The sequence below is a fragment of the Nicotiana sylvestris genome, chromosome 9, assembly GCF_000393655.2.
Source record: "Nicotiana sylvestris chromosome 9, ASM39365v2, whole genome shotgun sequence".
In the NCBI taxonomy this organism is placed as follows: Eukaryota; Viridiplantae; Streptophyta; class Magnoliopsida; order Solanales; family Solanaceae; genus Nicotiana; species Nicotiana sylvestris.
Window position 1 is genome coordinate 90,768,844 of NC_091065.1, and position 72,089 is coordinate 90,840,932.

Below are 72,089 nucleotides of genomic sequence, written 5' to 3' on the forward strand. Positions count from 1 at the left end.
TTGCATAATGTAAATATAACTTCAAGTAACTAATTTCACAAATAAATTCTAAGCTAATACGCAAAATTAGGTAAAATGACAAAAATTCCCCCTAAGCCCACACCTCGGAATCGGGTAAAAGTTATGGATTATGAACCCTCATTCACTCACGAGTCTAACCATACCAAAATTATCCAAATCCAATGTCAAATCTCCAATCAAAACTCGAAAATTAGGTTTAAGAACTTTTCCCAATTTTCCACCCCCAAATCCGAAATTAGATGATGAATTCACGTTTAAATTAATGGGTTATAAGAAAAAAGGAGTTAAGAATCATTACAAATTCGATATCTCTGAAAATCCCTTAAAATCTCGCTCAAATCCGAGCTCCCAAGCTCTAGTTTTGATAAAAATGGCTAAACCTTCGACTTTGAAATTTTATATGCTGCCCAGACACGTTCTTCTTCGCGAATGTGAAACCATTGTCACGAACGCGATGCATAAAAATCCATTGTCCAGTCTTCCTCTTTCGCGAACGCGAGGGTCCACTCGCAAACGCGTAACTTACACTGGCGGACCCTATGCGAACGCGAGGACGATGACGTGAACGCGAAGATCAAAGGGTTCATACCTTCGCGAAGGCGGGACATCATTGCGAATGTGAAGCATGATTTAGCCGCTTCACCCAGATGCTCTACGTGAACGTGAGACCCTCTTACAAACGCGATGAAGGTTTTCTCTGCAACACAACAACAAAAAATCTGCAATCTTTCTAAGTCCAAAAATGACACGTTAAGCATCCGAAACACACCCGAGGCCCTCTGGTACCTCAACCAAACATGTCAACAAATCCTAAAACATCATTCAAACTTGTTCCAACCTTTGGAATGCTCAAAACAATATCGAAACACCAAATTAACATCGGATTCAAGCCTAAGAACTCCAAAAACTCTCAAATCACGCTTTCGATCAAAACGTCTATCAAACCTCGTCCGAATGACCTAAAATTTTGTAAGCACATCACATTCAACACTAAGGAGCTACTCCAACTTCCAAAATTCCATTCCAACCCCGATATCAAAATCCTACTATCGAACCGGAAACTTGAAAAATTCAACTTTCGGCATTTCAAGCCTAAATAAGCTACGGACCTCCAAAATACAATCTAAATACGCCCCTAAGTCCGAAATCACCCAACGGAGTTAACGGAACCGACAGAATTTCATTCTGAGGCTGTCTTCATACTGCTCTGACTACTGTCCAAATTCTAAAGTTTAAGCTCTCTTTTAGGGACTAAGTATCCCAAAACACTCTGTAACTCAAAACCAAACATCCTGGTAAATTAAAATAGCAGGAACCAATACGGAAAAAGCAATTAATAGAGGATCGGGGCGTTAATTCTTAAAACGGCCGATCAGATAGTTACATCAAATTATTTTTGTGAGCTACGAAATATTACTCCAAGTCAATGAGCATTCTAGTGGATTCTAAAGATGGTACTATACATTAAAAGACGGTGACTTTTACTACACTTGATATGTTTGTGTATGAAATAATATTTAATAATACCAGGTACGCATAATTGGTTTAATATCTCCTTAGTTTTTTATTCTTTTCTGCTTATTCTCGTGAGAATATAATAGGCAGAATTTTGGCATCAAGTTGATACATATAAGATCGAAAAAAGTGACTACTCTTAAGTTTCTATGAATTTTATTTGTTGAAATGATAGAAAATCTCATGTTGTACTTTGTTTCCATTAGTCTTTAAAATGGTGATTTTTTTTATGTTAAGGTGATCTAGTGGAAATGATATTAAATTGTCTTATAATAAATAAATATAAAGAAGAAAAATGTGTTTCTCATCTTTTAAGTATAACATTAACTGGATATTCTACTTCTTTAAGAACATTCACCGATCTTTTCATTAAAATATTATTCTCTTGAAATATTTATTGATGATGATATAGTATGGGTAGTTGTTCATAATCTTGTGAGATCTTAGTACTTTTGCCTTACATTTATTCAAATATGACGTAACTAATTTTATTTGAGTCATGAGAATATCAATTTGGTCCTCTAAATAAAGTCACTTAAACTGATTTATAAGTGACTAAGGTGCTATGAGGTCTTGATTCCTTTTATATGGAAAATAATTAACTTGAATAAACCAATACAATGATTTGATGTAGTCAGAGATAATACATGAAATAAGACCTTCATATTCTGCTAAATCTAATAATGTAGCTAAATAGAAGAAAAATCTTTGGGATGAAGCTATATTAGTAACTTGTTATTTATAAAGTAGAACTCTGTGTCATGCCCCGAACCTGGGAGAGAGACTGGCACCCGGTGTCTCACCTATCCTTATGTACCAACTTGCGACTAAGGAAATCTGAACATGTGATTTCATACTTTGGCCATGGGCCACATTGCAAGACAACTGCGAATGCTGACTAAATATCAATATAAAGCTAGGCTGACAAGGCCGTCATAATTATTGCAGCTGACAAATCAACCAAATATATATATATACAAGGCCTACTAGCACAACATATTACACTAACTGACAGGATATGTCTACAAGCCTTTACTGATGGATATATTGTGATCGGAATAGCTTCCTGGCCTACTCGTAACATATATACATATATATATATATAAGATGTACATAAGGTTCTAGACCCGGCAACTCCGAAAGTCATGGAGCTTACCGATCAAGTTGAACTCGAGCAACACTTAATAAGGAGGCCTACCCGTCTTTCTGTCTGAACCTGCACGCATGAAATGCAGCGCCCCCAAAAAAGGAAAGTCAGTACGAAATAATGTACCGAGTATGTAAGGCAATATACTGAAAGCTGAAACTAAACTGATAATATAGTAACTGCAAGTACCTGGAAGTCAAAGATAATCTGAAGATACGCTTACCTGCTGATACTGACTCAACTCTCTCAATATAGGAAGTAAAATAGTTGCCCGGCCCTATAAGGCTCGGTATATATATATATATATATATATATATATATATATATATATATAACTGCTCTACCATAGTAGGCTCGCTCATAGGCGCTCGGCCATACTAGTCTCTGTATCTCGACCAACTGGGTTCGCTCATAGGCACTCGGTCACAGTAGGATTGACATATAACTTACCATCTGATCAAAGGTTGCCCAATATGGGCCTGCCCATCGATTATAGCTCGATGGTAATAAAAATACTTTAATACTGTATATATAAACTCTCTTGACTGGAAGAATGAAATACTCAAATAAATATGAAGTCCCGATAAAGAGAATATTGTAACTTGGAGACTAGCAAAATATACGTAAATTTCGGGATATGAATTTTTTTTTATGCTTCGTTATCAAACTTGTGTAATGACAAGATCATGCCAAAATGAAGGAAGAGCTTAGCCTTAATATACCTGGAGTAGGGAAAATTCGTATGATATTCTTGGAAAATATTGCACTATCCTCCTTTATAACCAGAAAACTTTTACGTTGTTAAGCTTCTGAAACTTCTCGTGGTGAATGAAGTGTTGAAAATCAGAAATTTGTTGAAAGTGTTATAAGATGGAAATGTTCTGTTTTCTACAAAACTTCCTAACTATCAAGTCATTCCTAAGCTCAAGTTGTAGGAGATGACTAAAATTCTGATTTGGTGTTATAGGTTGTAGGAATGGTATATCAAAATGTTAAGGAGTGAAGTGGTGTAGGAATTTTATTAAGAAATAACGTGCAAAAGCTCTTTCTAGTTGTAGTGTTGACATTATAAAGTAGTTTTGCTCATGCTTTCAAGATATGAAGTATTATCCATTTGTTGCCACCTATTCAAATGTGACCATGAGTCATTATTCAAGACTTCTATAGCTGCCACATAAGTGATTATAAGGCTTATCCAAAATATCCTCAATTAATTAGGTAATGTCCTGTTACCTGGTAATTAATCAATTACCCGCAAAATTGAGAATTATTCCCGCCTACTTAAAATATTACTCACTTTTCACATACCTTATACACCTTACTATTATGGTTATGTAGTACTTTGTATGGTACTAGTCCATAAAATCGGATATTAACGCTCGGCCCGTATTTTATCCCAACACGCCAAACTTGGACGAAAATTCATTTTCTTTGACTTGCTTCCCCCTCACCTTCACGAATTTATTCATCACTTGTTTGAAATAGCATAATCTTTATAATCTCCGAATAATCTTTTCCTTGGACTGATGTCAATTACCTTACGACAAATTTAACGTACAATACTTCAAGGTGCAACATCGTCGTAACTTAATACTACAAAGCGCAACATCACCGTAATGTAATATTGCTGGGTGCAACACTGTCGTAACTTAATACTGCAAAGCGTGACATCACCGTAATGTAATACTGCAAGGCATAACATCATCGTAATATAATATTGTAGGACATAGCATCATCGTAATATATTACTGCAAAGGGTAACATCATCATAATATATTACTGCAAAGCAGAACATTGTCGTAATATAATACTGCGGGACATAATATCGACGTAATATTGCGGGGTGTAACATCATTCCTCCCTTTGGAACATTCATCCTCGAATGTTGACTGATGCTCTTATCACTTTCGTAACTTATAGCTCTTATGAATAACTTAATACTCTTCTTGCCATTTAAGCAGTTGCGCTGTGAATATATACAAAGTCTAGGGTATTCCCCCTCTTTTTGCTCATATCATGACCTGCGGTCAAAATCTTCCTAATCTTGCAACTGTTGTTATTTCCTTTCATGCAGTATGTATGACCCTGGCTTCATAAGTGCACTTATACAATTCATCTTTCTTTTTTCCTTTTATTTTGTATTCAATCTCTAGGCCTTACTTTGTTTATACAAGGCTTAATAGGATGCCTCTCTGGACCTCTATAGGTATACTGAAGTCATTTGCTCGATATTTTATAGAACTTGTGAATATGGCCATATCTTATTTCATAGATCCGGTTATACATTCATATGACTTTACTGCATTTCCATGGGTTATATTATACCATAATTTTACTTCAATCTATCTTTACTGAGGTATGCTTACCAAGCTCCCACTTACTTTTGTTACCTATCCTTTAGGTATAAATCTCAGTCCTTCAATGCTCCTTCATTACCGTTCGTCTTAAGAATCATGGCTTAGTCTCATGTCATACTTTGTAAATTGTATCTGACCATTGTTGATTCACCTTAATGTTGATCTATAATCCTCTACTTGAAAACTTGAAACTTCTTACGCAATACATTACCGCTAGGGCTTACGTTGCATTGAGGAATATTTGAAGTGATTTCCATAATCATATTTCATAGTGTCTCAATGTGATTCACCTTATGGGTGTATCCTAATTTCGTGCCGCCAGCGAAATCTTTTTCTCCTTCTCTTCTTCTATTTTCTTTTTTTCAAATCATTATTCAAATGAAGGCCCAAACGTCATCATTTATCTGTCACAATTATACCCTCATTTTATTACTAGGTCATCATTTCATTCTTTCTAAATGCTATTAATCTTAGATTCCTTTGAGTTCATTCAGGCTATACTGAACTTTCAATAACTTAGAGAAATCATTATCTCTCTTGTTTTCATGGACTTAATCCTGAGGACTTATCCATTCTCGTCACCTTTTCACTTGTCTTTCCTCATCCTTACTCATGTTTCCTTAAAATTGTGTCGCTCTACCATACTTTAGCTTGCGACCTATACATATCTATATATAAACTTTCCTTCAACTTGCTTGCACCATAGATTTCCTTCTGTTATTCTGGAACGTCAAGCGAGACATCACATCATCTCCAATTCTTCTCTACTTTCTTAACTATATCTCTCAGTACTTAGAAACCATAGGCGGGAAGACATGCCACTGAGATGCCGCTATCATTCCCGGTTATTAGACCCCCGTGCTTATAGCCTCCTATCCGAAGTATGGACTATTCACAACTTTCTGCATTTGAGTATCTCGTACATTGTTCACTTTTACCTTACTTAAAATCTCGTATCATATCTTCTATCTCTTTCATAACATGCCTTCCACATAGATATGATTTACACCACAACTTGAAGCTCTATTATAATACTACAATCTGGTGGGAGCTTCATATTGACTTCTTATTACTGGCTTTATCGTAGAGCCATTATAAACTATGGTTGTTGTACTATCTCTCTCGTACCTCTAATTTTTAAGGGAGATCCTGCAATGTTCTCGATCACGATGTTTCTAATTCTTTTTGAGTCCAATAATAAACTTCTGATTACTTAGTTGATGTCACTCCTTAGTTTCCTCTTCCCTCTGATCAACCTCTATGTAGGCTTAAGCTATCTTCCGATCTGTGGTTCATAATATTAGTTATCCTATTTAGCCTTTCATGGTCTTGAGAAATATGTATGATACAACCTTTTAATAATTTAATCCTTCGTTTATGACCTTGGCTCAATTCTTTCTTTTAGCGTATACCAGAATCTTCTACGGCTGTATATGTTGCATGTATAAATCTCTGAACCCTTAAGTGAGTTCATAACGTAACCAACTCTGGATCATTGATCGAATAATTTCTTTCGTTCTATTTTAGCTTTCTTTCAATGTAAGCTATTACTTTTCCTGGACTTTCTGCCCCCTTGTTGCGTCCATACTTAGCTTATCTTAGTGCCCATACATGCCAGAGTTTTCATGCAACTCATATGGTCTCGAATATTACTTTTAATTTTGCTTCTTGTTCATTAGTCATGATAGGTGCCACTTTTCTTTGGAGTGCTTATAATGTTGTTGTGAGAATGTTGTTGCACGACCATTTCCTCTTTAGGTCGTTGTGGTTAGGTTGAACCCTCCTTCCTTGTTTCCTCAGCTAGTCTTTCGTTGTAGTACTTAGGGAGAATCCTTGACTCCCGTCAAGCTGTGAGCTTATTATGGACCTTTTGATGCCCTTCCTTGCTTCCATAGTTGCTTACCTCCGTGCCCTTATTCTTGTAGGGTTGCTTCTGAACTGATATTTTGACTACCTTCTCGGTGGTACTTTCTTTTATCCCATAACACTTATAACCTTTAACTACCCTGACTCCTATTTGAATATATCTCAATTATTATAATGACATTACTGCAAGGTTGAATTCTCCATGTTGAGGTTCACTACCTTTATCTTGCATGATATGTTGATTTGTCTGCAACTTCTTGCCTAGTCATGACTAGGCTCTTTCTGAATCAACTACTAACTACTCGTCAGCCCATTCTCATATCCATATTCTACATAATGTTTCTCGGGTTATTTTCCTTTGTCTTAACTTACGTCTTGCACTGGCTCCTTATTTATTAATAACAGCTCGGGCAGGAACCTTTACTTCCTCTCCTTGACGTCGTGCTTGTACAATATTCTTGAATCGTAGCGTATCTATAAGATTTGGATAGGTTCTATCTCATTCCTCTTTCATTTATCGTGGATAGGTTCTATCTCATTCCTCTTTCATTTATCGCATTCGTCCTTTACCATTCCATAGTCACTAGAACCCATTTATTTTGACTTAATGCCACATCACTCCATATTCCTCCCTTTAGGGGTGTACTAAGAGCTGAATCCACGAGGATCTACCTATAGATGTTTTACCTCTTCATCTTTGGCATCGTTTCTCAACATCAATAATCCTTACTCGCCTTACGGCAATCCTTCTATACCGAGGATGACAAATCCCCTTACTCGCGAGGGTGACACTTAATGTAACTGGTACATACAGTCTCTTAAGCTTAACTTTGCTAACATTGTTTGCTTTAGGGAAGCGTCTTCCTGAATGACCATTCTTTGAATTTCTCATGAATCTTCTTCTGTTGTCCACCCTATTATTGCCGGAATGCGATCTGAAATTCTCATGATGCTAACTATTACCAAATCACTCAGTCCCTAATTCATATTTAGTTTACTTTTCCTCTTGGTAATCGCGCTAGAGCTGCAAACTTATTTCTCGAAATGAGGACATGACTGTATGGCCTATACTTTTTTATTGTCTTAAGGCCCATCTGTAATACCCCATATATTCAGACTAGGTGTGGATATGTTAAATGGGTATTAATTTGATATTTTAGACATATGAAGTCCTATCGGGATGATTATGGGTGAAAATAGTTATTTCAAAATCAAGATGGAAAGTGAGGTGCATAAGATTTGATAAAATCGACTAAGTTTGCAGAAGGTTCGTATTCCATCAGGTTTTAGTGAAAATGAGTAAGGAATTTTGGAAAATTCAAAGCATGAAAGCTGTAGGCCTTTGAAATAGATTTCCAACTATATATTATAGATCCCGAACGGATCTCTGTGCAAAAGGTTATGCGCGTTTTACAGAACAGTATACGATATGTGTGCCGGTAGCGCGCCCTTAGCGTGACCGCACTAATTTTGAGGCAGTGTTACTGCCATTTAGCGCGGTTAGTAGCGCGGACAGGCCTCCAAATGTGCGGGCACGCTAGTGGGGGGTCATTTTAAAGCTATATTTCGTCCCCCACAGCCCCAAAACATAAAAACTTGCTCTAGAAAGAGGAACTCTCAAAAACCTAACTCCTTAAGGGTCCTTCCACCACCCAAGGTAAGTTCTAATGGTGATTCTAAGTTAATTTCAATATCTCAATATCTTATTAACATGGGTAAATGCTCCATATCATTAGATATTCGTTTGGGTCATCATTGTTAAGAGAAGAAACCCTAGAACTCGAATTCAAGAAGATTGAACGCCAAAAAGGTAATGTCTTCACCCTCTAATTGATTCTAGCATTGGATTAATGATTATTGACTCAAGTTCATGAGATATGAGTTGATGGATTTGATAGAAAAGCATGAACAATTATAGGTTTGGCTTGTTAATTGTTGATTATCGGTAAAGGGTGTTGTTTACCTTATGGGTGATAAAGAATAATGTTGATTATAACTATTTGAGACTTTAGAATTTATCTAGGAGCAAGAGAATGGGATATTGGGTGTAGAGACACCATTAATAAGGATTATAAAGCTTTATGCCACCAAGTGTTTGAGAAAATGCCTAAGTGACCAAAACATGAGTATTATTGCTAATACGGAATCACTTTGACTTGTATTGATATAGATTGAAGTTGAAGGGGTTGGCGAATGTTGTATTATGCTCAAGAGCAAGAATTTAAGGTATTTGAGGCTAACTCTCTATGTTTGGGAAAATTAATGATTCTCCCTACACTACGTTTCTTTTACGACGTATCAATTGCCTCAAAAAAATATAGTTAAGCCTAGTTCCTTGAATAGTTGTAGAGCTTCTATTCTCTAGCTTCATAACTCGTTCATAACTTTCATTCTGAATGTTGTGAGCTCAGTGCGTATTCAATATAGACTTGGGTTTGATTCCCCCGAGTCTTAGTATAGATTACTCAGTATGCCATAAACAGTTGAAGTTTCAGTGTTCATAATCAGTTCAAGAATACATGTCTCAGTCTAGTCCTATTCAGTATCCTAGTATTATGTAACTCAATGTGATTCAGTATTTCACTATCATATATTGCGGTATGATTCTCAGTTCCTGATTTTAAATCCCTGAATGTTGAACACTTGTATTTGGGCATGAGGCTGCAGTTTATGCTTTATGCATCTTTGGGCCTGAGGTCGTAGTTTATGCTTTATGCATCTTTGGGCCTAAGGCCGCAGTTTATGCTTTATGCATCTTTGGGCCTGAGGCCGCAGTTTATGCTTTATGCATTTTGGACCTGAGGTCACAGTTATGTATATATATACTTGGGCCCGAGGTCGTAGTTTGTGCACATATATATATTGGGCCTGAGGCCGTAGTTTAATATTCAGATAAATAGGTTGTTCATCATTCAGAATAGAGAGTATTCATATCCTTACTTCCTTTCAGTTCAATTATTAGTTATCGTTCAGTTATCAGTTATCATATCAGTTATCAGTTATCAGTTCAGTTATCAGTTATCAGTTCAGTTACCAGTTATCAGTTCAGTTATCAGTTCAGTTACCAGTTATCAGTCCAGTTATCATTTCATTTATCATTTATTAGTTATCATTTCAGTTTCAGTTTCAATAGTTATAATTTCAATTATCAATTATCAATTCTCAGATATCAGCTTAGTTTCAGTTTCAGCATTTATAATTCTTTCTTCCAGTTGCCTTACATACCAGTACAATTCAAATGTACTGACGTCCCTTTTTGCCTGGGGCCTGCATCTCACAATGCAGGTAATGATTTACAGGTCGACGACGTAGAGCGCTAGGATTCTCGTACTAGCTATTTGGTGATCCCCAGTTCTCTCGGGGCATTATCATTACTTTACAACCTTTCAGTATTTACAAATAGTCAGTGTTTTCAGTACTTCAATAGAGGCTTCATAGACTAGAGTAACAGTTAGACAGAGTCTCAGACTTTTCATATTAAGTTATGTTGGCTACAAATATGTTTTAGAATTATATTAGTATTTCCGCCCTTTGATTATATCATCCAGACTTTCAGTATATCAGCATATGTTAGTTTATCTTCCGCATTTAGTATGTTATGATATCACATGTTGATTCAGCCAGCTAGTTGGTTCGCTCGGTCACATGTAGTTAGGCACCGAGTGTCGTGTTACGCCCAGGCCCAGGTTCGGGGCGTGACAAACCTTGGTATCAGATCAATAGGTTCAAGAGTCCTAGGGAGTCTATGAAGCGATGTCTAGTGGAGTTTCCTTTATATGTGTGTGTCGGCCACTCATATAAATGGTTAACTACCAAGACATCTAGGATTGTCTCATTTCTTTCTACTCTAGATCGTACCATGAAGCTTAGAGCAATAGCTAACCTTCTATTCCTATCGAATTCCAAACGTATTGGATGCCCAAGCGATGCGCAGGAGAAACCTAAGGTCCTAAAGAGGATAGTTGCCCATTGGGGTATAATTATGGAGTAAAGGTTGGTAAATATGAGACTTGAGAGGATGTTAAAAGCGGGATGCAATGGATAGTAGTACAGATTAGAGCATAACCTTATCAGAAAGTACAAAAATAGTTATCATGTCTTATAGTTATCAGTTTACCTCAGTTTTCAGTTATACAGTCTTTCAGTTAGCAAGTTTATGGTTATTCAGTACTCCAGTATTTAGTTATATGGTTACCAAATATCCATTTTCAGTGCATCAAAATTTCTGGTGACTTGTGAGTATACAGTGATGCATATGGGTTCTCAAAGAAAATGTAAGTAACAATGATTATAGCGAAAACTTCGCATGTTTTAGGGATTAAGACCCAAGACTCACCGGATGGTGCATAAAGTGATTTATCAGATGTGTGTGGTAGTGTATTTGTATGTCAAACCCTACAGTGTAGCAGGTTAAGAATTTGACCGCAAATGGCCTAGAATTGGTCATTATAGTTTTGGAAGAAAAAAAGGGGAAACTAAGGGGAAAATACCTAGGAGTCAGAAACGTTTGTTATTACCAAAGATGTGATTTCGTAAAACTCATGCAAATGACAAGAAGATATGATGTATGAAATGAGAACCAAGAGCAGCCAATATTGAATTTCAGGGAATAATTTTAAGTTGTTTAGAATTATTCGAATCAGAACTAGAAGTACCACGCTAGTAAGCTACTATAAGAAGCAGTTATTGACATAAGATAAAAGATATGGCAGTTCCCCCTTAGGTTATGTGACTAAGTGATTACTGCGGATGTTTATAGTATGATATGATTTTGTATTATATAGAAAGTTTGGGGTTAGATATTCTAATTTTGTTTAAGACAGATGAATTTCCCTAAGTGTGATCCATGAACATACTTCAAAAAAATGATAGTGTGTAGCAAAAGAATATGGTCAGATGATAAGGAAAGTTAGGAGTAAGCTTATGCTTCATTTTAGTTATTCAAAGTAGGAGAAGAAAATATGATGCTAGCAGGTGGTTAGTAAAAGTATATTAAGTAAGTTTTGAGTAGATACAGTGAATTAGCAATTTCAGCTGAGCTAGTAGAGGTGAGATTTGATCCTTTTATCCAGGTTATCTCTAGTGAGTGGATGGCAGTTTGAAAATACCGAACGCATGTGTCAGAGCCCAAAGAGTTTAAGTTAAACCCGAGGTACAGTGGTAGTGGAAAAAAATCAGCTAGCAGTGAGAGAGCAAACTATAGAAGAATAGCCTTTAGGAATTATCGAAATGTGATTTCTCCAGGATTGACAGTATGGGCAGAGTTAAATCATTACGATTATGTAGGATAGTTATGAAGACATAAGCTTTCCGTTTATGTAAATAATTTAGTTTTTCCTAGTAAGAAAGATTTCTCAGAGGTAAGTTGGGAGATGAGTCGTCATTAACGTAAAGTGCAAAGAGTTGCAGAAGATAAAGAAAGTTGTTAGAATCCTGAAAAAAGGAAGGATCTGCAAGTATAAGACCTTTGGTCTAAGGGGTGATGTGAAATGTTTTTTGTAAGTCCAGTTAGTGATTTGAAACCCAAATAGTCAGCATGGAATATGAAAAAGAAAATTAGTTCGGTAATGAGGGAAAATTGTATAATTACCATAAAGATTATGTATAGCATGTGTAAGAAACACAAAGTGAGTCGAATGATCACCGAGTTTAGTTATTGATGATAAAGTGATCAAATAAAAGCTATAAAATCATGCCTATTTATGTGTTATGAGGGTAAAGCCATTGCACGAGACTCTAATTGTGGAGTACAAGTCAAAGACTTAGATCGCAATAATGCTATAAGTGTTTTCAGGAAGTGCTTAGAATGATAATCAAGTATGGGAGTGTAGCTCATGATTGAGACAGATAAGATAACTATGGTGAAATAAGTTCACCGCTTAGCCAAGCAAAGAGTTTGGCTTTCGTATTCTGAAGATGGTGGAATTATCGTCCAGAATAGAATTTGTTCTTCCTTAGTAGCCGAAGTGAAGAAGAAACGGTTTGATGATCCCTATGTGTTGCATTTGAAAGAGTAGATTCGCAAGTATAAAACGATGGCTTCTGAATAAGGGGGAGATGATGGTACTTTGAGGTATCAAGACAGATTGTGTGTTCCAGACATAGATGGACTTAAAGAGGAAAAATCATGTTAGAAGCCCATAATCCCAGATATTCTTTCCATCCAGGTTTCCCAAATATGCATCATGACCAAGGAGATTGATTGATTGAACGACATGAAAAGAAAAAGAAAAAAAAGAACATCGCAGACTTTGCGGCTAATTGTCCGAATTGTCAGCAAGTGAAAGTCGAGCAACAGAAAGTCTAGTGTTTCATCCCAGGATACATATACTTTTGAGTGGAGATGGTAAATATGGAAATTTATAATGGGATTATCTTGCTCATTTTAAAAGCATGATTTGATTGGATGATCGTAAATCGACTTACCAAGTTAGCACACTTCTTGCCAGTAAAAACTACAAATTCAGTAGAAGATTATACTAAGTTGTACATTCAGGAAATCGTCTGATGTATGGGACTCCGTTGTCCGTCATTTCCGATTGTGGTGCTCAGTTTAAAATGAACTTTTAGAAGTGCTTTCAGAAAGGATTAGGCACAAGTTTTTCATCCTCAGAAAGATGGTCAGGCAGAGCACATTATTCAAACAATTGAGGATATGTCCTTGATGTTAAAGTAATTGGGATAATCACATACCTCTCATTGACCTTGCTAATAATAACACCTACCATTCTAGTATCAAGATAGCACTTTGAGAGACTCTGTATGGGCGAAGGTGTAGATCGCCAATTGGTTGGTTCAAAGTTGGTGAAGAGGAATTGTTGGGACCAAATTTAGTCTATCAAGCAATGGAGAAAGTTAAGTTGATTTAAGAGTGTTTGAAGAAAACTCAGAGCCGCCAAAAGTCCTATTCGAGTGTGCAACATAGAGACCTAGAGTTTCAAGTTGATGATTGGGTGTTTCTGAAAGTTTTATTTATGAAAAACGTTATGAGATTTGGGAAGAAGGGGAAGCATAGTCTCTGCTATATTGGGCCATATAGATTCTTGCGAAGGATCGGTCAATTAGCTTATGAGTTGGAGTTTCTACCATAATTAGTGGTGGTACAACCAGCATTTCACGTGTCATGTTATAACATTCAAGTTTCCAGTACTCAGATACTCATGTCAGTTCAGTACTCAGATACTCATGTTAGTTCAGTACTCAGATATTCATGTCAGTTCAGTACTCAGATACTCATGTCAGCTCAATACTCAACTACTTATGTTAGTCCAATACTTAGACATTCATGCCAGCTTAGTACTTAGATTACTCAAATATTCGTGCTAGTTCAATATTTATATATCCATGTTAGTTTAGTATTCACGTATCCATGGCAGACCAATATTCAGTCAATGCAGTAGTCATTCAGTTCAGTATTGCAACAGTTCAGTAATCAGGTATTCATTCAGTTTAGTATACAAGTGTTAATGAAAGTTCATGTTTCCACCAAACCCGTTTAAGGTCCGGAGGTAGCAGAAGTTACAATCAGGACAATCATTCGAGGACAAATGATCCCAAGGGGGAGATAATGTAACACCCCGTACATTCAGACTAGGTGTGGATATGTTAAATAGGTATTAATTTGATATTTTAGACATATGAAGTCCTATTGGGATGATTATGGGTGAAAATAGTTATTTTAAAATCAAGATGGAAAGTGAGGTGCATAAGATTCGATAAAATTGACTAAGTTTGCAGAAGGTTCGTATTCCAGCAGGTTTTAGTGAAAATGAGTTAGTAATTTGGGAAAACTCAAAGCATGAAAGTTGTAGGCCTTTGAAATAGCTTTCCAACGATATATTATGGAGCCCGAACGGATCTCTTGAAAAAAGTTATGTGCGTTTTACAGTGTCCTTGACACGCCTCAAGCTAAACCTTTTATTCTCCATAATCAACTAATTTTTCCAACAACTTATGCTACATTCTATTCTCAAGCTAAATAATAGTACAACTTTACTTTTTGCTCTTATTTCTGTCCTTGAAAGTATCGCTCTCGGAGCCAAGCCTGCCATTCCCTTTGATTTAAATGCTAAGTCTTATTTTTAATTTAATTTATTTATCATTTTGGATCAAATCAGTTCGCTTGTTTATAAATCACGTAACAAATTCAACTGTACTATTTTACGGATAAACAAATAGATCTTATAAAGTTCTTGGGTTTGAGCTATGAAAATAAAAAAAATCTTGATAGTAAGAGCTTCACCCTTAAAGGTTCTTACACGGTATGAATTTGAATTAATCGACTTAGTTGATTAATTTTATATATATATATAAATTGTCTCGTCGCGTAGATCAAGCGGCTAACTTTTTAAAGTTGAAGAATTAAAATTAATGAAAAAAAGTTGGTTTATGTTGGAAGTTGTCTAGGAGTATTCTAATTTAAGGGCAGAACTAATAATCAATTACACCTCCCAAATGATTATAAAATATAAATTTGACTTGAAGAAGTAAAAAACAAGAGTTACTTTAGTGATAATTGAAACACCAAGTGGTAGTTTAATTTGGTAAAGGGCTCAAGAGACACGTTCTCATTATGTACAGTAGAAGAGGATTTACTTTTGACTTTGAGTTGTTCGGACATCTCCTAGTTCGAACATGGATCCGAACCGCGTTACTCTGTTTCTAAAAAACGGTGAATTCTATGCAAATTCAACTCTAATATGAATCCTTTCCCCCATCTCAAGAATTAATTAATGTATTTGAGGAATATATACTTACAGCAATAAATAAAATTTTATACTCCTACTATCGCTGACAATTACTTATGGAGCAATAAATTAGAAAAATAATACTCCCACCGGTCCAAATTAAATTATTTTTTTGATTTTTTTATATGTATTAAGGAATTCATCTTTTAGCATTAATTAACAATGAAATTGATCATATTAATCTTAATTTGCTCATTGAAAATATAAAAAACTATTCGTAAGCTCTTTATTTCAAGGGCAAACTTGGAAAGAAGAAGTTAATTCTTTTTTTATATCTGAAAAAATTAAATATTGTGAAATACAAAAAAAAAATGCCAAAAATTAGTTAAAATGGACCAGAGGGAGTAAGTAACATGCTGCGGCCGATTAAAATAGCGACGTAAAATTCTTCCACAGTATGTAAATTAAATAAAAAAAGAAGAAGAGAAAATTCGAACTAACAACAAAAGCAGGCAGTCAATCAACTTCTACATCTCCATCTTTTTCCTTGAGGTATTCAAGTACGTAATATAAATGCTACGTAAAAGAATTCTTTTTCTTTTTTGATTTTTCTTTAAGAAAAGTACATAAAAATTAATCACTTACACATGTATTTTATTTAAACCAAATAGTTGTTAACTAAAGTTAAATTACATATCACTTAGTTGAGATTAATTACGAAAAATGTTTTTCTTAGAAAAAATCTCCTAGCAAGCTAACGTGCGCCGCTAGATGCAATTAATATCCAGACCACCCTCTCTGTGGCCCTTAAGCAGCACAGCCGTCACGCTCACGCATACGAAACACAACGAATATTAATCAGCAGCCCACACTCTTCGTCCCCATTCTCCACGGCGCATTTTAACACCCAGCCGGCCAGCCCTCATATTACATACATAGCATTTAATAAAACCAAAAAATAACATTATAATTATTACTTTAGTGTAATATAAAAAGCACAGAAGTATTCGGTTTCGTTCATGAGCTCCCCCCCCCCCAACCCAACCCAACCCAAACCAAAACACCCTCGATTTCGACTCCCAAACCCAAATACACAACAACGCAGTTATATACACAGCAACAAGAGATCATCTAATCCACGTTCCCTTTACCCCAAATCAAATCTCAGATTCAACTGGTCTGTTGTTGTTAAATCAGTTTCTGTTGTTTGTCGCAAAGCTGACTTTGGGTGTGATAATTGTGACGTTCTTTATTTGTGGGTTGAATGCAGATAAATAGCGAGGAATGAACGTAAATTCCATGTGTTACGGTGGCGTTTCTAGCATGCACCGCTTGAGTACGTGTATTTGAGAGATAAAATTAAGGGTCTAAATTATAAACTCGAAACTGTTTATTGAGAGTGGGGAGCTAGCTGATATACTGAGAAATACAGATATAAATGTCGAATCAAGTGGTGAATGTGAGAAGGGATAGGATTGGGGCATGCATGACATGCCCTCTTTGTCATAAGCTCTTCAGAGATGCAACTACTATTTCCGAATGTCTTCATACGTGTGAGTCCCCTTTTAATTTTCTCTCTTTATATATACTGCTGCTGCTCAATGTGAGCTGTTTGAATTTTGAATTGCTTTCCGTTTTCTGATTACTGTTTCAGTCATTTTTACGATCTGGGTTTACTTTTTTGGAATTGCGTACAACTCTTTGCCTGCTAAATGGGAACGAACTATCTGTTTGATCGATCCCATTTCAGTATATCACATGTTATTTCCTCTGTGCTAATAATTATCTACGAGAAATTGGTGATTTTTTTTAGATGTTTTCGTTTCAGCTATATTTGCTTATTTTTGTGTCTAGGGAGATACATGTTTTGAGCTGATCAGGACAGTTCGTAGTGTCTAATCGAAGCTTCAACAGTATGCTCTTGACTGACTTGATTTATTTGTATCGTACAATATATATTTTCCTTTTCTGCTACTTTAGATAATGTGATCTCAGTTACAAATTGGAGTCCTGGAGAGGTGTTAATTTAAGTTATTGCTAAATTGCTGTCTTTTGCTCGCAAGAGACCGTGATGTTTCTTTATTCATGTAAGCATTTCTAGAAAGTTAATTTTCTGTACAAGAGATTACGATATTGCATTCATGTATATGGTGTGAAACATAATGAGTTGAACTTAGCTTACTTTCTTTTTTTTCCCTTTACATAAAAATGTTGTCTCTCTGCATTTTGGTTTGAGTATTATTGAAACTAGCAATTGTTTTTTTTTTGCAAAAAAGATGACTACTGTTTTGAGACTGTTCCTTCTGGAACTTCACTCAGTTTGCAGGAAATGCATCTACAAGAAGTTGTCTGATGAAGAAACGGAATGCTGTCCGATTTGCAATATCGACTTAGGCTGTGTTCCTTTAGAGAAATTGAGGTCATATTATCTTCTAGCTCTTATTCTTTTCCCTTTCTCTTTTCTTAAATGCAAAGAGTGTGCTTAAGTACTCAGTGGGCGTATTCGTGCAGAAAGTTTTAGCTTTAGATATTTTTCAGAAACTTTTTTTCCGCCGCCTGGAAGTTCTACTAGAACATTCCATCTATATTGACTAACTTAATTTTCTATGCCTACCAAACATAACATCATGAAGTGTGTGCCATGTTCACTTAGAGAGTTCGACTAAAAGATTCCATCTATATTGATTAACGTAATTTTCTACACCTACCAAACTTAACATCATTAAGCCTGTACCATGTTCACCGCTTCTTTGGAGTTTGGTATGCAGCTATAAAGTACAGGTTTTTTTCGTGGGAAAGAAATTAGGTGAAAACTGCAGCTATGTGATTTCAGTATGGTTATTTATGCCTGGATATATGTGTGGTCTTCACACTTATTGCTGGCTCAAGATTATTCTATGTTTAATTAGAGAGCAATATGACATGCTCATCAAAGTTGGGAATTTCTTTCCTCTACCACATTCACCTTTCTTCTTTATGAAGTCCATCTTTAAAGAAACAGGCATGCTAAATTTTTGTTGACATTTTGAGTTTCCTGGACGTAGATGGATTAGGATTTCTCTAAAAATACTGAGCACAGATCATAGTGCTCTAGGGGGTAGCTTTCCTCTTATGTGTCACTACAATGACTAGAGACTCGGAAACAGCATGTTTAATCATTCAATCAATTATGTGTCCATCCGAAATTAACTGGGATCTGTAGTGAATCCTCTATATCTGTTCAAATCTATTCAATCTAGTTTACTCCAATACTAAATAATCTGTCTAATAATGCAAATAAGGAGTTCTGTAAAACTATAAGCTCTCTAAATTTGATACTTGTCTCCACACTGACATGCAGATCTCTTATCACATTAAAAAGACTTTTGGTGGACAAAGGACATAATGTTAGTGTAACAACAGCGAAGCCTGAATCCCAACTAGTTTTATCGTCTATATGGATCCTTTGCTTCACTATTTTTGCACTTATTAAATCCACATTTATCACGAAAGTTATTTGGTCTTTGAAACAAATCCCTCCATACGGGTTTAGGTTTGCCTCTCTTCTCCTTTTAGTACCTTACGAACTAATGTATTTGGAGATCTGCTTAGCGACATGGTTAAACCATCTCAGGTGGACAACTCTCATTTTTTCCTCTGTGTGCTACTTGTTGCACCCTTTGTCAGATCTGATTTTTTCTCTTGTGGATATGTTAGGTCTTTAAGGCCACATATTCAACCCTTAAAACAATGTTGATCCCACAACAACAATATTTGCCTTTTACCAAGTTACGGGTTTGGATCAGTATTTACAATTAATTCCTGATACAATTTGGAGGTTCTGTGAAGAAAGACCAATAAGGTAACAAGAAGAGATTGATTCTGGGAATATAAGGAGGAAAACTTGGCAGCAGAAAACATCAGCCGACTTCTATATCATCCAATAAAATTGGAATCTGTAGCTGCTGGGTTAAAAGTTCACTTTTGATTATCTGAGAAACTTCTGAAGTAGTAAAGGAGAGGCATCACACAACAGATGGGAGTGTAGAGAGCAAACTATAATATGTGGACAACACATGATGACATGTCTCATTAAAAAAATGAGTCTCTGTGTGTGTGTATGTGTGTTTGTGTGTGTATGATGATAGGTAAAATTTATTACTTAAGCACCCATAGCTCATCAAGTTTCACCAGTTACGTTAGGCTACAACTCAGTTAATCTTCATTTTCTGTCACGATTTTGTTCTGCTTTTTCATGCATGTAGCTGCATCTTATGCATGTTATATTTTCTTCTACGGTTGGGTGGAAGACAAAATTTTCCCTGAGAATGTTATTTGCTTTTTTAATTATTTTACAACAGGCCAGATCACAATCTGCAAGATGTGAGAGCAAAGGTATTCCCTTATAAGAGGCGAAAGGTGGACGCACCTGAAATTATGCCTTCAGTTGCATTGCCAGTAAGGAGAAAGGAGAGATCGCTCTCGTCACTTGTGGTCAGCACTCCAAGAGTATCTACACAAACTGGAATGACAGGAAGAAGATCAAAATCGGTGGCAAGAAAAACATTACGGGGTTCCACCTTTTCAATTGAGAAACCTGTCAAGAAAGAAGAAGGTTCTGGAGAAGATCAACTGGATAGCTCTAGCTCACCTGAGACTTTGAACAAGTTCACTCAGAACATAAGGCTGGTAAGTCATGTTCTTCAGATGTTAGGTGCTATGCCTCAATTTGGACTTCGTTGAGGCCTTGTCGTTGGTCAATGTTATGCAAAGACCCGCAGTATTATTGTCACAGTCAATCATGTCAATTTTTTTGCAGAATTCTTCCAGTGGTGAGCCTTCTGACCACCCTACACCTGATAAAGAAATTGCAAACGGCAGTAAACAGTGGGAAGGCAAAGTTGATTTGTGGAAACCTTTAAATTGTTTGGTAGAAGCAGCAAACAGGAGCAAATCATCGAGGTTTTCCTCACAGGGTTCTACCGCTAAGTCAGAAGGTGTGCAGTCCCATGACCGTGAGGGTCATGTCCGTAAAACTAAAGTCAAAGAACATGGGCACAAATTGAAGATCAAGGATGATAATAATGATGATCCTGGTCCTCAAGAATTTGATAAACCTAAGAAATCACGTAGAATTCGCCAAAAGAAGGCATCAGCTTTTGGAGAGTTTAATATTTCACCGCAAACTGTGCTTGATGCAACCAGTGCCAGATGTGAAAGAAGAATCTATCCAATATGGTTCTCATTAGTGGCCTCTGAAGACCAGTGAGAATCTGCTTTTATCTTATAGAATTTTTCTGTTTTACTTTTGCTGAGACGAGTGAATTTCCAATGTTTTTAATTCTCCAAATTATTTGTGTCAGGGAGGGAGATACACCCTTGCCACAGATTTCTGGGAGTTACTTGAGAATAAAGTAAGTGCGTTTTATTCCTTGAAACAAACTTCTGATGATGATGCTCTTAATATGCCTGATTATGCTCTTAGAATTCACAAAGGTTGTACCAAGAACATTTTAGCTGCATGAATTTCCGTCTTACCAAATTTGATAAGCTTTTCCTACCCAACCTGAGGTACGAAGGTGATATATCATTTCTTTCCAGCACTGCACAATTCTGCAACTTGTCTACTGCGGTGGCTATGGAGAAGTCATAGTCACATTGCATAAAGATAAATAATACTCCCTCCGTTCCAGTTTATGTGAACCTATTTCTTTTGTGGTCCGTTCCAAAAAGAATGACCCCTTTCTAAATTTGGTAACAATTTAGCTTAAACTTACGATTCTACTCTTAAAGAGAAGCTTTTATAACCACACAAATACTCTGGGCCCCTTTTTGACTTGTTTAGGACCACAAATTCCAAAAGTCTTCATTTTTTCTTAAACTCCGTGCCAGTCAAACAGGTTCACATAAATTGGAACGGAGGGAGTAGAAGCTAATTATGCTAACTACTTAATGTTGCGTCAGGAGCACTGAAACTGACCTTTATAATAGAATATGCTCTAAATCTGAGTACATTCATTGTGCTGTGTTAACAAGCTGGGCAGTTGATTTAAATTACCTTTATTTTGAGCATTTAATCACATCTGGTCAGTATATTCTCACATCATTTAGGGGGTAATTGTTTATAGACCAGCAATGGCCGAAAGTAATAATCTAAATTGAACGTGCTGATTTGACTTTGAAATCGTACTAATTCTCTGTTCTAACATAAAATGTTAGTATAACGGGTTCCTATAATCAGATCGATCGCTATCCAGTTCTCCCTGAATTAGCTTGTGGAATTTACTTAAAAGTAGTCCAAAAAAGTAAAAACTTTATCTTAGATGTAGATTCCTCTACATCCTGAATGCTGTATCCACCTGTGACCTGTCAACCACTGTGCAATTCATTCAAGTGTGGTATTCATGCGGTTTCTGTATCAAATTGAATGTTAGGCCATGTGAAACTTCTACTTGCGAAATGAAACTACAACTTATTAATTCAGGTTCATGGTGCTATATTTACACTTTCCAACTACTGAAAAAACGAAAGGTACTCTACACTCTCCAACCATAATAAACCATGGTTAATCTATCACCTCATTTCTACACCCACTTTTTGTAAAAGAACCATAAGTTTTTATAACTGTGAATCTGTGCTGTTCTTAGCTTCGAAAATCGGTGGATAATGACCTGTCCCTCTATACTTCTCCACTTAAATGCCAAACTTGGTTAATAAGAGGATTCAAACTCTTGACATGCGTCTGCACTGCTGGACTATATTTTCCATTGAACAAAAGCCCTAGGGGATAAAAGAACCATATTTGTATTCTAACTTAGTATTAGTAGATATACCAAGTCAATATATATGTACAAGATGCCTCTCGATATTCAATTTTAAATGGAGATATTTAATGGTTTGAGCCATGAAAACAACCTCTTGCAGAAATGCAAGGTAAGGCTGCATACGATAGACCCTTGTGGTCCGGTCCTTTTCTGGACCCCGCGCGTAGCGGGAGCTTAGTGCACAGAGCTGCCCTTTTTAGATTTAATGGTGATTTCCAAAAGCACCGAGGAAACTGGTCTTCTTTGTCATCTTATTTCAAAAACTATAAAGTAAAACCAATATAAAAAAATAAAAAGTAAAAACAATATATGCCACAGCTTTCACATCTCTTTTCTGCTTGTGCTTCTGGTCAATGTTTTTCTATGTTGTTGATGCCTTTTGGTTTGGTTTTTTATGTTGTTGATTCTTTTTTTCTAGTTTTTCTTTTTCATTTAACTTCTTTTTGTTTTTACAAGGTGTTGTTATCTTTCTAGAACTGTTTGATGTCCTTTTCTGGGTGGATTACTTAGTTGTTTTTTTCATTTTTTTTCTTTTTGATGAAAGATGATTTTCGGGTATCGCAAATTCAGTCTAAGGAAAGTTCTGTCGAGCCAGTTCTGTAGGTTCTCTTTAGCTCCGCGTATCAATCTATGTTTGTTTGTTGGACGCTTTCCTGCACACTTCTTTTCCGTTATTCAACAGTTGCTACACTCAGATATGGGTGTATAACTAGCCCTGCTTTTGAAATTGGAGAGAACCAGCTGGTTAAACTCAGTTGGGTATGCTATTTGGGACCATAATCTTATCCTAGGAAACCCGTGTGGGCAGAGAGCATCCGGACTTGACATGCAGTAACATGACCCTTGCGCTTTGATGACTGAATACAATCTTGAGTGTAAAGAATTTCTTACTACAAAGTTACCTATGTTTTTCTATATCAAATGGGCTCTAACCACACCTTTGTGAAGGAGACCAACTGGCTTCAATGAGGCATTTACCTATGGAGCAACCCGAAGGGTGACCCGGGGCATTAATTTAAGAAAATTACTTAGTGGATTCTCACCAAGTCTTTTGCATTTGGTCTTGGAATAGTGTTAGATGCTCTAAACAATTGGAGTAAGCCAGTGATTGGTCTTTTATCTATTTTAGTCAACTGGATGGGTGAGTCCGATACCTACCTTCCAAGATGGTTATGATGTGAACGTCAGTTATAATTTGGATTTCCTAACTGTGGAGGAAGCCAGTTCTGGAGCATAGCTAATAGATGCTGAAGATAAGAATTAAGGTACTAGATGGGTTACTGGGACAAAATGCTGGAGGATTTATTCTCCCCTTTCAGAATAGGATTTTCTTTTACAGGCCAGTATTTCTTAGGGATTGCAACTACTTATGAGAGACCTGTCTTGCAAAGTTGCTGTAAACTATAAGCCAGCTACTTGCTTCATGGTGATAACCTGCGCCACCTTGGGTAGTATAATAAAATGGATGTTCATGCCTAGTTAAGTGCCTTTATGTTCCTTGTCTTCTCTTGATTTTAAGATAGCTCCTCTTCTCTTGATTTTAAGATAGCTCCTTACGTATTGCCTCTCTCTATGAACTCTCTCTCTCTCATATAGTTGCTAACTCAGTCTCTTGCTGGATCTTATGTGGTGTTCACAGTTATTTGACCAATCAGGTGAATGATGAAAACATTGGCTTATAATACATTCCCCCTTGTACCACTTTCTTCTGGTATTAGAAGTACCATTGGTAAACCAATCTGATTCCTCCAAGCCGTTGAATGGCTTCTGTAGAGAGCAATATTCTTGCATAGCTCCTTTTGATATGTATTCTCCTTTTATAGGGATATATCCCCTTTTGTGACATTAATATCTTATGTGTAATTATACTAATTTTTTAAGAAGTACAACAATAGTGTACTATAGAGTGTCTATTTGTTAAACTCATTTGTTTCTACTTTTTTCTTAGAAGGCTAGAAGTAGCAATAGTTGTGATCTAGCATTACTGCATTCATAATTTCTTGTTTTCCATCTTCTTGCCTATTTCCCAGCTACACTACCACAGTTGCTTTTTAATCTACGCCCCTCAAGCCTCAGAATTCTCTGGTTTCTTCCACGTCAGTGCTGCAATTTGATATGCTGACGGTTCATAAGAAGGCTAAATGGAAAAAGAGTAGTTTTTGGGAAGATTTGAAAAAGGTAAAATGGCAATGCAGAAAAAGAGGTCTGCTCTGGAAGTTGCTGAAAAGATAATCTGATAATGATGGGCCTGATGGCACCTAAATTCGCATGTAATCTGACTTACAAAGTAGTTTTGGATGTATAACTAGCAAGGATCTGCAAAGGCTTGGATAATGGAGGCATGACGAAAAATAATGAAGGCGACTTAAGATAATCATTGGGGATGGATAAGCCATAGCTGTCAGCAGTGGAAGACACGTAGAAAGAGAAGCTCATGTTGGGAAACTTTCTGTGCACCAAAATTAAGATTGAGTAGTCCATTTGTAGTAGGAAGGGACCAATATTTATAATATTTTATGACATGAATTCTTCCAAATTTTCCTCATAATTTTTCTCATATCTTCCGCTGTTGCAGAGACGGTAACATTCCAGTTTCTTTCATCCAAAAATACCTGGTGAGGAAGTTGGATCTTAAGAGCGAAGACGAGGTAATTGGCTTGATTTTAGTTATTTATAAATCAATGAACAACACGTGCATTTATTCACATTATACATCTTCCTTGGTGATGTTCAATTGAGGTTAGTGGGGAACATGATTTTCTATAATATTAATTGCCATTGGGTGCAATGTTCATTCGGTCTGGTTTTGAACGGGTTGAACTCAACTTTGGGTCAGGTAAGTGTCTACATTACGTGAGTGCAATATGAGGAATTATAATGTGTAATGCTCAATGTTAACTGTAATATGTTCCTTTCTGGTTACCAAGAAGATGACCCGTAAGTGACAAGTATGGTTGCCCCTAAGTGTGACAGAGAGAGAGTTCTTGCAATAAACTTGACTGAAGAAAACATACATGATTTAATTGTTTTACTTTTTGTTGTGCTGACTCGAGTTTATTTGTAGGTTGAGATTAGATGTATGGGACAATCAATAGCCCCCAGTTTACCACTTAACAGTTTGGTTGATATGTGGCTTCAAACTACTACATCCGAAAGAATACCAGCAATTATTGGTTCATCAGCAAAGGACTTTGTGATGGTGTTGGCTTATGCTCGAAAGATTCCAGTCGTTCCAGCTTCTTGAGTTATTATCACTGCATTCATGTACTTGATAAACTATGTTAGTGCTATTGTTATGTTGAAGTAGCAGGCGGAATTGCTAGGCCCCTGTGCCTCGAGTGGCATACGGTAAGATTGTAGACTTGTAAGTTGTATTTAATTGGTGCAACTAGAATTGGTGCAGATCGGCGGGAATCAAGCAACAGGGTAAGAAAAAAGATGAGATTTCACATAGGACCCTGAACGAGTTCGACTATTCGTGCTCTAACTGAGAAGATACCATGCTCTCATGTTCACTATTTTTCTGCAATGTGTTGTATGCTTGTACACTACCTTGTAGTTATACTGCATGAATTTTGATAATGTTTTTTCATTATGTCTTTCAAACCTCCAGCCATCATAATACACAATTATTTATTTTTCAAAGATACTAGTATTTCATCATCAGCCTCCAGAATGATGAATTACATTGTTGTATTCTGATTGCCATTCTGAGATTAGAATTCATGTACATATTTAATCTGCTGCTATTCTGGAGATGTTTGCACCTGTGTTTTAAAAGGTGTGGGCACAAGGTGCGGCGTTTTACATATGCCTCAGTGAGGCGTAAGCCCCATAAGTATTTAATCTATAATATTTTATAAAATAATATAATTACAGTAAATATTTATAAACAGGTAAAATTGCATAAAAATTGAAGAAAACTATATATATGTGAAATATATATATATAATCCATCCCCACAAAAAAAGTAGTCAAAACAATCTATTAGTATATGCTACTTAGAAGAACAAGTAACTTGAGTCGAAAAGAATAAAGTTTTCTACGTGGAGGAACAAAAACGATGACTAACCTGCAATTTGAACTTTGAAATTGCTGCTATGAAGGAGATGAAGTTTTATTTGTATTTGTAAAAAAACAATTGAATACCATGAATTAGGGTTTCAATAAATAAAAAAAGGTCTTGACTTTTAAATTTAATACATTTCAGTTGCTTTTTACAACTTTTGAGTAATTACCAAGCTGACTTTTGAAAATTTGAGTATTATATGAAGGACTTATTCAACAAATTTTGTTTTAATTTGAAAAAGTCTTTGGGCACCTCCGGAGACTTTCGCTCCACACCATCGCCTCGGAGCGTTTTTGGTGCGCCTCGTCCCGAAAACGCCTTTTAAAACACTAGTTCGCACTATCTTCATCCAAATTATTAAACTTCCTTATATATGAAGATGATTTAACTTATAGCTAGAAATGACAGTGGATAGACAGCATTCATTCCCAGATGTTTGAACTGTTTGAACAATTAACGATCGGCAAAACATTGTCAAGCTATGTTGAATCATATTAAACTTGAATAGAACAGGATGGAATACAGAGCATCATATAAACGATCCTAACAATTTAAAATGTAGATGTTGTTGATTCATTAATCAAATATATCAGCATGATAAGTGCAACAATAATCCAGTAAAGCTCAGTTAATTAGTGAAACAGATCCAATCACAAATCACAGAAATTCCATGCAGCATTTGTTCACTAACTATTGCTTTCTCACTATTAAATTGAGTACTCTTTATATACAATGACAGCACAAAACTAGACATACTCCAAATAATCCGTGTCTCAATTCTCAATTCAGTTGCCGGAAAAAATGTAAACAACAGCCATTCACGACCATACAATAAACCCCGAAAAATTACACTCCTTAATGCCTTAAACGTCATTGCATTCTAATCCGACCTTGTATACAATGAACATTTTATTCAAATTGTTGAATTAATTGCTTCAACAAGAGGCCATTGACTACAATAACATTTGCTCCGTGTTAGCTTCTTCATATCATGACGAGCTACCAACAAAAGACAGCAATCCACCATCAGCAGCATCATCCTCTTCTAGAAACAAGTCCTCCGTAATTCTAAACGTACAATGCAAAAATACTAACACCATTCCCACCACGATCGAGACCAACACGTTCACCCAGACACGTGTCAGCACCAAACTCACCACTGTAATAACGCTTAAAACAAGCAGAACGATCCTATCATCAACCATACGGTTAAAAATCATCAACGGTTCGTCGCGATGGAAGTAGAGGAAAAACCAAGCGACGAACACGACTAAGAAGACGATCATTGAAATCGGATGCCATAAGAGGCTTAAGAAGAGTATGAGCAGCACAATGATGGCGTAGTTGACCCGAAAGTAACCGAGGTTTCGCTTCACACGAGATGTAAAATCGGCGAGGGAAATGGGCCGGGTATATGAAGACGGGTGGGCCAATAGTTCTCTCCATGGACGACGCCGAGCGTAGAAGGAAAGTGTGCCGGATCTGGCCCGATTGAAGGAGAAGTCATAAGCCGGACGCATGATTGATTGGATTGTAATTTATGGTTTCAAATGGCGAATCTTCTCGAATAAGGGAAGTTGAAACCCTAGAAGGGGATCGTATGGGAGTGAATCCGCGCCTAAATAATTGGTCGTTATATTAAGGGTGTGTTTGGTACGAAGACAAAGTATTTTTCATGGAAAATATTTTTCTAGAAGATTTTTTTCATGAAAAATGAGTGATTTTATCACCTATTTTTCCTTGTTTGGTTGATGAATGAAAAATAAATTTCGAAAAATATCTAGTGTTTGGTTAGAGAGTGAAAAATATTTATTTATGCTACTCTCCTTACTTACCCCTTCCCCCAAGCCCTATATTTTTTGTGCTCCCCCTCCCCTCTTCCTCCAAATACCCAATGTTTTTAGAACTCCATTTTTTTTTTCAAGAATTTAATTATTCTTCTAAAAATTCACACAAACCCAAAGGCACTAATGTTCTGCATTACTTTTTTACGCAAAAATAACATTAAAATTTGTGCTCTATAACTAAAAAAAAATACTTTTTATTTGGTTCAAAAAGAAAGTATTCTTTCTACAACATGAAAATAAATATTTATTTTGTTGAAATGAAAGAAAATATTTTTTCTGCATTATGAAAAAAAAATACTCATTTTGTTGAAATGTAAGAAAATATTTTTATACATCATAGAAAAAAACTTTTGTTATTGAAATGAAAGAAAACACTTTTTACTACATCATTTTGTTAAAATGAAAGAAAATACCTTTTTACGTCATGAAAAAAGTACTTTTTTTGGTTAAAATGAAGAAAATACGTTTTTATATCATAAAAAAAAATACTCATTTGTTGAAATTAAAAAAAAAAGTACTCTATCTATAACATAAAAAAAAATTAACATTAATAATATTTCTATTTAGGATGGATGGGTGTGGGGTGGGGTGGGGGTGGGTTGGTGGGGAAGAGAAATATGGTCGGGAATATTAAAAAGGAGTTTTGGAAAATATTTTTTCTTATCTTGATAGGGGAGGAAAATGAGTTATGAGAAAATATTTTTCAAACTATTTAAGTCAACCAAACATGGGGAAATTGGAAAAGATCATACCAAACACAAACTAAAAGATAATTGCACTTTTTAGATTTCACTGTAATTTTGTGCTTCAACATAGTTCAACAAGGGTAGTCTTCTTTTCCAACCTTTTTTTCTTTCTTCTTTTTAATTCCATCATTTAAAGATCGATCTTGAATGCAGTGTAAATTCACTTCCACTTTACAAAATTTACAAGGGTAAAGGATTAAAAATACCCTTTTATTATGAGAAAAAGACAAAAAAATTATTTTTTGCTTCATGCGACTGACGCTAGTTTTATAAGACATCTTTTTTGTCTCATAATTTTTTGGACCCTTGTGAACCCAAAAATGTAAGATTTGGGTCCACAAATTTATCGGACAAAAGGGGCCTCACGCAACTAATGTCAATTGTGTGAGGCACACAATAAAACTTCTCAGAAAAAGATCATATATATCCTCTGTTATACTTTCGATCCACTATTATCCTCGACGTTACAAAACTAATGCAAAAATATCCTATCTGTTATGCCCTCTACTGTGACCAACACATCCCACGTGGCCTGACATTTCGCAAAAAAGGCGAAGTGCAGCAATAGCGCCTTTTAAGCTAGTTATTTAAAATATATCCATAATTTATAATATATTTAAAGATTAGCCAATTCACACAAACTTCATGATCAATAACTTGTTTGGCCAAGCTTCTCCAATCTTAGAAGCATTGTGCTTTTTTTTTTCAAAGTTAAAGTGTTTGGCCAAGCTTTTGGAAGAAAAAAAAGTGTTTTTAAGGAGAAGCAGAAGTAGTTTTGGATAAGTAGAAAAAATAGCTTCTCTTCAAAAGCACTTTTTTGAAAAGCACTTTTGAGAAAAATACACTTAGAAACTGCTTTTAAAAGCTTGACCAAATATTAATTGGTGCTCAGAAGTGTTTTCCGAATTAATTAGTCAAATACAAACTGCTTCTCACTAAAAGTACTTTTGAGAAAAACACTTCTGAGAGTACTTTTGAGCTCATTAAGAAAAGTTATAGATAGAGTACTATTGAGCTCTTTTAGGACCATCATTTACATTTTGAGCTCATTAAGAAAAGTATTTGGAAAAAATGCTTCAGACAGAATTTTGAAGCACACATGTCAGGATTTTGAGAAGCAGAATTTTGAAGCACTAGAAATTAAGTCACAATGCTACAAAAAATTATGATCCATCGAGATTTGTGGCAAATCTTAAGGTTCAGCAAATCGTTTTCAGCATTGTGGTTAAAAATTATGGTGATCGTCGGAATTTTACCACGAACATTCACAATTCTGACGACCACCATAATTTGCTGAAATTCTGGTTATCGTGCTTTAAAATCTGGCACCGAACTATTTTCCCAAATGCTTGTTAGCTGGGTAAATTAAAAAAAAAAAAAATCAACAAGGACACAAATTATCCTATTTGTAGATTCTCCCCTAATGCAAAAGTGACTTTTGTTTCTATACTACATTATAAACTTATCTATCCTTCATAGAGAGGTTATTACTTAATTACATTAACATATATAATTTATTGTTTATATACAAAATAATATACTATTAGACTCCAATCTTATCCATTTTAGGCTTCATCTTCTCCATTTTTCTTTTTCATACAGATATTCCTTTTTTTAGTTCCTCTTTGATTCGGCTTTTGCAGATGAACATGCTCGGAGCTTTGAAGAACAGTAAGAAAATTATTCAACTAGTTAAAAGTCATAGAATACATACATGAAGTACCAATACAAATTACCAGAACTTTTTTTTTAAGATGGATAAAAAAGATATTGTCAATAGGAATGGCGTTTGGAACTAAACTGAAACTAATTGACGGTGTAATTGAAACTAAACTGAAGTTGGTCGTGTATACATGAGTTTAAACTCCATTGATAGTCATTAGAAAACTTAATAGAAAATCGAAGTTTGCAAAATTATTATTTATTTAGATTGGATGTTATTGCAAATGATTGAGAATATTCTTTGGAATTTATATATCTCAATTTTCAAAGAATTTAGTGAAAATTCGAGGTGGTTTTGGTTGGAATTTCATATTGAAACTCGAAATAAAGACATAAAAAAATTGTATATAGTTTGTATGTCGTGTGTAGAAATGGTATATAAAATATCTACAACTTACATAATTGTATACAAGTAGTATATAAATTGTATGTAAATTGTAGTTTTTGACCGGATTTTGTACATACAATGTATTTAAGTTGTAGATAATATGTAGATTTTGACCGAATTTTTTATATATATTTTGTTAAAAAAATTAGTTACTTTTTGTAAATATGAAACTTAAAAAAACCGGGTAAATAAGTTTAAAATCTCGTATATATATCTATATTATATTAAAAGTACGAAGGCCTTTAGCGAAATGTCGTTCGCCTTTTTTACCCTTAAAAATTGATTTCATATTGGACAAACTGTCATATAATTATTTTTCTAATACTGAGATCTTGAAAATAATTTTGAAAGCAACTATATATTTGATTATTAAAAAACTTCCTTATTTAAACGAAATTTGTTGGAAGTCCTATATTTTAGGACATTGCAATCTACAGTATTAAGAGTAAAAATATGAAACAGGTAAGGAAAAAAAAACACAACCTATTAAGATTTTACTTTACTATTTTTTGAGCCAAGAGTATTTATATTTGTTCTATAGTATACAAATATCATTAATTCTTCCTTATATTACTTTGGACTAACGCATTTTGAGTTGTGATATTTTCATACTTTTAATACAAATAAGTACAACAAACTAAGAAGCTTTTAGACAGTTTCAATATACAAACTAAGAACCTTTTAGACATTTCAACATATTCCACACGAAAAGTTTAAGTGGAAAGGATAGCATTAATAATTCAAATGGAAGGATTTCTAGCAACAAGTAAATAAATTGAACAATTTCTGTTTACCTTTCAAAAAATAGATTAAATTAGACAAAATTAGCATTTAATTATTTTTATAAAAAATTTGACTTTAAAATCAACTAATAGTTTGGTTATTAAAACTTTCCTTATTTGAAATAGGTAAGAAGTCTTAAATATTTAGAAGTTTGAATTCAATTAAGATTCTTTACCTGGTATAAAATCTTTCCTTATTTGAAATATGTAATATAACTATCATATATACCTTCCATGTTATTTCTCCTAAACCAAAACAAAATAACTCGGGTTTACCAGAATTATTTATGTTTTACCTTAGTATCTTTTTAGCTCTACGGGTAGAGAGGTCGTTGAGTCCATAATTGGTAGAAGCAAAAAAAAAAAAAAAAAAAATGGACAAAATATCCAACATTCAACGTGATGTTGGGATTTCATCTTGTGGAGCTCAAAATTTATTTGTTGTCTATCGAATGCTTTTTCCATAGCACTAATTGACTTTCTTTGTGATCGCTTTAGTATATCTATTGGAGAAGCCTATGGTGTTTTCAACCAAAGCAGTAAGTTGTTATTCACATTCTTATTGCATGTGTGCGTATATATTTACATATTTTATTATCTTTAATCACGGCGTTTATTATGTATTTCATTAAATTTTGATTTTCCTGATGGAATTAGATTCCTGATAAACATGGTGATGATTGATGCATTTTTAGTACTATCCCGTTCATTCTTGGTAATTTTTTTTATCTTCGACATTAGAATCAATATTCTTTTCAAATGAGATTTTTGGATTGAGGGGATATGTTACGCTTTTGGTTGAGGATTTCATATCATTTCGACTGTCCATTGTAAATTAAAGGTGTAAATATTATGACGAGGTTACTCATTTAACCACACAGATAATCTTTTCACAATTTGACCTTTAAACTGAGTCTTTTTAGGACAATAAATACTAATATTATATTTATATGCACATTTTTTCAGATAAAATTGCAAGGTCGAGCTCTTATCAAAGAGTGATGAAATGAAAAGAAATGCATAACCAAGGACTTTAAGCTTGTGATTTTTTTACATAGTGGCTTCTTGATTCTTGATTCTTGATTTTGTGTTGTTTAATAGTTTAGTTATTTAATCGTGTATAATTTAGGACCAGAATTTGCTTTATGATGCTTGGTTTTGGTCTTTATAAAGTAGCTCTATTTCGTTCTTTTTGCTTAAATTATTGTGCGTGTTCCCTATATCAATAAGTATAAACTTTTTAAAAATCACACAAATAAAAATACATATTTTTGTATCAAACATGTTTGAATTATAAAATACAATATAGTAAAAGAATTATTATTTCTTAAACATATATTTTTTTGTTTCAGAGAACAATGTAAACCACCTCTTTCGCCAAAGTTTGAAAATTATTATTGTTATCTACAAAAACAAGAGACAACACATATTTACAACTATTTGAAATATATTTTAAAAAGATGTTTTGAAAGTTTGTGTATGATAGTTGAAGGAAAGGAAGAAAAGTAGAAAATTGTTATTCTTATTGGTATTTTTCTTCTAGAAAAATAGGAAATCGAGTTTAAAAACTTTGATTACTCTCATATAAAATATTTTCATCACGAAATTAATCAATATGCTCGAATAATCGAATTAAAGGAATCTTGGCACTTAATATCGGAAGACTTATGCGAGACAAAAATTCTTCCTTTATTAGTAAGTGAAAAAGAATATTCATCGCTTCCGACTCGCACTTTTTTCTTTAATATTCAGTTTACAACTCAAAGATTTTATGTGTGATTTTTAAAAAAATATATTTTTATTGATAAGGTACACACGCACGCGTACCCTAAAACTAGTATATATATATATATATATATATATATATATATATATATATATATATATATATATATATACACACGAAAAAGTCCCTATGCAAAAGGATCCGAATATCTGCTTTGTTATCTGTACAGTAACAAGGCCCAAAATCTTCAAGGCTCAACTTTCCATCTATCCATAATGAGAATACTCAAATGATATACAATTTCCTTTTAGAGAATAAAATAATTTAAATTCTTAAACTTATTGATTCAAATTCTAAATTCGCCTCAGAAAACTAGTTGATGGAGCAAACAAGGTGATTGAAACCACAAAAGATAACCTGATTAACAAAATTAAGGCTGAAATTCCTAATTAAAGAAAACTGTAATTTTCTCAAAGGAATCTAACAGTACACCTATGTTATTTCAAGGATCAATGCAAAGTCGTTAAGCACCTTTTAGGACTTTTCAGAACCAAAAATTTTATTTCATTACCTCAAGTTTCACTTTCAAAATTTTCTTTTCTTCTAGCACTACAAAAGGATGATCTTAAAGAGCCTTTGCCTTTACCTCTTTATAGTGAACATGTTGCGGAAGCCAAATGTATATAGTGTGAATAAGTCACAACTACTATACCAAAATTATGACAGCCACCAAATAATAAATAAGACAATAAAGCAACAATAAAGGGAACACCAGAATTTACGAGGTTCGGCTAATTTTGCCTACTCCTCGGACACAACCAATATTTTATTTCACTCCAAAAATACAAGTGAAATAATACTAAAGAGAGAAGATACAAATGCCTTAAACAGATGAGAAGGCAAATGAGAGGTGTGTTTCAATCCTAAACATTAGGCCTTCTTTTATAGGGGAAAAATCCCCCCAAACTTAACTCCCAACCAATGTGGGACTTTGGCATTTTGCCAAACTTCAACAAATCTCCACCTTGGCAAAATTCCACATTTTCAATTCTCTCTCAATAACAAATTTTGGTTGTGTCTTCATCTTCAATCTTCAGTGTTCAACAATGTTGATCAAATCCAAACAATGTTGAAACTTGACCGCAGTCACCACCTTTGTCAGCATATCAGCAGGATTCTCTGTAGTATGAATTTTCTTCACCGTGACTCCACCTTCTTCTATGATTTCTCGTACGAAATGATACCGAACATCAATGTGCTTCGTCCTTGCATGATAAACTTGGTTCTTCGCTAATTGAATAGCACTTTGACTATCACAAAAAATTGTGATACCTTTTTGTTCAACACCAAGCTCCTTTAGCAATCCTTGAAGCCAAATTGCCTCTTTCACAGCATCTGTAATAGCCATGTACTCTGCCTCTGTTGTAGACAAAGCAACTGTTGACTGCAAAGTAGACTTCCAACTAACTGGTGCCTTTGCAAAAGTAAACACATAACCAGTAGTTGATCTTCGTTTGTCCATATCACCCGCAAAATCTGAGTCACAATATCCAACTACAGACTGATTGTCTTCCTGCTCAAAAACTAACCCGACATCTACAGTATTATGAATATACCGTAGAATCCACTTCACAGCTTGCCAATGCTCCTTCCCTGGATTGTGCATATATCTGCTAATAACTCCAACAGCTTGTGAAATGTCAGGCCTTGTGCAAACCATTGCATACATCAAGCTACCAACAGCATTTGCGTATGGTACCTTTGACATATACTCTCGTTCAGCTTCATCCATTGGCGACATAGTAGTACTTAGCTTAAAATGGGAAGCAAGTGGAGTACTAACTGGCTTAGTCTTGTCATCTATGCCAAAACGTTGAAGTACTCTCTTCAAATATTCCTTTTGAGATAAACAGAGTTTCTTTGAACGTCTATCTCTAATTATCTCCATGCCAAGAATTTTCTTTGCCTCACCCAAATCCTTCATCTCGAACTCCTTCTTCAGTTGAATCTTCAACTTATCAATTTCTTCCAAATTCTTGGAAGCTATCAACATATCATCAACATATAGGAGAAGATATACAAAGGAACCATCTTTAAGCTTGTGCAAATACACACAATGATCGTATTTGCTTCTCTTGTACCCTTGCCGCAACATAAACTCGTCAAATCGCTTGTACCATTGTCTAGAAGATTGTTTCAATCCGTACAACGATTTTTCAAGTTTGCACACCATATTTTCTTTTCCAGCAACTTTGAATCCTTCTGGCTGAGTCATGTAGATTTCCTCCTCCAAGTTTCCATGTAAAAACGCAGTTTTTACATCCATCTGAACTAGTTCCAAATCCAATTGTGCTACCAAAGCCAACATAATTCTAATGGAGGAATGTTTTACAACTGGAGAAAACACTTCATTGTAATCAATTCCCTCCTTTTGAGCATATCCTTTGGCCACCAATCTTGCTTTGTAGCGAACATCTAATTGGTTAGGAAATCCTTCTTTCTTTGCAAATACCCATTTGCACCCAATTGCTTTCTTTCCCTTCGGGAGATTGGCCAATCTCCATGTATGATTCTGATGAAGGGACTGTATTTCATCATTCATGGCAATCCTCCACTTATCTTCTTCTGAACTTTGGACAGCGTCTTTATAAGTAGTAGGAACATCATCAGCTACAATTGAGGTTGCACAAGCAACCGTCTCTATGAGACGAACAGGTTTCGTTATTGTTCTTTTTGGCCTGCTGGTTGCTATTGATTCAAGTTGTTGTTGAGATTCCTGAGTTGGAATCTCCTCTACTGGCTCTCCTTCCAGAGGGTAATCTTCATTTGTTTCCTCCTCTGCTTCTTGTGTAGGAAAAATAAATTTTCCCTCAAACTCCACCTGCTTAGAAGCACCTTCATTTTGTTTGGTATCTTCTGTTACCTTATTTACCATAGCAAATTCATCAAAGGTAACATCTCTGCTGAATATTACTTTCTTTGTCATAGGACACCATAAGCGATATCCTTTGACTCCAGAAGTAATTCCCATAAAAATAGCCTTCTTTGCCCTTGGATCCAATTTTGACTCCGTCACATGATAATATGCAGTTGAGCCAAACACGTGCAAAGAGTTATAATCTACAGCAGGTTTTCCGTACCATTTTTCAAATGGTGTTTTGCCATCAATAGCAGCAGATGGTAGACGATTAATGAGGTGGCATGCATATGTAATTGCCTCAGCCCAAAATTCTTTGCCCAAGCCAGCATTGGACAACATACACCGTACCTTCTCCAGCAAGGTCCGGTTCATACGTTCTGCCACTCCATTCTGTTGTGGTGTATGTCTAACAGTGAAGTGTCGGACGATGCCATCATTTTCACAGACCTTATTGAAATGATCATTTTTGTATTCACCTCCATTGTCTGTGCGAATACACTTGATTCTCCTGCCTGTCTGATTCTCCACCATCGTCTTCCATTTGAGAAAAATTCCCAACACTTCATCTTTGCTCTTCATTGTATACACCCATACTCTTCGGGAAAAATCATCAACAAAGGTTACAAAATAGTGCTTCCCACCCAATGAAGGTGTTTTGGAAGGACCCCAAACATCAGAGTGTACATAATCCAAAATGCCTTTAGTATTATGGATCGCTGTACCAAATTTAACCCTTGTCTGTTTCCCTTTAACACAATGCTCACAAAACTCCAAGTTGCAAGCCTTTACTCCTTTTAACAATCCTTGATCTGATAGAGTTTTCAAGGATTTTCCTCCAGCATGTCCCAAGCGCATGTGCCATAGCTTGGTTGCTTCTGCCTCTTTGTCGTCACTGGATGTTACTGTCGCTGTCCCAATAACTGTACTGCCACGATAGCGGTACATATTATTATTCTTCCGATTAGCCTTCATTACCACTAGTGCACCGGAGCATACTCTCATCACTCCATTTTCTGCAATGATTTTGAACCCTTTTGATTCTAGGGCTCCCACAGAGATGAGATTCTTCTTCAAATCCGGTACATATCGAACATCTATCAATGTTCTGATCATTCCATCATGGTTCCTTAATCGTATTGAACCAATGCCATATGAGGTAAGAGGGCTGTTATCCGCTGTGTGGATGACTCCATATTCTCCTTCTTGAAATTCCACGAACCAGTCCCTGTTGGGACACATATGATAGCTACAAGCCGAGTCCATCAACCATATGTCTGATGATGTTGATGACTCTGTTGTAACTAATGAGAAGTCTGAATCATCACAATCAGCTACATTTGAATCCATAATAGCCTTTCCATTGTTATGTTTGGCCTTATTCTTCAACTTCGGACAGTCTTTCTTCCAGTGCCCTTTTTCTCGACAAAAGGCACATTCATCTTTGCTGGGTCTGGATCTTGACTTGGATCTTCCCTTCTTTGTCCTCGTTTGATTTTGAGGACGACCCCTCACAAACAGTGCTTCTCCTTCTCCGCCCTTCTGTTTTTCTCGCTTTCTTTGTTCATAGCTGTACAAAGCTGAACAAACTTCTCTGAGAGAAATTTCGTCATTTCCATGGAGTAGAGTAGTTTCAAGGTGCTCGTACTCATCAGGAAGTGACGCCAACAACATTAAGGCCAAGTCACCATCATCATAAGTTGTATCCATATTTTGCAAATCTGTGACCAACTTATTGAAACTGGTGATATGTTCATTCATCGTGGTACCAGGAACATAGGTGAAGTGAAACAGTCTCTTCTTCATGTACAATTTATTTTGACTGTTTTTCTTCAAAAATTTATCCTCCAGTGCTTTCCATAATTTACTTGCAGAAGTTTCCTTTGTGTATGGATATTTCTGCTCTCTAGCAAGGTAGGATCGAATGGTACCGCAAGCAACACGGTTGATAATTCTCCAATCTTCTTCTCCAATAACATCTGGTTTCTTTTCTTCAATGGCCAGATCTAGCCCTTGTTGAAAAAGGACATCTAGAACCTCGCCTTGCCACATCCCAAAATGTCCGGACCCGTCAAAAATTTCTACCGCAAATTTCGCATTTGACACAATTCTTGTCATAAGCGAAGATGCCAATGATGACGTATTGTTGACACTTGATGTAGATTCTTCTTGTTTATTGTCCCCCATATTTGACACAAATATTATTTAATAGCTGACGACACAAATCAAGATTATTTCCTTTCTGATGTAGAAGATCAGACTAAGCTGCAACTACAGAGCATACTCAGACAGAACCTTGACTCAGTTACCAAGATAAATCTTTTCTGATGTGGAAGATCAGACTATGCTGCAACCACAGAGCATACTTAGACAGTACCTTGGCTCTGATACCAATTGTTGCGGAAGCCAAATGTATATAGTGTGAATAAGTCACAACTACTATACCAAAATTATGACAGCCACCAAATAATAAATAAGACAATAAAGCAACAATAAAGGGAACACCAGAATTTACGAGGTTCGGCTAATTTTGCCTACTCCTCGGACACAACCAATATTTTATTTCACTCCAAAAATACAAGTGAAATAATACTAAAGAGAGAAGATACAAATGCCTTAAACAGATGAGAAGGCAAATGAGAGGTGTGTTTCAATCCTAAACATTAGGCCTTCTTTTATAGGGGAAAAATCCCCCCCAAACTTAACTCCCAACCAATGTGGGACTTTGGCATTTTGCCAAACTTCAACAAATCTCCACCTTGGCAAAATTCCACATTTTCAATTCTCTCTCAATAACAAATTTTGGTTGTGTCTTCATCTTCAATCTTCAGTGTTCAACAATGTTGATCAAATCCAAACAATGTTGAAACTTGACCGCAGTCACCACCTTTGTCAGCATATCAGCAGGATTCTCTGTAGTATGAATTTTCTTCACCGTGACTCCACCTTCTTCTATGATTTCTCGTACGAAATGATACCGAACATCAATGTGCTTCGTCCTTGCATGATAAACTTGGTTCTTCGCTAATTGAATAGCACTTTGACTATCACAAAAAATTGTGATACCTTTTTGTTCAACACCAAGCTCCTTTAGCAATCCTTGAAGCCAAATTGCCTCTTTCACAGCATCTGTAATAGCCATGTACTCTGCCTCTGTTGTAGACAAAGCAACTGTTGACTGCAAAGTAGACTTCCAACTAACTGGTGCCTTTGCAAAAGTAAACACATAACCAGTAGTTGATCTTCGTTTGTCCATATCACCCGCAAAATCTGAGTCACAATATCCAACTACAGACTGATTGTCTTCCTGCTCAAAAACTAACCCGACATCTACAGTATTATGAATATACCGTAGAATCCACTTCACAGCTTGCCAATGCTCCTTCCCTGGATTGTGCATATATCTGCTAATAACTCCAACAGCTTGTGAAATGTCAGGCCTTGTGCAAACCATTGCATACATCAAGCTACCAACAACATTTGCGTATGGTACCTTTGACATATACTCTCGTTCAGCTTCATCCATTGGCGACATAGTAGTACTTAGCTTAAAATGGGAAGCAAGTGGAGTACTAACTGGCTTAGTCTTGTCATCTATGCCAAAACGTTGAAGTACTCTCTTCAAATATTCCTTTTGAGATAAACAGAGTTTCTTTGAACGTCTATCTCTAATTATCTCCATGCCAAGAATTTTCTTTGCCTCACCCAAATCCTTCATCTCGAACTCCTTCTTCAGTTGAATCTTCAACTTATCAATTTCTTCCAAATTCTTGGAAGCTATCAACATATCATCAACATATAGGAGAAGATATACAAAGGAACCATCTTTAAGCTTGTGCAAATACACACAATGATCGTATTCAGTATCTAGTGTCATATGTTTTTTATAATAGGTGAATTTAACTATATTCATGCCCTAAATAACCGCCTTCTTGCATAGTTTTGATAATAAAAGTGATAACAAAATGCTCTTATTAGTGTTTTTCATGACTTGCAGGTTATATATGACTAGGGAAGGCTAGGGAGTACTTTTGGAGTCAAAAATTGAAGAAAGAGAGGTCATCCGTGAAATATCCCAAGTGAACCACGCAAAAACAGGCTGAAGAATCAGAGAAATGATTCTGCCGCGGTTCCACCGCGACGGCGGCAGAACCGCGGTGAAGACTGCTCGCGGACAAAAGGAGATTCAAAAGAGTTGTTTGGCCGCGGTTCCACCGCGACCACGACAGAACCGCGGCAGGTGCGAGAAAGTTCAGGGACTAAAGTGCAAAACACGGGATTTTTAGCCCAAAACCCTATTTTAAACACTAGACTTCGCCCAATAGAGGCATGTATTGTTTTTGGAGAGTATTTTGGCAAGGAGAACAAGTGTGAGAGATCACCCAAAACATCTTGGTTTCTTTCTCTTTATTTTTCTTGCAAGTTTTATGATGAATATTGTTTTAATTTGTTTACCCATAGTTATGAGTAGCTAAATCCTTTGTCTAAGGTTTTGATGGAACCTATTGGGGGATGAACTTCTTGTTTATGTGAATACAAATTGCTAGTTTCAATCTTTATTTGTTCAACTATGTTCTTGTTGTAGTTAATTGACAGGATCCTCAATTAGTTGTGCCTATTTAGTGTGCATAACTCGGGAGAGAGTACATATTTAGGTTATTGTTGAACAACACTACTCCCAAAGTATAAGAGGGATCTATAACTGCGGGTTTAAAGGTGGGATTAGGGATAACGAAGCCTTGAGTGCAATCTGAAGTGAACTATGTTAATTAAATCTAGCTAGTGTATCTCGGGAGAGTGCATTGAGTATATTACTGTGATTACTCGGGAGAGATTTGCGGTAAGATGAGCGTTCATGATTGATAGAGGTGTGTTGGTAAATTTGTATGAAGCATAAACAGAAGGGATTCCATCATTAGGGGAAGTCATTACCTTAGCATTTTCTCATTATTGTTTACAACCTTAGCATTTTAGTTTACACTTGTTATTTACTTGCAATCTTAGTTAGTAAAGAAACCATCAACGGTGATTCAAACGTCTGGGGAAGTTGGGTCTCAAGACTTTAGTAGTTCTAAAGATTGTGATTGATAGGTTAATTCTCTGTGGATTCGACTCTAGGTAGAATACTCAGGTTATATTTGCAATGTCCGCATTGTCCTTTTTATAAGGCATAGTTGGGCGTGATTAAATTTTGGCACCGTTGTCGGGGAATTAACGGAATTATCGATTACCATTGATAGAAATACAAAAAAAATTCTTAGTATAGTCAGTCTTCTCTACACCAAGATTTGATTGAAAATTTTGACGGTTGTTGATGTGGTTGCACAGGTGTATGCCTAGAAACTCTACGAGGACTGGAGAAGTACTTGAAGGACTCTCAGACCCAGAGAAAACATTCTGGATATTGAACCTTGCCAACAAAAGACTTCAACAACCTCATCAAACACACAACCTCGAAATTGACATGGGTGACGCAGACAACGTCAACGGAAACGTCAGAGATAGGGCACCTCCTGTGCCTGAGGCTGCACTATATGACTGGGCACAACCCACAGCTGACAATCTGGCCACTGCCATTGTTGTGCCCGCGATACAAGCTGAATCGTTCCAGATCACGAACAACATGCTGCACTTGCTGCAAAATAAGGGATTATTTTCTGGGACACTAGCCGAAGATCCTCAGCAACACTTGAAGAACTTCCTATCGATTTGCAAAACTCAAAGGCAACCCAACGTAACTCCGGAAGCAATCAAACTGTTATTATTTCCATTCTCGGTGACAGGAGCTGCTCAGGTCCGGCTAAACTCACTCCCCATAAACTCTATAGAAACTTGGGATGAGTTAGTCAAGCAATTTCACATCAAGTTCCACCCGCCCAACAAAACAGCTCAACAAATTGATGAGATCGTGAGCTTTAAACAAAAACCAATGGAGACACTGCATGAGACATGGAGCCGGTTTAAAGGAATGTTGGTTATATGTCCACACCATGGTATTCTAGATCAGATGTTGGGACAACAGTTTTACATGGGACTGTCAGATAGCATGAAGAACATTGTAGATGCCTCAGCTGGTGGGGCGTTTTTGAGCAAAACTTGGAGAGAAGGTCAAAGTCTGCTTGACAAAATGGCTCAAAATTCGGGGTGGATGACGAGGAATGCACCTATCACTCCAGTGGTACACTCAGTGCCTTTTGACCCATCAAATTCCATGGCTGAAAATGTGGCGACCCTTTTGACACAGATGAGCATACTCACCAAAAAGGTGGAGGAATCGGGGCAGAAACAGCAAGTGCACATTGTAGATACCACCAATGGGGGCTTGTACGCATCTTGCATTAGTCAGCCAATTGGTAATCCGTGGAATGCTGAGCATGATCATCATCATTAGCACCCTGAGGACATGAACTATGTGTCAAACTATGGAGGCCAGAGATAGGGCAATCAGAATTGGGGTCAGCAAACTCAGCAGCCATACAGACCACCTCATCCACAATACAACGCTGGAAACATGGGAGGTATGAGACCCCCCCCCCAACAATATGGCACCTTATCCAAGGTCACAGGGGTACAACAGTCAACAACAAGGGTATCTCCCACCTCAACAACAGCATGGTGGAAGGCAAGAAGATGGGTTCACAAGACTTGAAGCAATGATGCAGCAGGTGATTGGGTCCAATACAAAAATAAATGAAAGGTAGATGCACAGGACGCAGCAATCAAAAATATTGAAGTGCAATTGGGCCAAATTTCAATGTCTCTGAACAATCGTCCTCAGGGGACATTACCTGCAGATACCCAAATCAATCCTAAAGATCAGGGCCCGAAGCAGCTGATGGCGGTGAGTCTCTGTAATGGCAGGGATCTTGATGTAGAGCAGGAGAGAGCTCGTGACAATATACAGGCTGAGACACTCATTCAGGTACCCATTGAGCTAGATGATTCCACAAGGCTGACAGATGTGACAATCCAGCCTGCTCAGGAAGAAAAGAATACTCAACAGGAGACCGAGAAAGTTGCTGAAGCAGTTGAAGAGCCGGTAGTAGAGATAGTAGCTGAGAAAGAAAAGTCCCAAGAGATTGGGAAGAAAAGACCTCCTGCTCCATTTCCACAGAGGTTGGCCAAGCATCAAAAGTAGGAGCAGTACAAAAAGTTCTTTGAGATGCTCAAGAAAATTCAGGTTAATATTCCATTGATTGAAGCTTTAAAGGAGATGCCTGGATACGCAAAAATGATGAAAGATTTAATGTCCCGGAAATTTGACTTCCAAGACTTGGCCATGGTGACACTTACTCAGACGTGCAGTGCAGTGGTAACTAGACTTTTTGCTGAAAAGCTCTTTGATCCAGGGAGTTTTACTATTCCATGCACTATTGGAAACTTTGCTTTTGCGAAAGCACTTTATGATTTAGGGGCCAGCATTAATCTTATGCCCCTGGTCATTTACAAAAGGTTGGGCATTGGGAGAGCTAGACCCACCTCTATGTTGTTGCAGCTGGCTGATAGGACTGTGAAGCGTCCATTTGGGATCCTTGATGATGTACTTATTCAGGTGGGGAAATTCGTGTTCCCTGCAGATTTTGTGATATTGGATTGCAAAGTGGATGAAGAAATTCCTATCATCTTAGGAAGACCATTCTTGGCCACAGGGAGAGCTCTTATTGATTGTGAGACCGGGGAACTTAAGATGAGGCTCAATGACGAAGAGATTATATTCAATGTGCAGAAATCTATGAGGCGACCAAGTGAGTTCGCCAATTGCTCTCTTATTGATGCCGTGGATGTAATCGTACAGTCTGATGATGAAGTGTTGACGGTTGAGGATCCCCTCGCTGCATGTTTGACGAATTTGGAGGAAGTGAATGGTGAGAACTTGGTGGAATGGGTGTTGGCACTGGAAGGTAGAGGGTCTTGGGAAAGAAATCTAGAGTTTGAGCCCCTACACTTAGAAAAGAGGGAGACTCCTCCAGCTAAGCCATCCATTGAAGAACCACCGAAGCTGGAACTAAAGCCATTGCCAGCCCACCTCAGGTATGAATTTCTGGGACCTGACTCCACTCTACCTGTTATTATCTCATCTGGTTTGTTAGATGTGCAGGTCCAACAGCTTCTACAGGTATTGAAGGAGTGCAAAACTGCCATTGGGTGGACCATGGCAGACATCAAGGGGATCACCCCGCTTACTGCATGCATAAGATTCTGTTGGAAGATGGGCACAAACCTTCCAGGGAACATCAGAGGAGGCTGAACCCAAATATGAAAGAAGTGGTGAAGAAGGAGGTGATAAAGTGGTTAGATGCGGGAATTATTTTCCCAATCTCTGACAGCAACTGGGTTAGCCCAGTTCAATGTGTGCCTAAGAAGGGTGTCATGAAGGTTGTGAAGAATGACAACAATGAACTAATCTCAACGAGAACCGTCACAGGCTGGAGAATTTGCATGGATTATCGAAAGTTGAATCTAGCCACCCGGAAAGACCACTTCCCACTTCCCTTCATCAATCAGATGCTGGATAGATTGGCAGGGAGGTCACACTTTTGTTTTCTGGATGGGTACTCAGGGTACAATCAGATTTCCATTGCACCTGAGGACCGAGAGAAGACCTCCTTCACATGCCCTTATGGCATTTATGCCTTTAGGAGGATGCCCTTTGGCCTATGCAATGCACCCGCCACATTCCAATGGTGCATGATGGCCATATTCACTGACATGATTGAGGATATAATGGAGGTGTTCATGGATGACTTCTCAGTGGTGGGAAGTTCATTTGATGAGTGCCTGGTGAATCTGACGCGTGTGCTGAAACGGTGCGTCGAGACTAATCTGGTGCTGAACTGGGAGAAGTGCCATTTCATGGTAAAAGAAGGCATAGTCTTGGGGCACCGGGTGTCAAGCAAGGGAATAGAAGTAGATCGAGCAAAGGTTGATGTAATAGCAAAGCTTCCTCTACCAACTTCGGTCAAAGCAATCAGAAGTTTTCTTGGACATGCCGGTTTCTACCGGCGGTTCATAAAAGACTTCTCCAAAATCACCAAACCTCTCTGTAAGTTATTAGAGAAAGATCACCCGTTTGTATTTTCTGATGATTGTAGGGTAGCGTTTGAGGAGTTGAAGCAGAGACTGGTCACAACACCCATCATTGTTGCCCCCAACTGGGAGCAACCATTCGAACTAATGTATGACGCTAGTGACTACGCAGTGGGGGCAGTGCTGGGCCAGCGGAAGGACAAATTGATGCACCCAATCTACTGTGCCAGCAGAACGCTGAGTGGAGCCCAGTTTAACTATACGGTGACTGAAAAGGAGATGCTAGCTGTGGTGTTCGCATTCGACAAGTTCCGATCCTACCTGATAGGATTAAAGGTAATCGTCTACACTGACCATGCCGCTCTCAGGTACTTAATAGAAAAGAAAGACTCTAAGCCACGCCTGATTCGTTGGGTGTTGCTGTTACAAGAGTTCAATCTTGAAATACGTGACTGCAAGGGCACTGAGAATCAAGTTGCTGATCACCTATCACGACTTGAGGGAGCTGAAAATGCAATTGAAGTTGAGGAAATTCTGGAAACTTTTTCGGACGAGCAACTGCTCACCACCACTCATCAGGAAGCACCATGGTATGCAGACTTGGCCAATTACCTGGCCAGTGGTATAGTTCCTCACGACCTTTCATCGGTCTAGAGGAAACGATTTTTTCGTGAAAGCCGCTTGTACTATTGGGATCAGCCCTATCTCTTTCGAATATGTCTGGATAACATGATCCGGAGATGCGTCTCCGAGATAGAACAATCTTCTATTTTGCAGGCTTGTCATGCATCGACTTATGGTGGACACTTTGGAGGGATCAGGACAGCAGCAAAGGTGCTAGAAGCTGGATTTTTCTGGCCGACTGTGTGTAAAGATGCTCACTCATGGGTGAAGGGTTGTAATGAATGTCAACGCACCGAGAACATTTCCCGGCGCCACGAGATGCCCATGAACCCAATTCAGGAGATAGAAGTGTTCGACGTCTGGAGGATTGATTTCATGGGTCCCTTCGTCAGCTCCTATGGCAATAAGTACATCCTTGTTGCTGTAGACTATGTGTCCAAGTGGGTGGAAGCTGTAGCATTGCCCACCAATGATGCGAGAGTGGTGGTGGGGTTTCTAAAGAAGAACATATTCACCCGCTTTGGGACACCACGTGCAATTATCAGCGATGGAGGCACTCACTTCTGCAATAGAGCCTTCGAGAAGTTGCTTTTAAAATACGATGTGCGCCACAAGGTGGCTACTCCATACCATCCGCAGACTAGTGGATAGGTTGAGGTATCCAATAGGAAAATCAAGAGTGTGTTAACGAAAACTGTGAACGCCACAAGAACTGATTGGGCAAGGAAGCTAGATGATGCACTCTGGGCCTACAGAACAGCTTTCAAGACACCAATTGGTATGTCACCATACAAGTTAGTGTTTGGGAAGGCCTGTCACCTACCTGTAGAACTTGAGCATAAAGTGTGGTGGGCACTGAAACAACTAAACTTAGACATGGAAGCTGCGGGCACGTCAAGAGTCACAGAATTGCATGAGCTCGAGGAGTTCAGGTATCTTGCTTTTGAGAGCACAAGGCTGTACAAAGAGAGAATGAAAAGGCTACACGATCAGAACATTGTTGAGCGAAATTTCAAACCTGGGGACATGGTATTTCTATACAACTCAAGACTGAGGTTGTTCCCGAGTAAGCTGAAGTCACGATGGTCTGGACCATTTCGAGTAGTTGAAGTTTTCCAGTCAGGAGCGGTTGACGTTTCCACTGAGAATGACTCTTGTACATTAAGAGTCAATTTCAGAGATTGAAGTTGTATGTGGGTATGAGCGAGCCCAAGAAAGGGTCTGAACTGCAATTGACTAAACCACGGAGGTCGAGCGAGCCTTAACTGCACTCATCTGGGTCGTGCCGCGACGTTAAATCAGGCGCTGCATGGGAGGCAACCCATGAAATTGTTGTAAGTGTAACTCTTCTTAAAAAATAAAAAAAAAGGCATCAGAATCAGAGATGGGCTCAGGCCACGGTTCTACTGCGACCGCGGTCAAACCGCGGTCAAGAGGGCCATCTCAACTTGGCCTACCACGGTCCTACCGCGACCGCGGCAGAACCGCGGCAGACGCAGACGGGGTCCAGGTAAGTTTTTTTTTCTGTTTTGTTTTAATTTTTTTTCTTTTCCCCTTTACTCAAAATACCCCCCCACCTACCACTAAACCCTCTCCCACCCGCCCAGAACCACAAAAAAAAAAAAAACCCCACTCCTTTCTCTCTAATTTCTCTATCTTCTCTCTTATCCTCTCATCTTCACAAAACTTCATTATCATCCTCCCCTACTTTCCACCTTCACCACCCATTTTCCCTCAACCAAACAAGTAAGTTTTTCTCTCTCTCTATTTCATCTTCTAACTTAGTGTAAATTTGGTCTAAACTTATTTTAGTTAAACCCTAGGTAGGAATAGTGTAGATTTCCTTTTAATTTTTGCTTCTTCTCTTTTTTTATTGTTGTATTTGCTTCTTGCGGATTTATTTGGTGCTAAAATGGTTGGGTCTTTCTTCTACTTCGATTGTGGGGGTTATTTAGATGTTTTGGAGTCCTAGAAATAATATTTGCGGTGTAGTTTGGTGGTGGGACCTTTTTGGCCGGAAATTTGGGGCTTGTGGTGCTATTTTGAGGCATTTTGTGCCTGCCCTAGGTTGTGGTGGTATTGTATTTGGTAAATGGTGGTGTTATTTTTAATGTGACTCACTTGAGGGAGTAAGTGTGGGGTGTTGTATTCTTGTGGGGCCATTGTGGAGATTGTAACTTTGAACACATCACGAGTTGAGGGTTTGACATAGTGTCTAAATGGAGTAAATGGGAAATATTATTTGGTGCCATCGGGTGGTGAAGTCTGAGTAACCATTCGGCTGGCACATGTAGGATATATTTGAAGGTTCTTCTGTATTCTTTGCAGGTCATATGGCTCGTAAGAAGCAAAAGAGATCGGCAGGCACGTCCCAACAGCCTACTTATGATGCTTCTAGGTTCGAATCCGAAGTGGCAGAGGACGACTTTCATGCCAAGGCCTCAAAAAGCTTCATCCCTGAAATACCGATTGACAGGGTAGCCCTCCGTGCAGAAAAGGAGGAGATGTATGAGGAAATCCGGCGAAGGGAAATGGAGTTCTTATTTGATAAACCTGAAACGGTGAACAGGATGCTTGTACGGGAGTTCTACGTGAACTGCCCAGCTCATATATTGCGAGAGGTGACTGTGCGAGGCACATGGGTAGATGCCTCCGTGGAAACTATTCGACAAGTATTGCGGCTGCCCTGGTTTACTGGTGACGTTGACTATTACCAGGACGCCCCAGGTGTCACTTGGGATACTATGACTGATGTACTCTGCGCAGGGGGGGCAACCAATCTGGATACGTGACCACATCACCCTAAACTCCAATTCGTTCACCCATTTGGCTAAGTGTTGGCTCACTATCATTTGCAGCCGGTTCTTGCCCTCAGGCAATACGACTGATATGAACTTCCAAAGAGCCCTTTTGACGTGGTGCTTCGTCACAAAGAAAGATTTTGATGCGGCAAGGTTTATTGGTGACGAAATGATCATACGGTCCCCGTTGAGGTCAAAAGGATTCTACTTTCCCTCTCTGGTGACTACATTGTGCCTGCGGAAGAATGTCCCCACAAATCCTGCTGATGGAGACTTGCCCCCTAAAGCAGCCTTCAAAGCTTCGAGCATCAGAGTGGGCAGGGGTGCATGCACCACTATTGAGATCGATGATGAGGATGATGACCCGGGTCTTATGGCACCATCCAGGAGATCCTATGACAGTGCAGGACACTCTTGGCGCCCCCATACTGGGGCTGGCTTATCCAGATCGCAGTCCACCCATCCTATGTTGCGTTCTATGGAGGAAGAGGTCGCCGATCTTCGCACCTCGGTGGAGGGCCTACACACGCGTATGGATGCCATGTCTCAACGGCAGGCCAGGTCTGAGAGCCGGTTCGTGTCCTGGTTCCGTGCTTTGGGGAGAGCTTGTCATGTGGACCCCAGCACAGTCTCCGACTCTGATTGAGTCTCAGGGAAGTCTTCTTACCCTTCTGCTCTTTACCTTCTTGATATGACATGGGGACATACCATGACTTTAAGTGTGGGGTGGGAGACTTGCTTTAGTGATATGTGTACTGTACATAGACATTGTGTGTGTTGTAGCATGAAATTGATGTTGTTGTATACAATTGACTGTACTTATATGAGGAGTCTGACTTGGCCCAACGACGGACACTTGTCGACGGGTCTCTTGAGGGTCCAAATTGGATATATATATATATATAAAAGGTAGAAGACTCTTCTTGAGGACGGACCACTTGGACAAGTACTCTTGAGGGAAGTAGTCCATGAAGAATTTTTTTTTCTTTTTATTTTATTTATTTTTTCCTTTTTAGGCAGTGTAGTAAGTCCCCCTTGGTTTTTCTTTTGGCCACGGTTCTTTTCCAAGGGTTTTTCTTGAACCGGGTTAGGTAGATTTTCCTTTTTGTAGTTAGGACTAAGATGGGTAAAGGCTAGACTGCTACCCTGGATGTACACACCTGCAAACAACTAAAATGAACTTGAGAGTGTGACGTCTAGGCTCAGTTGTGGACTTGTAAATCTATGCCTTAATTGTGCACATCTTGCTTTGCTTGAACGCTCGTATGAGTGTGTTGATAAACTGATTCAGAACGAGTTACATGTTAAGTGTGTGAGATTTTACTTGCATTTTGTGCTTGCATGTGATACCTAGAACTTGCCCTGTGTGTGTGCAAAGCGAAATAGAAGCTGTTTGGTTTTAGAGATGATTGAGGCATTTCTTTGTGTAAGCCTATATATAATGGTGAATCCACATGTCTATATTGCCATAGTTAACCCTTTTGAGCTTGAAGCCTATTCTTTGATAACCCTATAATGACCTATATCCCTGTGTTTGAATAGCTGATTGTTTGAACCTATACCTCCGAGAAGCACTTGAATCACTAAGGAACATACAAAAGTCAAAGTGTGGGGTGGTAGGGAGTTAGCGAAAAAAAAAACCAGTTGCACCTAAAGAAAAGTAGGGGTCACCTGTGAAACAAAAATGTGGAGGAATGATTAGGCTGAGCAGGGAAATTGAGATAAAAGGAAGTGTGTATTAAAAGTGCTTAAAGAGGTTAGTCACTACATCCAAATGTATCATACCCGGCCCTTAGCCTACATTACAACAAAATAAAGACCTCTTGATCTTTGACTAAAATAGCTCGATTAGTAGAGTACTACACTATGGGCAAGCTTATGGTGTGTCTGTGTGGCATGTGGATGTTCTTTGCTGAGAGTGAGTGAATTCTTTCTATCTTCGGTTCCTTGTGTTTGAATTTTATGCGTGTGGAACTTCTCTCAGATTTTTTATGTGAGGGAATGTGACTCGGGAAGGAAAAGTAAGTCGTCACCTCTGTTAGAGTAACTAGAGCGAGCGCAAGTATGTCATGGCAATAGAGTCTGCATCTGGGGTATGACCGGCACATTGCATAGGTTGTTCCGTCAAAATGGCGGGTGTGACATACTTGGGGTAATGCATCAAACGGTTAGACTTAGAAGTGTGGTTTAGCTTGCTCGAGGATGAGCAAAGGTTTAAGTGTGGGGTGTTGATAATAGGTGAATTTAATTATATTCAGGCCCTAAATAACCGCCTTCTTGCATAGTTTTGATAATAAAAGTGCTAACAAAATGCTCTTATTAGTGCTTTTCATGACTTGCAGGTTATATATGACTAGGGAAGGCTAGGGAGTACTTTTGGAGTCAAAATTGAAGAAAGAGAGGCCATCCGTGAAATATCCCAAGTGAACCACGCAAAAACAGGCTAAAGAATCAGAGAAATGATTCTGCCGCGGTTCCACCGCGACCGCGGCAGAACCGCGGTGAAGACTGCTCGCGGACAGAAGGAGATTCAGAGGAGCTGTTTGGCCGCGGTTCCACCGCGACCGCGGCAGAACTGCGGCAGGCGCGAGAAAGTTCAGGGACTAAAGTGCAAAACACGGGCTTTTTAGCCCAAAACCCTATTTTAAACACTAGACTTCGCCCAAGAGAGGCATGTATTGTTTTTGGAGAGTATTTTGGCAAGGAGAACAAGTGTGAGAGATCACCCAAAACATCTTGGTTTCTTTCTCTTTATTTTTCTTGCAAGTTTTATGATGAATATTGTTTTAGTTTGTTTACCCATAGTTATGAGTAGCTAAATCCTTTGTCTAAGGTTTTGATGGAACCTATTGAGGGATGAACTTCTTGTTTATGTGAATACAAATTGCTAGTTTCAATCTTTATTTGTTCAACTATGTTCTTGTTGTAGTTAATTGACAGGATCCTCAATTAGCTGTGCCTATTTAGTGTGCATAACTCGGGAGAGAGTGCATATTTAGGTTATTGTTGAATAACACTACTCCCAAAGTATAAGAGGGATCTATAACTGCGGGTCTAAAGGCGGGATTAGGGATAACGAAGCCTTGAGTGCAATCTGAAGTGAACTATGTTAATTAAAGCTAGCTAGTGTATCTCGGGAGAGTGCATTGAGTATATTACTGTGATTACTCGGGAGAGATTTGCGGTAAGATGAGCGTTCATGATTGATAGAGGTGTGTTGGTAAATTTGTATGAAGCATAAACAGAAGGGATTCCATCATTAGGGGAAGTCATTACCTTAGCATTTTCTCATTATTGTTTACAACCTTAGCATTTTAGTTTACAACTTGTTATTTACTTGCAATCTTAGTTAGTAAAGAAACCATCAACGGTGATTCAAACGTCTGGGGAAGTTGGGTCTCAAGACTTTAGTAGTTCTAAAGATTGTGATTGATAGGTTAATTCTCTGTGGATTCGACTCTGGGTAGAATACTCAAGTTATATTTGCAACGTCCGCATTGTTCTTTTTATAAGGCATAGTTGCGCGTGATCAGTTTTGTCAAAAGTATGATCGTATTTTATATATATATATATATATATATATATATATATATATATATATATATATATATATATATGTATGTATGTATTTTTCACAGAGAAAACAATAGGAAATTAGCTAAGTTAAACTTAAAGAACCGAACTTATATCCGCCCTCTATCTCTTAAAGACCGGTGCTGTGAAAATATCTCAACCCTAAATCCCTCACCCTCGGGACCGTGATGACGCCTAACATTGCACTTGCTAGGCAAGCCAACATTAGAACAATCTCTAGCCATTTTTAACAAATCAAATTAACTGATAACAATTTAACTGAATAACTGGAATACAACTAAAACAAAGTGAGAGAAACCATGAAATCGCAATATCTAGGTACAATCCTAGAACTGCTGTCACAAGTGCACGAGCAACTAGAATAATACAGATAATGGTTTGAATGAAAGTAAAACTGTCTAAAGTATAATAAACAACTAGGATAAGGTAGAAGGGGACTTCAGGACTGCGAATACCGAGCAACTATAACTTAAGTCTCCGTCAGATGTTCGATCCGAGTAATCTACTGACCGCCGCTAGGACCGACTCCAAAATCTGCACAAGATGTGCAGAGTCTAGTATGAGTACAATCGACCCCATGTACTCTGTGAGTGTCGAGCCTAACCTCGACAAAGTAGTGACGAGGCTAAGGCGGGTCACTTGCAATAACCTATACGCAGTATAATAATAATAATAATAACAGGGAAAAAATGTAGAAAAACTAAAACAGGTAAGTGATGAAAATAAACTCAAACCCCGAAATCAGTAAAACCGGAAATAATAGTCCTCGGAATCTCGCATGAAAACCCTGAAAGCTAACACAATGAATACCAAACACTTAATCCCTTGCGGCGCGCAACCCTATCCCATCGTACAAATACAATTCTCCCTTATTTCACTCGTTGTGACGTGCAACCTGATCCCACCGTATCAATATCAATATCATAATCCTCTCTTATTTCACCGTATCAATATCACATATAAAATTCGTTGTGACGTGCAACCCGATCCTACCATATCAATATCAATCCTCCCTTATTCCACCTGTTGCGGCGTGCAACCCGATCCATAAGAAAAATCAGTAAATGAAATCAACTCAGCAACTCAAATCACAATAACCTCTACTATTACAGAATATGAAAGCAAAATCATAATGGAATCTCGTACAAATCAACGAATGCTTCAATTAATACGAAGGACCAAGACTATCAAATATATGACAATTAAAAAGTATACAAATAAAACAATTAAGACAAATAGCAATTAATCATGGAAGTACGGGAGAAACGAACAATTTAATATGAGACAAATAAGTGACAAGTAGCAAGTTAAAGCTTAGGAAACAATTAAAGCACATAACAGTTAAGACATGGAATAAAACAATTAATGAAATGCGGGAAAATATGGAAACAGGTATTTTGACAGTGTATATACACTTGTCACCTCGCTTATACACCGCTACACATATAATTCACATAGCACATAGCTCAATGATTCCTAATTCCCTCAAATCAAGGCTAGACCTCACACTTACCTCGCTCCACAAGCAAATCAAAGCTCAATCGGGGCCTTTCCTCTAAAATCCGCCTCCAAACCAATCGAATCTAATCAAAATCAACTCAATAACATCAAATAATGCTAAGGAAAATCAATTACAATACATAAAATTAAAATCTTTACCCTTTTTCTAAAAATTCAATAAAAGTCAACTCCATGCCCGCTTGGTCAAAATCCGAGACCAAACTCCGATTATCTATTCATCCCTGAGCCCGGTTATGTAATTAGTTTCGAAATCCGACCTCGATTTGAGGTCTAAATCCAAAATTTACAAAAATTCCTAATTCTACCAAAATCCCTAATTTTCACCATAAAAATCCTAGATTTAATATTAAAAACTTATAAAATGTAATGGTACCTGAAAAGAAATAGATAGAGTTTCTTACCAAAGAATTTAGGAAGAAAATCTCTTGGGAAATTGCTTCTAGGGTGTTTAGGGCTGAGAGTTTGAAAGAAATGAGCTAAATCTCGTTTTTCCCTTCTTTTTTCCAGGCGCAGATATCACAATAGCGACGCGGGGTTCACAAATACGAACTCCGCAAATGCGAGCAATGTTTCGCAAATGCGAAGAAGCCCACATCTCTTTTATTATCGCATTTGCGATGATTTGTTTGCAAATGTGAACACTGGAGCTTCACAAAAGCGACTAATTGATCGCAATTGCGGGCCCTATTCTCCCAGCCCCCTCTTCACAATTGCAAAGAATTTATTCGCAAATGCGAACCTGACAGGGGCCTTGTATTATCACAAATGTGAACCAGACCTCGCAATTGCGAGGTCTGACGCCTGTGCACCTGAACCAGCAAAGTCCTAATCTTTCAACACTCTATCACGCGTCTGAAACTCACCCGAGCCCTCAGGGCTCCAACTCAAATATGCAAACAAGTATAATAACATCATACAAACTCGCTCGTGCGATCAAAACACCAAAATAACACCTCGTACTATGAATCGGACACCAAAACAAATAAAATTTTCAAAACAACTTAAGAACTTTGAATTGTTTCAACCGGTTGTCCGAATCACGTCAAATCAACTCTGTTTTGCACCAAATTTTATAGGCGAGTCACAAATAAAGAAATGGACATATTCCAAGTTTTAGAACTGAAATTCGAACCCAGTACCAATAAAGTCAACCTACGGTCAAACTTATAAATTCTTTAAACTTTAAATTGCTAGTTTTTAACAAATTATGTTAAATCAAGTTAGGACTTGTGAATACGATTTCGGGCATACGCCCAAGTCCCAAATCACGATACGGACCCACCGGGACCGTCAAAATACTGATCTGGGTATGTTTACATAAAATGTTGACCGTAGTCAACTAAAATGAACTTTAAGGCACGATTTTACATTTTCGTCAATTTTCTCATAAAACTTTCCGGAAAGAAGACACAACTTGTGCGCACAAATCGAGAAAAGCTAAACGGAGCTAATCAAGGTCTTGAAACCCATAAATGAAGGTAAAATCTAGAAATAACCTATCGGGTCATCACATTCCCCACCTCTAAAACAAACGTTCGTCATCGAACGGACATAGAAAGGTACCTAGACTGGTGAAAAGGTGTGGATATCTACTCCGCATGTCCAACACGGAATCTCGTGTGGCTGCCTCAAAAGGATAACCTCGCCATTGCACTTGAATTAATGGATAACTGTTAAACCTCAACCATCGGACCTGCCGGGCTAGAATAGTCACCGGCTCCTCCTCATAAGTCAAATCCTTGTCCAATTGGACTGAGCTGAAATCTAACACATTGGACAGATCACCGTGATACTTCCGGAGCATAGACACATGGAACACTGGGTGGACCAGTGATAAACTAGGTGGCAATGCGAGCCTGTAGGCCACCTCACCTACTCTCAAAAGAATCTCAACGGGTCCGATATAACTAGGGCTGAACTTGCCCTTCTTTCTGAACCTCATAACATCCTTCATGGATGAAACCAAAGCAATACCCTCTCTGCAATCATAAATACAACATCACGAACTCTATGATCGGCATAACTCTTCTTCCTAGACTGAGCAGTGCAAAGTCGATCCTGAATAATCTTGACATTATCTAAGGCATCCTGAACCAAATCGGTACCTAACAATTATGCCTCTCCTAGCTCAAGCCAACCAACAGGAGAACGACACCGCCTCCCATATAATGCCTCATAAGGAGCAATCTGATGCTCGATTGATAGCTATTATTGTAGGCAAACTCCGCAAGCAGCAAGAACTAATGCCAAGAACCCTTGAAATCTATAACACAAGAAGCATAGTCTCCAATATATGAATAGTGCGCTCGGACTGTCTGTCCGTATGGGGATGAAATGTTGTACTCAACTCAACTTGTGTGCATAACTCACACTATACGACCCTCTAAAAATGCAAGGTGAATTGCGTACCTCGATCAAAAGTGATAGATACTGTCACACCGTGAAGATGGACGATCTTTCAGATGTAGATCTCAGCTAATTGCTCTGAAGAATATGTAACTGCCACTGGAATGAAATGTGACGACTTGGTCAACATGTCCGTAATGACCCAAACCACGCCAAACTTCTTCTGAGTCCATGGGAGACCAACAACAAAATCCATAATGATACGCTCCCGTTTCCACTAAGGAATCTCTAGCTTCTGAAGCAAACCACCAGGTCTCTGATGCTCGTACATAACTTGCTGACAATTTAGACACCTAACTAATATGCAACTATATCTTTCTTAATCCTCCTCTACCAATAATGTTGCCACAAGTCCTGATACATTTTGGCGGCACCCGGATGAATAGAATACAGGGAACTCTAGCCTCCTCAAGAATCAACTCACGAAGCCCATCCACATTGAGAACACAAATGCGACCCTGTATCCTTAAAACCCCATCATCTCCAATAGTAAACTGTTTGGCACCACCGTGCCACATCGTGTAAGGACAATCAAATGGGGATCATCCTATTGGCATTCTCTGATGCGCTCATACAAGGAAAACCGAGAGACTATGCAAGCTAGGATATGATTGGGCTTTGAAACATCTAAACTTACTAACTAATTGGCCAAAGCCTAAACATCTGTTGCAAGAAGCCTCTCGCCAACTGGAATATATGCAAGGCTACCCATACTCACGACCTTTCTACTCAAGGCATCAACCACTACATTGCCCTTCTAGGGCTGATACAAAATGGTAATATCATAATCTTTCAACAGCTCCAACCACCTCCTCTACCTCAAGTTAAGATCCTTCTATTTGAATAAATAATGCAGACTCCGATGATCCGTGAATACCTCACACGAATCGCCATAAAGATAACGCATATCTTCAGCGCATGAACAATTGCTACCAACTCTAAGTCATGAACATGGTAATTCTTCTCATGAATCTTCAACTACCGCGACGCGCATGCAATCACCCTACTATCCTACATCAATACTGCACCAAGCCCAATACGAGATGCATCACAATACACCATATAAGATCCTGAACCTTTAGGCAACACCAATACTGGCGTCATAGTCAAATAGTCTTGAGCTTCTGGAAGCTCAACTCACACTCATCCGACCAACTGACTGGGGAACCCTTCTGGGTCAATCTGGTCAATTGGGCTGCTATGGATGAAAACCCCTCCATAAACCGGCAATAATAACCCGCCAAATCCAGAAAACTTCGGATCTCTGTAGCTGAAGTAGGTCTAGGCCAGTTCTGAACTACCTCAATCTTCTTAGGATCCACCTTTATGCCCTCTGCCGATACGACATGCCCCAAAAAGGCGACTGAGTCTAACCAAAACTCACACTTTAAAAACTTAGCATATAACTGGCTATCTCTCAAAGTATAAATTTGTAAGGCTCCGTAAAATTTCACCTAGAACCAGGGGTTTTGTGATGCCAAGGTAGCTTATGTGCTTGATGATTGTAGAAAAGCTCGCCGCAGTACGAACCTTTTGGGTTGAATAGTGCGTTGGGGAGTTGAATAAAAATTATTGCAGAATAGGGCATTTCTGTGGTCCATTGTGCAATCATAGAACTGATCTATGAATTGCAGATCTACCGTGGAGAGAAGCAGGAAAATGGGCCAATTTTGGAGGTTGTTTTGCGGTCAACTATGCGACCGCATAATCGCGGGAGTACATCCGTCACTGAACCAGCAGGAGAAAACTTCGGGAGAAGGTTCTGCGGTCCATTCTGCGACCATAGATCTGTTGCGAACCTGCCCGAGCAGCCCAACTTTAAAGGGTGATTCCGCAGTCCATTATGTGGATCGCATAACTATTCTTCGATCCACTCTGCGATATCAGAGTTGAGTTTAGAGGGTCTATTTTTTATTTTTATAACCTGACCTCTTTTAATAAATAGACTTAAAGGACCATTTTTGAAGAGGAATTCTGCCATTTTAGAGAGTTGGGTTTATTTTAGAGATAGAGGAAGAATCCCTAAGTACTTGGTTCACCAATCTTTGCTCAAGTCTTGAAGCATTCACAAGGATAACCCACAAGGTCTTCATCCAAGAGGTAAGGTTCTACGCCTAGCCTTCAATTTCGAAATTTAGGTTGGGAATAGGTAATGGGGAAGAAGGTTTTGAGAATAAGGGTTGTTATTTATACATGCATGTAATAACAAAGGTGGTAGGGAGGTTGTGGAGCATTTGTGGGTGGCCTATTGACAATAGAAGAACCTTAAAATCATAATGCCCACCTAATGTTTGACAAAATACTCATATGAGCTGAACCCCTATCTTCCTAATTATAGTTCAATTTTTCATGTCTTTAATTAGATTGAAGTCGCTAGGAGTTTCGGAATGTTGTATTAAATTAAAGAAAGCTCAATCGAGGTATGTTGGCTAAACTCCTCTTGTACAATCGAATTCCATAATGTCCTCGTCAGTTGCGATTATGATTGGCTAATTTCTTATTATCCATGTTCTGAGTCCTTCCTACTAAATTTGATTATTCTAGTGTAAGTGTTGTGTTGAAATACATATGTACTCAATATATGTTTCAAATGTTCCTATCATATCATGATTCCCTCCGAGAATGTGATCTAGTATGACCAATGTATTAAAGGTATTGTGACTTAAAATCATGTTTCAATTGTGAGTTAGTATGCTTATTTGTGGAAGAGGAACTCAATGTGATTAAGACTCTTATTGCTCGTATATATACACTTAAAGTTTTGATTTGAAATTCCCTTATTGTTGATAAACCATGAAGATGCTTGAAAGTTATAGGGGTGAGTATGAAATCTGAAATATGTCCGACGTGCCAAGAATGATGACAATTATGGCCACTAGTGCCCGTGAAATAGAAAGATGTGTGAAAGATTATGAAATGATATCTAAGTCCTTTAAATAATAAATATTTTGGGAGTATCATTTAGTCACCGAGGAAGGGTAGGTTGAATAACCTAACCCAAATCTACACATGTTGGTGTAGGAGTGAGTGAGGGGTAAACATCCCCGTGTTGATGTGATGAGATTATTTTCCCTTAAATGGGATGAGATGATTGCTAGCAGGATGTGATGTGACGTCGACCCACACGACATTTTGGAGAGACGGCTTAGCCGATCGGGTTGAGATTGGACACTATGTTGCACACATGGTGGTGTTGTGAGTGGATGTCTCAGGGTGAAATGGCTTAGCCGATCGGGTTGAGATCAAACTCTGTGGCAAAAGCACGGTGGTGTATCGGTACTATAGATCTCCCAACTTAAAAATATTGAAATTTACTCGAAATCTATCTTTCTCCTAGCTTGGTACTTTAATATTGTTTGAGGTTCTTATTGATTCCATATTTCCTTCTCATCTCACTGTTGCTCGTTTTATTGAGAGGGGGTTTAGTTTTACATACTAGTACTATTTCATATGGACTAACGTCCCCTTTGCCGGGGGCGCTGCATCTTTAATGGATGCAGGTGGTTCCACAGTAGGTGGTATTGATCAGTGATAGTAGTACACCCTCTCCTCAGCTAACTTGGTGAGCCCCACTTCATTTCGAGGTTTTGTATCTCTTGTCTTCTATGTATAGTATTTTGAGGTATAGCCCGAGCCTTGTTGCCGACACCATCATACTACTCTTTTGTACCTATTAGAGGCTCCGTAGACATGGTGTGGGTTGTATCCTATTTTGGGAATGACAAACTAAAGATAATGTATTTGTATCACATGTTCCACTTCAAACTATGAAAGTGTATGTATTTTGAAACGTGTTAGTGACATAATTAATGGTAATGAACTGGTGTTGTTCACATGACCTCTCATTGTCTAATTAATGAAGTATATCTTCTCTTTACTCGTGGGTGAGTTGGGTAGGAGGCATTGTAAAGTATTTCTAGACTGGGGTATCCCAGTTGAGCACCGGTTGCACTCCCCGAGGTCGGGGCGTGACAGAAGTACAACCCAAAGATGTTTCTCATGATCCTCTCGACTGTGGGAGTAGATCAAGATATCATCAATGAATATAATCACAAAAGAATCCAAATAGGGATTGAACACCTGGTTCATCAAATCCATATATGCTTCCAGGGCATTTGTCAACCCAAATGACATCATAGGAACTCATAATGCCCATACCGAGTTCGAAAAGTTGTCTTAGGGACGTCGGATGCCCTAATCTTTAGCTGATGGTAGCCAGACCTCAAATCGATCTTTGAAAATACCTTGGCACCCTAAAGTTGGTCAAATAAATCATCAATCTTTGGTAATCGATACTTGTTCTTGATAGTGACCTTGTTCAACTGCCAATAATCTATACATATCATCATCGAACCATCTTTCTTCTTCACAAACAACATGGGCGCACCCCCGGGCGAGACACTATCTCTAGTGAATCCCTTATCAAGAAAATCTTGCATCTTATCCTTCAATTCCTTCAACTTTAGTGGGTCCATACGGTATGGTGGAATAGAAATGGGTTGATTGCCCGAAGCCAAATTAATACAGAAGTCAATATCTTTGTCGGGTGGCATCCCCGACAGATCTACAGGAAATCCATCTGGAAACTCATGAACAACTGGTACTGATTCCATGGAAGGAACATCCATACTAGAATCACGAATATAAGCCCAATAAGCTAGATACCCTTTCTCAACTATACATCGAGCCTTCACATAAGAGATAACCCTGCTGGTAGAATGGCCAAGATTCCCTCTCCACTCTAATCGAGGCAACATCGGCATGGATAAGGTTAGCATTTTGGCATGACAATACAATATATCATGATAAGGTGACAACCAATACATACACAAGATAACATCAAAATCTACCATATCAAGAAGTAGGAGATCTACGCTAGTCTCAAGACTCTCAATAGTAATCACACACGAGCGATAGACACAATCTACAATAATAGAATCTCCCACAGGCATGGACACATGCACAGAGCACTCAAAGAATCACGAGACACAACCAGATATGAAGCAAAATAGGATGACACATAGGAATAAGTAGAGGCCCGATCAAATAGAACTGAAGAATCTCTATGGAAAACTGGAACAATACCTGTGATAATGACATCAAATGACTCGACCTCAAGCCTAGTTGAGAAAGAATAAAATTGATGTTGGGCCCACCAATCTGAACTACGTCTGGGACGGACTTTAGTTGGCTGGCATCCACCTCTAACGGCCTGACCTCCACCTCTAATAGCCTGACCACCACCTTTGGCTACCTGACCCCTGCCCCTAGCTGGCTGAGCGAGCGGTGGAGCAACCAGTGCCGGAACCATGGCACGAGAACTTTGTTGTGGCATGCCGCCCAATAATCTCGGGCATAACCTCCTGATGTGACCAATACCATAATACTTAAAACACCCATACTGCTGCTGTGGCTGCTGAAGCTAAAACTGACCTGAACGGGCTATATAACCACAATGATACCTCTGAATAGGAGGCGCACTGGTAGGAGCTTATGGTGCACTGTAGCCTGGCTACCCAGAATGAGGTATATAAGGAACACGACTCCCTGAAGCACTGTAAGATGCTTGAAACGCTGACTGAAACCACCGAAATGATGAGGCCTCTTATTAGACACCTGCCCCCTCTCCTGAGCACGAACCATCTCGATCAATCTAGCAATATCTATAGTCGTCTGGAAGGAAATGTCACTCCCGGTCTCCTTGGCAATCTATAACCTAATAATGTAAGTGACTCCATCAATAAATCTCCTCACTCTTTCCATCTCAGTCGGGATCAAGATAATGGCATTACGAGCTAGGTTCACAAAACGAGTCTCTTACTAGGTAACAGTCATACTACCCTGCTGAAGACGCTCAAACTGCCTACAGTAATCCTCTCTTAGAGTGATAAGAATGAACTTCTCTAGAAATAACTGTGAAAATTGATCCCAAGTGAGTGCAGGCGACCCAGCTAGCCTTGTCAACATATAATCTCTCCACCACTTCTTGGCGGAACTAGTCATCTGAAATACAGCAAAATCGACCCTATTGGTCTCAACTATACCCATGTTCCGCAGCACCTCATGACAGCTGTCTAGGTAATCCTGTTGGTCCTCAGAAGGTGCACCACTAAAATGAACTAGAAAGAGCTTTGTAAACTTGTCCAACCTCAACAAATCCATAGAAGACATAGCGGGCCTATCACCGGCCTACACCGCAACAACCGGCTGAACTACCCCAACTGGGGAGGGGGGCTGCTGGAGTCTAATAATGCGAAGCCATCTGCTCTGGGGTGAGTAGCGGTAGTTTGTGCTCTTTCCCCACCCTGAGAGACGGCTGGTGCCACCGGGAATGTACCGATCTGGGCCATACTCTCCATAAGGCCTACCCAGTGGACTAGAGCATCCTGAAGCACTGGATTGGCTATGAACCCCTCCGGGACCAGAGCTGGCCTAACGGGTACAATATGAGCTGGAACTTCCTTCTCAAAATCTACTTGAGGCTCCACTACGGGTGCTGCTGCTCGAGCTCTAGGCTGAGCTCTGCCTCGGCCTCGACCTTTGCCCCTGGTCGTAGCTGCCACTCCGGCTCTTGTACGGCTACCGATGTTATGTGTGTTCTCACCATCTGTGAGAGAACAAGAATAGTACGGTTCAATAACAATGATAGAATAAAATTGCACGATAGAGAATAAAAGAAGTGAAATTGTTCCTAAACTCCACAGCCTCTGGAAGATAAGTATAGATGTCTCCGTACCGATCCTCCAGACTCTACTAAGCTTGCTCTTGACTCGTGAGATGTAGGTAACCTACTGCTTTGATACCAACTTATCACGAGCCAAATTTCCCCAACCTCGGGACCGTGATGGAGCCTAATATTGCACTTGCTAGGCAAGCCAATGTTAGAACAATTTCTAGCCATTTTTAACAAATCAAATTAACTGACTAATTGGAATAAAACTGGAACAAAGTGAGGAAAACCATAAAACTACAATATCTAGATACAATCCCAGAACTGGTATCACAAGTGCACGAGCGACTAGAATAATAAAGATAATGATCTGAATGAAAGTACAATTAATATGAAATAAAATAAATAGCTAGGATAAGATAGAAAGGGAATCCAAGGTTGCGAATGCCGAGCAAATGTACCTCAAGTCTATGTCAGATGTCCGATCCGAGCAATTTACTAACCGCCACTAGGACCGACTCCAAAATCTGTACAAGAAGTGCAGAGTGTAGTATGAGTACAACCAACCCCATGTACTCTGTAAGTGTCGAGCCTAAATTCGACAAACTAGTGACGAGGTTAAGGAGGGTCACTTAAAATAACTTGTACGCAGTATAATAATAATAATAATAATAATAATAATAATAATAATAATAATAATAATAATAATAATAATAATAATAATAACATCAATAATAATAATTATAGCAGTTAACTGATGAAAGTAAACTCAATCATCAAAATCAGTAAAATTGGAAATTACAATCCTCGGAATCTCGTATATAAACACTGAAAGCTAATACAATGCACAATGAATACCAAACACACAATCCGTTGCGACGCGCAACCCGATCCCACTGTGCAAACTCAATCCTCCCATGTTTCACCCGTTGTGGCGTGCAACCTCATCCCACCATATTAATATCAATATCATAATCCTACCTTATTTTACCGTATCAATATCACATATAAAATCCGTTGCGGCATGCAACCCGATCCATAAGCCAAATAAATAAATGAAATCAACTCAGGAACTCAAATCACAATAATATCTACGATTACAGAATATGAAAACAAAGTCATAACAGAACCTCGTACAAATCAAGGAATGCTACAATTAATACAAAGCAACAATACAATCAAATACATGACAATTAAAGTGTACAAATAAGACAATTAAGGAAAGTAGCAATTAATCATGGAAGCATGGGAGAAACGAACAATTTAATATGAGAGAAACAAGTGACAAGTAGCAAGTTAAGGCTTAGGAAACAATTAAAACATGTAACAGTTAAGACATGGAATAAAACAATTAATGAAATGCGAAAAAACATGGAAACATGGTCCGTGTTGTTTGACCCTCGGCAGTGCACACAATATATGTATATGTATATTTGGATCGGGTGCACGTCCTCGACATAATTTGTGAGTAATAATACTGTAAGCCCTATTATATTCGATACTATTTCATTGGTTTTGGAGGTTAAATGGTTAAATTAAGGAAATGATTTAGTACTTGTTAACGGTGAAAGGATTGTTTATTTATATCCTGCTCCGAGTTCTATTGTCATTTATATATATATCATGTTAAATTAAAATTTCATATATTATACTGTTGGCCCATAGTAAGTGTCGAAGTCGACCCCTCGTCACTACTTCTTTGAGGTTAGACTAGATACTTACTGGGCACATATTTTTTATGTACTCATGCTACACTTCTGCACTAAATGTGCAGGATCTGAGGCAAGTGAATCTGGATATCAGTCTGGTGCGTATCCTTGACTACTCTAAGACTTTGCGATGATCTACCTTCTGCGCCCGTTCTGCATCAGCTGAAGTCTTCCTTTTGCTTTATTTTCAGTCTATTTCGTTTCAGGCAGTAGTGTAGTATTCTTTTGTATATTCTACTAGTAGCTCATACACTTGTGATACCAGGTCTTGGCACACACTAGTAGACTTGTGGTTTTGTTTTATTTCTATGGTTATGATTGCACTCGGCTGCTTTCTCTTTTATTTATTTTAAACCTGTTATTCCTTAAATCTTTTAAATTAATAAAAGTTTAATTACTTGAAAATCTATTAAAAAGGGAAATCACGTGGTTCGTTCACTATTGGTTTGTCTAGCGGTGGCACTGGGCGTCATCACGGCCTATATTAGAATGGGGTCGTGACAATATGGTATCAGAGCACTAGGTTTACGTAGGTCTCACAAGTTATGATCAGGCCTAATAGAGTCTTGCGGATCGGTGTGGAGACATCTGTACTTATCTTCGAGAGGCTATATGGTGTTAGGAAACTACTCTTTCTTTATTTCCTATCATGTAGTTGATGTTATACTAAGTGTCTTTCTCTTAATCTCTCACAAATGGTGAGAATACGCACGACGGATGTTCCGGACCCTGGAGAAGCTACTCCCCCTGTTGCTAGAGGCCGAGGTAGAAGCCGGGGGAGGGCACCAGCCCGAGGTAGGAGACGAGTATATCCCAGAGTTGCCCCAGTTGTACCACCAGCGGATCCAGTAGAGGATCCAATTATTGAGGAGTATGGTGAGGTGCCTACAGTAGAGCTAGCACTGGGCTTTCAGGAGGTTATGGGCCGTGTGACCCAGGCCAGGTTTATTTCTAGCAGACCCAGCCACATCTCAGGAAGGAGGGGGAGCACAGACACATACTACTCAGGCTCTTGGGCATGCAGCTGTTGTATATCAAACCCCGGGCATGCTATACGTGGTAGGGCCTAGCCAATAGTAGCAGTCGTACCTGAGCCTAGATCAGCTGCGGTTGCCTAGCCACAAAAGCTTTTGGACAGATGGACTAGGCTACACCCTCCTATATACGGGGGTGAGCGACATGAGGATCCCCATGACTTCATTGATCGATGCAGGGACAAACTGTACAACATAAGGATATTGGAGTCCCATGGGGTAGATTTCACTACTTTCCAGCTAGAGGGCAGGGCCTGTAGGTGGTAGCAGTCTCATCTTCTCGGCAGACCAGCAGGTTCTCATCCCATGACTTGGGATCAGCTTACACACCTTTTCTTGGATATGTATATTCCACCCTCTTAGAGGTAAGAGTTGCGGTGTCAGTTTGAGCAGCTCTAGCAAGGTCAGATGTTAGTGACCGACTATGAGGCGAGATTCTCTGAGTTGTCTCGTCATGCACTTATGATACTTCCTATTGATGCGAAGAGAGTGAGGAGGTTTGTTGTAGGGTTGCACTCAGGTATTCAGGCCGCTATGGCCCGAGGGTTGAGAAGAGGACTTCTTATCAGCTAGTAGTAGAGATAGCCCGGAGTATTGAGGGTTACTGTCAGCAAGGTAGAGAGCAGATGTAGAGGGGCAAGCGATTTCGTTTTTCTAGAGAGTTTTGAAGTGCCCCGGTTGGGGGCAGAGGTCAGTTTGGGAGGGGTCAGCCTAGGTTGCCCACACATCCAGCACCACCACCTCCTCGAGATGCTCCAGTGCTGTGAGCATGTGATTTTTGCCCTACATGAAAATAACTCCTAAAAAATAGACCAAAAATAATTTTTTATTGATTTTAGGTGTGAGCACGTGATTTTTTCTCTACGAGAACTACTCCCAAAAATTCAAAATAAAATAGTTTTGTGTTGTTTGTGATTTATTTGTATTTTGTCTGTGCATGTTTATTTCTACTTTAATTAAGAAAAATACAAAAATATGTGTTGCATGTGCATTTGGGATTTAATTTTACAATTAGGAATTAATTAAACAATATTTGGATTTGCGAGAATGAAAATCACAAAAATATGTACTTGGCATTTTTTTGGCGTTTAATATAAAATTGTATGGTTTTATTTTAATTGGTATTTAATTGTGTGTGATGATTGTTATCAGAAATTAATTGGTATTTTTAATTTGGTTTATAGTTAAAGTTAGGATTTTAGTTTTGAAAAATAAATTAAAAGGGGAAATAAAGGAAAAGAGGAAAAATGAAAAAAAAGGGAAAAGAAATCGACTAGGCCTAAAAACCAGCCCAATTCGACACCCCTGTACCCGGTCCAGTTGATCTAGCAAACGACCGCCCAAACGGCATCGTTTCTGTCACGCTCAGTCTAGACAGTTGATCTCAATCCATCAACGACCAAGATCATCTCTCCCTTACCCGTTCCTATACCCGCCCCGACCCCGTTACTCTAAACGACCCCGTTTGGCTTAAGTGAATTAATCTGGACCATTGGTTCCCATCATCCAACGGCCCAGATTAATCAACTAATTTTTGATATACCAAACACCCCCCCCCCCACTCGTCTCTTTAGAGACCAAAACACACACCACCCCTACCACCGTGCTCTGCCCACCAGAAATCGCCTCACGATGGTTCTGGTGGTCTAAACAGCCCCAAAATTACACCACAGCCTCCCCACGACGTCCTCTTTCCAAATCCCGAATCAGTTTTCTTCGAATCAGTACCATACGATTCGAATCTTCAATCGAAGATCAGTCCCAAAACCCTAGTTCGTCCGTTTGACCCCAAAGTTACACCACTGAACCACCTAGCTACCCTCGTCCCAAATCCCACCCCAGTTCTGTCCGAATCTTGTTAGAACCTTTCGAATTTCAAATCGAAGGAAAACCCTAAAAGAACCAAACTTCAGACTGTGTACGAAGTTAAAAATTGAGGTTTTAACCGACTTTAGTCGAGTGTTGTCAGTCGAGAACACTCGATTAAGGTCCGTTTTGGCTTCAAAATTTCAAGACGAGGTGTCGACTGAAACGGATTGAGTTTGGTCTGAAATTTCGAGGTATTTCTTTTGTTTTCCTTTTTCTTTTGTTGTTGTTTTATTTTGACTGATTAATTCGTCATTTTTGTCAAGTAGTTCTTCCTCTTCTTTCGAACCTTTTTCTTGGTCCAGTTTTCTTCTGTTGATTAACATATGTTATAAATAGTTTCGTCGATTAATCCATTCATGTTTGTAGTTTAGTAGTTCTCGTCAAGTTATTTGGTGTCGATTGTTTTGTTCTCAGCCTCAGGGCTCCATTTAGTATATCCTCAGTGTTCCTACGTTTTGTGTTTAAGGTTAATTTAGAACTATGAGTGTTTGCTGTTATTATTGGTTCGAATTGCTTCATTTTGTGTAATGTTTGGTTCCCTTTTCTTTGTTGTTCATCATTTTTGCATATGAGTTCAGTTTGTTTGTCGATTCAGTGCGTTTACAGTGATCATTCATTTTGCCTAAGTTTAATTTAGAATTGTGAATATAGTTAGTCATTCCCATGTATTTGTGTCAATCATGGTCTGAAATTTGACTTTGGTAGTTCAATATGATTTTTGTTCGGATTCATTGGTCTTTATTTTTTATGCTATTTGATCTGATCTGAGTTCTAGCTTGAACTGCTGATTGAATTCGATTAGTTGAATTGGTTATAGCTATTGGGGTTGGTACCGATTGAAGGGGGAATTGAGATAGGACAGTAATTTCAGGGATATTAGGAGGGTAATGTGGGGGGTTTAAAAGTTTGGCAAATGGTCTTGCTAGTGGGCTGTCAGTAAAGTACTTAATTAACCACTAATCTAATGTGTTAGTGGGGAACAAAATATAATGGTATGTGGAGGCTTAAAAGGAATTGATTAAAATATAGCATGCACATACCAATTGAATTAAATAATGGCAAGGAACATATAATAGTGGGGAATGCACTTGCCGATTTTAGGGACTGAAATAGGCATTAATGATTAAAATAAAAGCACTAGGGTAATGGGGGTAATTAAAGAATTGAAAAGATAAGATGTTAGTGGATTGAGCACTAATGGTATGCCTATTAAAAGAGCTATGAATCAGTCATTGAGGGAGGGGAGTGTTAGAGAAATAGAGAGAGTTCTTGGGAGTTTCACCAGTCCTGAAGAAATCGGTTTGTGAGAAAATATTTTAAGCCAGTTGTTCTTTATGCAATCGAAGAAGTTTGAAAACACTTAAAAATACTGGAGAGTCAGTCAGTTTCTGAGGGATCAGTTTGGAGAGTTTTAAGCTTGAAAAGAACAGAGAGAAATATTGAGAAGTCTCACTGTGTCATTGAATTACTTTTCCTGCTTCAGTGATTTCATTTTCCTAATTCAAATACACTAGACTGATCTTGAGTGACTTCGAGTCCAGCTGAATTGGTTTCTGATTGAACTTTATCCTATTGAAAGTTTCAAGTGGTTCTGGTCATCTCTTTGAGTTCATTTGGTTTGTTTTGGTATTGTTGTGGGTCAATCTTTTGGTTTCTGTTTGGTTCTTGGGTCACTGAATCATTCCTGGTTTGAAGAATAGCTGTGTTGTGGCTTTGTGAAATTCCTAATAGCTGTTGACTACCCTACTGAGCTAACTACTTCTACTTCCTGTTGATTTCTGATTTCCAGGTACACAATTTGAACTCACCTTGATGTAACTGCAGATTTGAATGAAATAAAACCATATTTCAAGAGCCATGCTCGTTTGGAATGCATATGGCTGTATTTGATCATCTGTTGAGTAGTATACATATTTAATTCATCTAATTTGTATTGTATTAAGGACTGTATAATTAGAACCATTTCTGAATTGTTTAGACCAGCTGATTCATACTGGACCGTATTTGGACTGTGAGTATTTGGTTTTATCAGACTCGTGTGAATACTCTTAGCTAAGCATTCAGTTATACTTATATTCAGTAGAGCAATGTCTTAACTAGCTAAGGTTAATTCCGGTGGTCATTTCAAGTTGCTTCATGAAGTTATTCTAGTAAGTAATATAGTTGCAATAAAGTCATTTTAAGAAGTTGTTTCAGTAGTAGTTAAGTTTGATTAAAATACTAGCTGAGTGTGCTCGGGAACATAAAGGATGTAAATAGCCAAACTATGTAATCAGGGTGGTAGTTCATATACTTGAGGTTACCTCATGAGCAGTATACTCAATCTAGTCTTTGCGTTTAATCTTGTCTGGGGTACGAACTATTAAAAGTGGAAAACTAAAATTTCAGCAAGTGTTTAGTCTTGTTTAAATTGGAGTTGTGGTTCATTTTGTCGAAAAGGGGCTGAGAGCCTATATTTAGGCGGTTTGGGCTTCAACATGTGAACAAGGTGGCCTAGGTCCTGTTTCACATTACATTCGTTTGGACCTGGGCCCAGGCCTGTGAATGGCCTGCCCTTGTGCTTATTTGGGTCTTAATTTTTTAAAACGGGTTTCTTAAGTCATGTTAATTAATCAGACCCTTTTCTTTATTTCAGAGAGACAAGCAAAAAAAAATCACTGTAGCTTTTAGGTTTGCCTTTTGAATGATAAAAATGAGATGAGCCTCACTAAACAAACAAATAAATTATGGGGCCCTCATTAAATGTATATATAAAAATACTTAAATTTCGGGACGGGCCGTTTAGCGAATCTCACGATTTTTCCCCAAAGTAATAATGCGCTAGTCTCTTTAGGCGCGTATTTTAATAATGTTACCTTCCTAAACTCGGGTGCGCATTTATGTGACCTAAATTCGAATCTCAACGATGTTAAAATATGTCAAAAACCACGGGTGCATTTATGTGACGTGGTTCAAGATTTGTTTTAATGACGTTGCAATTTTCCTTAAAAAATAAATAAAAAGCGGTTGAAGTTATAATTTGCACATAGATTCAACATATATTAAAGCCGAATATGACAGTTGAGCGACCGTGCTAGAACCACGGAACTCGGGAATGCCTAACACCTTCTCCCGGGTTAACAGAATTCCTTATCCGGATTTCTGGTTCGCAGACTGTAATACAGAGTCAATTTTTCCTCGATTCGGGATTCAACCGGTGACCTGGGACATCATAAATCTCCCAAGTGGCGACTCTGAATTAAATAAATAAATCCCGTTTCGATTGTCCTTTAATTGGAAAAACTTCCTCTACGCCCCTTTACGGGAGCGCAGGAAAAAAAAAGGTGTGACAGCTCGGGCGACTCTGCTGGGGATCGAACCCAGAATCTCTGGTTCAGGGTTCAGAATTCGAGCTTTAAATAATTGTTATAATTGGCTTGTTTTATCTGATTTTTTTTACATGTTTGAGCCTAATGTGCTAAGTGATGCTTTTTACCGCTTTGATATTATCTGAACTGCATATAAACTGCTACGAAGCCCTTCTCTTCTCATCTTCGGGGATGTGCTCGCTGGTCGAGACTCTCTATTCTGTTAGTGTCATACGTTGAAATAAGAAAGAGGCTCGGACAAGTTACTAAGTCGGATGGCCTTTTGGTTCCCGGTACGTAGCCCCCTCCTCGACTCGAGTTGTCCGCTCGAGTACACAGTCTAGAACAAATACCCAGGTTATGAACCTAGAATAACTCAGCTTCATGCTGGATCCCTAGTAGGAACGTTTTTTTGCATCACGTGCATTTGACTTTGGAGGCTCAACACAGGGGTTGGGTCTGTCTAGGACAGGTGTACCAAAAATGACAAAAGACCATCCTGATGCATCTTACTTGCTACTTGTGCATTTTGCTTCGGACTTGCATACTGACTGGGTTTTGAATATTTTGAGGAAAGAGAGAAAGAGGTACGAGGGTTAAAGAGAGTTAATCGCCTGTTTTTGAAAAAAAAAACAATGTCCAAATAGTGTCGAAATTCTGCCAAATTTTTGAGAAAATGAAAAAAAAATAATAGTTTTATTTGTCAATGAAAAAGAGTCTTGTTTTCAAAAGAAGTTTGTTTTATCGGTCCGAACTACACCAGTTTGATTCTCACAGGGTGCGAGATACGTAGGCAACCCCCATCGGGTCCAACTTCACTTTTTGCGAAAATAGCCAAAAGAACAAAGTTTTTATTTAAAAATAATTAGGGTGGTGCCATTCTTGTTAGGAATA

General features: G+C 38.2%; 1 protein-coding gene and 1 pseudogene across 3 annotated transcripts; both read left to right on the top strand.

Annotated features, from left to right (window-relative positions):
- Positions 1-16,513: 16,513 nt before the first annotated feature.
- LOC104240238 (E3 ubiquitin protein ligase DRIP2-like) lies at positions 16,514-26,002 on the top strand. Of its 3 annotated transcripts, XM_009795022.2 has the most exons (8): positions 16,514-16,770; positions 16,864-17,146; positions 17,913-18,012; positions 19,934-20,261; positions 20,392-20,837; positions 20,936-20,986; positions 24,972-25,044; positions 25,461-26,002. In XM_009795022.2, the coding sequence occupies exons 2-8, from the start codon at positions 17,032-17,034 to the stop codon at positions 25,638-25,640; spliced, it is 1,293 nt and encodes a 430-aa protein (XP_009793324.1). In that variant the 5' UTR covers positions 16,514-16,770; positions 16,864-17,031; the 3' UTR covers positions 25,641-26,002. The 3 variants fall into 3 exon arrangements, with proteins under 3 accessions (XP_009793324.1, XP_070012105.1, XP_070012106.1); XM_070156004.1 differs by having other exon boundaries at positions 16,514-17,146; XM_070156005.1 differs by lacking the exons at positions 24,972-25,044; positions 25,461-26,002 and adding an exon at positions 24,427-24,858 and having other exon boundaries at positions 16,514-17,146.
- Positions 26,003-43,755: 17,753 nt separating this feature from the next.
- On the top strand, positions 43,756-49,691 carry LOC138877904 (uncharacterized; annotated as a pseudogene).
- Positions 49,692-72,089: the final 22,398 nt, after the last annotated feature.

What these genes read in the sequence shown, in the direction of transcription:
- LOC104240238 (XM_070156004.1), top strand. Translation starts at nt 17,032, where the DNA reads ATGTCGAATCAAGTGGTGAATGTGAGAAGGGATAGGATTGGGGCATGC. An exon ending in GTTCCTTTAGAGAAATTGAG is followed by an intron (nt 18,013 to 19,933) that starts GTCATATTATCT and finishes ATTTTACAACAG; the next exon opens with GCCAGATCACAATCTGCAAG. An exon ending in GGGAGTTACTTGAGAATAAA is followed by an intron (nt 20,987 to 24,971) that starts GTAAGTGCGTTT and finishes CCGCTGTTGCAG; the next exon opens with AGACGGTAACATTCCAGTTT.